At 37.3% G+C, this 55,904-nt stretch overlaps 1 protein-coding gene across 1 annotated transcript; it reads right to left on the bottom strand.

Annotated features, from left to right (window-relative positions):
• Positions 1-3,504: 3,504 nt before the first annotated feature.
• Positions 3,505-53,093, bottom strand: DDC (dopa decarboxylase). Its single transcript, XM_074146229.1, has 13 exons — positions 52,893-53,093; positions 46,803-46,916; positions 45,989-46,108; positions 40,522-40,656; positions 37,029-37,172; positions 28,838-28,904; positions 26,587-26,681; positions 24,704-24,771; positions 19,995-20,071; positions 16,290-16,309; positions 15,472-15,570; positions 7,967-8,068; positions 3,505-3,720 (listed from the first exon to the last, which is right to left on the bottom strand). Exons 1-13 carry the CDS (start codon positions 53,091-53,093, stop codon positions 3,505-3,507), a joined length of 1,458 nt encoding a protein of 485 aa, XP_074002330.1.
• Positions 53,094-55,904: the final 2,811 nt, after the last annotated feature.

The raw sequence follows: 55,904 nt of genomic DNA, 5'->3' as shown, positions 1-55,904 counted from the left end.
TCACAAATTATAACAAGAAAAAGCACTAAACATCTCATTATTTTTCCATTTCGATCACACAGACGCTACATATGCTATGTAGATATTATCTATCGATGGATATGTAATCTGTCTCCCCTCCCCGGGTCGTCAGCGTGCTCGGTTTTATTTCTCATTTTCTCCTGTCTTTGAGCAATTCAAGTCTACATGTCTCAAGGTTTAGACTGCTGTCGTAAGGCAACTGCAATGTGAGTCCTACCCATCAAGTATGGTATCCTTACAGGAAATTACAACAACAAAAAAACAACCATGAGCAGAATCTTACATGTAAAGGCAAGAGAAAACTAGAAAATTAATAATTATAATGCAGTTCAGATTATAATATATTAGCAATACTTTCATAAATACTTCTCTTTTCAATATTTCACCATCAGTAATAAAATATATTCATAATCTGTCATTATTATTAAGAAAGTAAGTATTGTACTAGCACTCTCCTGGTTTAAAAAAAAAAAGTATGGTTATTGAAAAGTTACCTTTTTCCCTCCTTCTCTAGTAGCTGCACTGTCTCCCGTGAGATGTGGTTACTCTACTGTACAATTCTGAGATTTTGTAATTATTTTTAACATCAAACAGTATTAACCAGCACAGACTGTATTAGCTTTTGCACACAAGGCACAATAAATCCAGGTTCACATATTAACTATTCATAAATACAGTACTTCTCACTTACAGATAGGTTGCAAAGCTACAGAACAGAAACGGCAGTCATGTTCTTCTTTCAAAACGTTCTTTTCGATGCTTTTGTTCTTGAGTTGCTTACATAGCCCAGTTTTCATGTTCAGATGACCTAACATTAACAGTCTACGAAGGAATTATCACGTGGGGAAAAGAGGGTATGAGAGACTGAATACTAAGAAGGCCTTCATATCATCCCAGAATTTCAGAAAAACTAGAACTGTGAACTTCAAATTTCTTTACTTTGACTGCATTTATACTTCAAATTAATCCTTATCCTAAATTTGTTGCCAAAAGGAGTTTTGTTATCTGGACAACAGTCTCTTCTAAAACTGATAACAATATACTGAAAAATGTTTACCTGAATGTCAGTTTTGGCAATATTTCCCCACAAATGTCTAGAGGGACCAATATCTAATTACAGGCTGTTGGGAACATTTCCCCTCTCCTGGGTTTGGATGTGCATCCTGCCTGCGTCCCTGTTCTACAGCAGTTTGAAGCTCACAGAGGCATCATCCACCTCTGCTCTGGTTTCCATGGAGAGGATTTCCACCAAAATCCTCTTCTGTTCAGTCTAGTGTTGCCTTACCTTATGCATTTCTTTTCCAATACTTATTAGTTAGATTTTAATTTCAATTACAGTCACATAAGCCCAAAGCAAGTCCATTTCATTTCAGTGGAATTACCCTGGATTTACTCTATGATAGCTTTGATCAGCATCTGATCTCTTTCTTTTTTTGCTGGACAGACCTGGTTATATATTTCACATACAAAACACTGGTCTGTCTCATAGAAAAGGTGTAATTCTTCTCTGGCTGCTAGATTCTAGTGTTTTCATAACGTAAAAGCTGTAAAATTGTGTCAGTGTGGACCATATGTGCTATGGATGAATACTGTTTCCCAAGCCATGAGAACTGAATAATGTTGTTTTAAAAAACAATAATAAGAGAGAAAGGAAACAACTGCCAGCATTTTCTGCTCTTTTCAGTCTACCAATCTATTGCATTGTGCTGCTGCAGAAAAGCTTAATTTCATATTGGTGCTGCTAAAGAGAATGATGCTGTCAAAATTTCTGGTGCTGTAGCTGAGAGTAGTGTTCTGTGGAATGGCTCGGTCACCTGCTCGAATATCATTTGGTTTTGCCAGATTAATTTGTCATCCCTTGCTTCATCTGTTACCTGTGAAATCAATTCCTTAAAGAAATAGTAACCAGCTTTTCCATCTGAGAGGATAACACAGCCTCTGGCTAGCCTCCCGGAAAGGTGGTTTGCCACCACCTGCTCTGGTCACCTAGCTTGGCCTGCTGGAAACACAGAGCTTGGTCAGTTTTTCCTAAGAGTCAGTGGGTGAAGTGAGGTGATTAGGAATCACCAGAAAAATCCACCTGGTCCATAGTCAGCTTCTTTAATCCCTTCTGGAAGGACAGAGGGTAGGAGCAGACTGTGTGCCAAATTAACTGACTCAGTGCATGTTTCATGGCCTACTCGCAACTTCCGAAGTGTAGGAACTGTGCTTGCAAGGGAGAGGGGAAGAAAACGGAATAATTGTGTGAGTTGTTCAAGGTGTTTTAGAAGTTGATACGAGCAGTAAAAGGAAAAGATTAAAACAAATGCAAATGTAGAAATGGATCCTACAGATATTTGTCTTGGAGTAGCTATTTATTTTATTCTTATTTACAAAGAAATAATTGTCCGGAATTTATGTTTTCAAAATGGCAGAAGTATTTATTAAAGTCAGAGATTGTTTCTGACTTTCATTTTACTTCTTTACTGTACCTGCCTTCGACAGGATGACATGTCAGTGGTTTGCGTCAAGTACACATTATCGGACTTTCTCTGAAGGTTAATTTTTTTTCCCAGTACTTTCATATTGCATGCATCACTGTTAATGGAAGAAAATCACTGATGGGGGCACCACAGCATATTTTGGGGGGTAGTTCTCTTAATTTCTATTTTTATTGTAATTTGTTATTTTGTTTGTTAGCTAATTTGAGAAACGAAGAGCAACATTTTTATCATCAGAGTTCTTAGCAGATTTTGTCAAAGATTTATTGCACAATGAAGCAAGCAGAATGGTAGCCATAAAAAGAAATCACAACTCTATTTCACAGAGCATAGTTTATAGATTATTTTCAAGTAATCACTGCTTATAATAACTTGGTTAAAAATATAGAATACCAGGAAGCACATGGCTTTCGACAAAACTCTTAAGAAGGAGCTTTTAGGAGGCCTCATTATGAATGATCAAAGTGAAAACCACTAGCCAGCATAACCTATTTGCTGAGATTTGGCAAAATAGCTATTTTAAAAGCAAACCCTTTAGGAGAAAGTAGAGAACCTGCCATAAGGAAAGTAATTTGGATTCTGTCTGAAATCATAGTAATGTTAAATCAATTGATTATAACACCTCACAGTTTCACCTGTGAAGAAAGGAGTGGGTATGCTAGAGGTTAATGGGGACAACGGAGGGAGCACAAACCCTTCCATTTCCATTGCCTGGTTAAATAAATGCTCTTGATTACAAACTGGTAAGAAATGGCAGCTGGAGCCCCCATGGCTATAAGCATCCTGGAAACAGGCAAGATGAAACTACAGTACAGATAAGGAATGACTAAGGTTACAACACAACTTGCTGGCAAGGACTTTGCTACTGCAGCTGGGCTATATAACAACAGGTTTTGTATTTTTTTCCTTCATAATTTGACTTTCCCACCTGCCCCTAAAATAAAACTTGGCAACACAGAGAAAGCCAGTTAATTACCTCCTCCCCACTGGTACTTCACTGCTGTTACTGCTGGTGGTGGTTTTGCTCCCATGTTTTCAGAAGATCAGTTGCCAGCTGTGAGATGTGCTGCCAGGCAAACTTGACGTGGGTGGATTCCACTGTGCGGGAACAAATAGCAAAACGTAGCACAAACTTCTCTCTCAGGTGGCAGGGGACCAGATGAATCTTCTTGGCCTCATCTATGCTTTTAAGAAGCGCCTTATTTAGTTCATTCGAGCCCTGAAATAATTGTAATGCAATGGATATGGTGATGAATTTCAGAGGCAAGTTTGGAATATGTAAATCCCACCAAGCAGCCAAGCCCAAACGTCACCAGGAACACGCAGCCACTTTCTCATCTCTCAGTGCTTTGCCATCAAAGGATTACAAAAAGATGATGGCGCAAGAGATAATTTTTCATCCACAAAGAGATTTATGGATTAACTGAGGTTTAGAAGCAGCATTCATACTGGGGCATTTGTGATAGCTGACTGCTTTTTTGTGACCTCAGGTCATGAGCTATGGAGCTTCGTGTAAAAGCATTCATTATTGCATCCATTTCATTACACTTTTCTTAGATCTAATCAAACAAATGTGGGAGAAAGTTCTGCAATGAACTATACTAACATTTGTAAAACAAACCTTCCAGTCTTCATCTAAACATGGTTGCTCTGAGAGAGTCTTTTGAAGATGAAGATGGAAATTTTACCCTTAATTAAGAAGTAGTTAAAGTAACGTATCTTTGGCATAAGTAAGTTTCATACTATCAGTAGAAACCCTAAAAAAGTATTTTCCTCAAGTTCTATGGGAAGTGTCTGCCACAGAATCCTACAAAGAAGGGTTTTGGGGGAGGATTTTAGAAATGTGGTAAACTGACCCTCCCACTGGAAGTAAACAGTCTTCTGCATTCCAGGAAACAAAGATATAAATGTTAAGTATCTTGCAGAAGGTCACAGGGACTCTACATGCATGCAGTATTGAATTTTATCTCCTTCTAGTGTACTTCATTCCCCTTGTGCTCAAATAGTGACTGTGAGGATTTCCCTTTGAGGAGCTGTACGCTCTTAATATCAAATCTCAAAAGAAATAGGACTGCACAGAGGCGTATGGGTTCTTTTGCAGGTTCAGCTAATGTTGAATCAATGGTTTTCCTAGTTCATCTCTGTCAGCATTTGAGAATAAAACAAAAAATGTCATTTTCAAAACCAGTAGTAAATAACTTTAAAATTAGAACAATGAGAGAAGGGATCCCAAAAATCTTGGGATTTTTGTCTGATTTAGCAACACAGGATGAAGTGCCAGCTGCATATCTTTGACAGTCTTTGTTAGCCAAATTAAAGGAACCCGTCTGTCTAACTTTTGTATCAGCAGACCAAGAGATGGCTTCAGCTGTGCTGGGCTGTTTGCCATAATAGCTTAGGATATTCCATGCTGATTTTGAGTGCTACAATTTTATTCTTTGGGGAGTATCTTGGCTATCGTACAGCCTTTACTCTTCCTGTTACACTGCTGGTAGCACAGAACTGCAAGAGGTGCCAGGAGCAGCTACGCTTTTATCACAATGTTCCCTTACTGAACTCTGACTGTGGTAAGAGAGTCACAAATGGACAAATCTGTGACTCTCCATTCAGCCGCGGTTTTCTGACTGTAGCAGCATAGGTCTTCTTGGAAACATCCATATCAGAAAACACGTTCTCTCAAATCCGCGCAGTTGTGACTTGCCTGCCTAGCCTTTTCCATATAAAAACAAAGCATGAGACAAAGTTTCCCATTGCTCGAAGGATAAATGTATTATTCTCATGGTTTTGGATCGTATTAGAGTTAGAACTGAACCCAAGTCAAAACCTTGTTCTGACTTAGCACAAGTTGTTAGGGAATTTGGATGAGAGCCTGAAATTCATGGCCTAGCCTTGGCCTTCTAGGATCTATTTACGCAACTTAAAATGCTCCTAACTAAGAAAAGGAGCAACTTTGGTGTTTTGCAAGTCCCCACACATCATGGGTCAGTCACTGGTGACAATGATATACTGCTTTTTTATCAAAGGTAATCCCTCATTAAAATGATGATCCTTGCCTTTAATGTGAAATGCACAGCACTAGCTTTTAGGCAGTACAAGCGGTTATATGATGTTAAGTTATTGCCCTTGGCAGGGGTGACAGAAGGGAGGAGAAAGATTTATATATCTTTCTTCTGTTCTACTCTCATAGCTGCACCTAGGGGCTGCTGTGACACTAGAGTGTCACATCAAATTGAAGTTAGTAGCGACTAATCCTCGCCCAGAGCTTTGAGAAGCCAGCAGCCAGCTCTGAGTGAGTCTGTCATCTTCAATAAGAGAGTTTTCTCACCCCCTTGGAGAAATTACTAGCTTGACTTGTATTCATCTGCAGACATGACAAGGAGGCCAAGAATTAACCCTTTGGCATGATACATTTGATGAAATAGTTATAATATGAAAGTCATAGATTATTAGTCCATCTGCTCAACAGTGTAAAAGGCAAAAAATTAAAAGTTATGGCTAAGCAAAAAAATAAAAAAGGATTTCTCAAGAACAGAGGAAGGAAAAATATTTCATACTTTTACAGCTGTGCAGCATTGCAATTGAAGTCCAATGTCCCTCAGTCCTGCTGTAACTACATAAAAGTTACAAGTAGTCTACTTCTAAGATGCATTTTTCTACAAATTAGAAGAATCACAGCAAGATTTTTGAAAGATTGATTTAAAAAGCAAATAAAGCTGCAAAAATAAGTATAAAACACTCTTCATTTGAAAGATTGTTAGTTTTGTTTTCCTTTTTTTGGACATGGAAGGCAAGTGATGAAAACACTGTGTTTCAACACTGGTTTTCAGCAGAATCATGCCTTTATTCTACAACTTGTCCAAAAGTTTCTTTGCTAGGTGTCCAATATTTACATCCTACTGTAAAATCGTCTTTCCGTGTAGATCTGATTTGTTCCTCTGGAGCACCAGGGACAGGAGACCAGCTGTAGATGAACCGCTGGTCTGATCAAAAGTGACAATTCCTGTGTTTCTCTGCTCTATTTCACCAAGACTGTTCCTTTAAAGTAAATGTAGAGCACTGACTAACAGCTGTCTCTGGATCTGCAAAACTAGTGTTTGCTTGTTCCAGAGAGAGTTTGCTTGTGAGAGAGCAGACTACAACCAACATTGTGTTATTGAGCAATAAAAGCCACAGAATCTATTCCTCAAATTCTTTAAAATGTTCTTGTTAGGACAGAAATTATATTCATGTTTCTACTTACTGGAAAAACTCCACATTCTGTAATCTATCCGATCCCCTAGCAACAGACCAGTTTTTTCTTTTATTTTTAAACAAAATAAATTAAAACCATTTTTCTATTCCAGAGGAATTCACCATTACTTTATTTTTAAAGATTCATTAGCTCCTTCAGCCAATTGCATCAAACTCAGGTAACTGGGGCAACTGAGTGACTGAGAAAAGAATTTATGAATAGTAGTGATACCACACTACCCAGAAGGAGACAAGGCTGTGCTTGTGAGCCTTCTGAAAAGCTAAAAGCTGATTTAGGTATCATGCGAGCTAGAAAGCACCAGTGCTGTTATTACTATTGCTTGGTGTTCAGATTCAGTGCCACAATCCAGCGCTTTACAGAGGCTTTAGTTGCAAGCTCCTCTATTAAACAAGTTCTTTACCGAAAACAAGAGATTGATCCCCCTGTAATATCTGAATGAGTCAAGTAAACCCTCCCAACTACTGCAGCTCTGATGCCCTGAGTGCAGAGCGAGTTTTCTAGTTTCTGTCAGGCAAGGTCTCTACATCAATGAACTTGGAACTTACAGAGATTTTGGGCCATGAAAGGCCAAGAGGGGCAAAAGGGTCATGTTCAGCAAAATAAAGGAGACCAGGGCCAAGAGCAGTTGGGAAGCTGGCCTCCTATGCAACCTGTTCTTACTCATATCTTGCTCCAATTTGCTCAGTCTGACTGAGCAATGAAAATTTATTCTTTAAAGAAAACAACAACAACAAAGTTTAATATTCTAATCTTTATCCATGATAGTAATTATATATATAAGTATATATAAGATTGTATTTTAAATATACACACATGTAATATTAAGTTGACAAGAAACATCTAATACACACACATATACACACACATCATATTGAAATGTCTATGAAAATCTATTGAAACAATCATCTTCATCAAAGCCCATCAAACTTAGAATGTAACAGCAATTGTGTGTGACCGGGTAGACTAAGACCATTTTTTTGCCCTGCCTATATATTTCCATACCCTAATATGCTTGACTTTCTCTTAAGCATTTGATTAAGTTTTAACAAAATTGTTTTAAGCTCCTTTCTTTAATCTGCTTTAATCTACGTGAACTCCCACTACTTTCCTTAAAAAATAATTATATTAACAAATTAAGAATATTACAAAGATTATATTATACTGGAGGTTATTATACTGCTATAAATCATGACAGAGGTCTTAGCTGCCTTACCTTCAGCCGAAAACAGACTAGTCCCAAGACAACCTCAGCACAGATCTCAAATCTTTCATCCTGAAGGACTAAATGTTCAAATTGATGCGACAGCCTGACGTGCTGAGAAGAGAAAGATAGTATCTATGTTGAATAAATTTGATTCATCGAGAAAAGATGTGCTAAATTGTTTCCATCCCTAATCTTTTTTCCTCAGTTCCCTTTTCTGATATGTGATAATATTCACATATCACCATCTGTTTATGTTAACTTAAATCCCATTTATGACTTTCAGAGACCATATTGAGCTGTTACTATATTAGTAGCTCAGTCTATCTTAGGCAGTACTAAGTCTGTTTCTTAATGAAAAGTTTCAGCACAGTTTTATAACTGTCATGATACCAGATTAATAGTAAATAATTGTAATGGTTCTTCTTTAGGTTTTCTGCCACTCTCAGTTTTGTTTGAGAATGAGAAGAGTCCAAAACTTATTGTGAGGAAAGGGGAGACGCACAGATACATAGAGGGAAAATGAACACAATTCCCATGCAAAATAAGCTGGAAAGATACACTTTTTAGAAAAGTTCACTTAATAGGAGAATAACTGTGAAGAAGGGCAGAACTTGCTCACTCTTCTGACCTGGGTGCTCAGGTTCAGTTGAAAAGAGAGGTGATGGCAGTATAATCAAGGAAACGGTTAGCAAATCTCAGCCAACCTGTTTAAAAGTCACTGGGGGGAAAAAAGTGACATTGGACACGAAGCCAGAGCAATTATTTTGAAGCATAGGAAACCAGTGTTCTTCCAAAATCAAATAAATAGGAAAAATGCCAACAACAGGCATATTAACAACCAGTTGGGAAGTCTTAACATCAGTCAGTGATGCTTGCATACTCATACCACATTTCACGTTATCCCAAACAGAAAATGAATTCAAAAACACTTGGAAAAAAAGAGGCCATATCCTCATCTGGTACCTGCAGTACCTTATCCAGTCCCCCTCTCACTGGCTATCAGCAGTTTACTGCTCACTACCCTAAAAACAAAAAAAAAGACACTAGCAACCAGTTATTAGAATTACAATTTGTTTTCATGCAATAGCCAGTCTGCACCCAGCACATATCAGCAACATCTAAAATGATGTTTAAAAGTTCTTTAACTTTCATGTTTTATGATTGCAAATTTATAAAAATAAACAACTAAGTTCATGTCTTTTCCTTCTTTTGCACTTTGCCTTTTTGCAAATTCAAGGACAGACATCAAACAAAAATGAAACATTTCACTTTGGGCCAGGGTTAGATGTGGAATGTTTCATCTCACAGGAACTGTTTCCAAAAGGGCAAGAACAAGGCAAAACAGAAATTACAGAAAAGAAAGAAAGAAGAAAAAAAACAAAACATATTTTGCAATCTTAATCATAGCTTTCTGATGTTTGTTTATTTCTTAAAATAGAAAAACATTGTTTATATTGAAGCAAAACATTGATTCAAAACCTTCCTATTGGGCACGCTGGTACCCTATGCACTCGGCCAATCTTACTGTTGTTACCACTTCCCCTCTGCTGTTTGTTACATCCATTTATCATCTCCCTCTAAAATTAGACCAAAAACTCTTTGAGTCAGGAATGAGACCAATAAAATTCCCAGTTCTTTCCAAGGCATTTGAACGTTCTGCTGATGTGAACACCATGAGTTTACAGCTATGAAAATTGACCAGAAGTATGTGTATACATACAGATACTTTTATGCATAAGTGCATAGAAAACATATGTGAAATATGCACAAATGTACTGTCTCCTCCTGTCCTCATATTCTATAGCCCTAACCAAGCTGCTGTCTTTTACACAACTCTGCAAAATTTCACACTGCATATAGTAGGCCTTGGAAACCAAAGCCATAAAAAAATCATGTTCAATGAGATGAAAATTTCACAACTGTTCAGCTGAATGTAATCATCCACTGAATTGAATCAAAATTTATCTTGGTAAGAACTGAATAAAACAAATATTTAAGATTTGGCTTACTGCGAGTCGTTTGTACAAGAAAATTCTGGACCCATGCTGTACATGGTATTCATGTCTCTTTATTTATTTATGTCTCACTCTTTGCACTAAAGGATTTTCAGGAATTTGAAAGAAATAAATGCAAGGAAAAATAGAGAATATTCAGTAAAACACAAATAAAAATTCTGAAAGTATTTTGTATTCATGTCTGGATGCACATACTTTTATCCAGTGTCTTAACAAGTAGCAATAATTTGTAAGGCCACTGGGGGGCACCAAGTGTTTTAGATTTTAAGCACTGGAAGGCGAGAGAGTGGAGATTTAACTTTCACCTGTACGGCTTTGCTTAACGCAATTACCCCAGGCTCTGCACCTTTGAACTATAAGCTATTATCCTGAATTGCTTTTACAAAGATTGTTGCAATCAGACATAATTAAACCCAATAAAATTAAACATTATTAAGTCTGGGAGTTCAAACTCTGTAAAACCAAAGGGCTTTTAGGTATCACACCTGCCTCTGTGAGTCCAAGAGCTGCACCCACACTCCAAGCATGGCAATAACTCACAGAAGGACACATGTGGCTTTAGTGCTTCAACTTTTCAAGGCAGGTAGGTAAACTGCGAAAATAAAGTCCTGTTTGGAGAACCACAGGCACTGAAACTAAGGATAGGAAAGGAGGAGAGGTAAAAACTGACAGGCTGTTCTCAGTTTTCTGCTGAATGTCTACAAACCAAGCTTGACCTATGGGTATTCTAATCCTCCAAATGCTTTTGATTTCAACATATGTGTCATGCTGCGTCCCTAGCACTAGCTGGTGTCCCTGCCCATGGCAGGGGGGTTGGAACTCTATGATCTTTAAGGTCCCTTCCAACCCAAACCATTCTATGATACTATGATTAACTTAAAGTTGACATTCAAATACTATTTAACCTTTTAAAATTATTTTATTTAACGCCATTATATAATTTAACAAAAAGGGGACGTACACAAACCAACTCCCATTCTCTTTCTAGCAATATCATTTGGACAATCCTTTTGTCATGTGGGTTCCCAAGGTGAAATTACATGGACTGTGTTAGTGGCCTGGTGCGTAGGAACAGAATACCAGTCCTTCTCTTCACAGCGAAATTTAGCAGATTGAAGAAAAGGAGCTTGTAAGGAATTTTTGTGCATCACTATCTCAGGTAAATAACCATTTCTCTTCTGTAGTGAGAAGGAAAAAAAGAAAGGGATCTAATTCATTTAGCTATTCAGGATTAAAGGAAATGTCTTACATAATCACTAATGGGAGCAGTAAACTTGTGAGGCATGAAGATTTATATTTAAAAAAATCTGTATTTGTGTATGTGTATGTGTGAATATAAGTATAAATAAAAAGTGTAAGTATAAATGCTCCTGCATTGAGGTCTTTAAACTGAATTTTGATTTTTGGGCAAAGCCTTCAAGAAGTAAAACAGGTTTTGATTGAAGGGAGCTTCTCTGAAGCATCAGAGTACATTAATGTGTATATGCAAATAACCATACCTGCCTAGCCCTGATCACTTCATGCTTTTCCTCCTATAGATTTCACCTCTCTGCCTGCCTTAGCTCACATCCCACTATGCTCTGAAGGAAAATGCTGTTAAAAGAGTCTTCTCAACAGCCACTGGAACTGTGCCACTCCTCAGCTGAAATGCGACTTCTGGCATTGCTGTTGTGTACAGTTCCAGTTTCTTGGTCTCTGCTGTTAATTTTTAATGGAATTCGTTATCCTGGGTGAAGAAAGAAGGATGCAGTACACTGATTTTTTCTGGTCCTGTGAAGGATTCCTCTGAGTCTGAATATTTGTGGGCATAACATACAAAAATATTAACTGCTAAATTTCTCAAAATTACTTCTGAGTTCTTTGATAGGACTTAAACCAACAAAGGAGTACTATATGGCCAAGCAGTTTGCAAACGGGCCATTTGCAAATGGACCATTTTACAAATGGGCCATTTGGGTTTCACATTTATACTGATTGAGTGTTTGGAATCAGTCCAGAAGACTATTACTGTTGTTGGTTTTGCCCTCTTTGTACATCTTCTCTGCGGCTTTGGGCCTTACCTCCAAAATTTATATTTTTCTCTCCCCACATCCTTCAAAGATGACTGTCCTCCCCTTTACCACTGCTTTAAAACCTATACTTTGCAATAGGTTAATATTACATGCTGTATGGGAAAGGAGTGCGTAACTGGAAGGTTTGGAAAACAAAAGAAGTTACTATATCTGAATCCAAGTCACACATTCTCATGTCATGGAGTATTTTAGTTCCTAAATGCCTTCCTCAGTACAAGCAAATGCCAATGCCAGGTTGCAGTGGTTATCTAGTCATTTTGATGCAGACCTTAAGGCTGCAAACATAACATCTTTTCTTAACAGACATCTTTTTCTTAAAACATACCAATAGAAAATAAAAAAGCAAAAGAAAAAAAAATGGAAAAAAAAAAGAAAGAGACAAATGGTTTTTCTGGCAATTTACACTCAGAAAAAAAAAAAAAGTTTGTGAAGAGATTGTTACAGATATGTTTGGTCTTCCATATAGAAGCTTGCTAATCACACAACAAATAGGGTGGCTTCTTAAGGATATGCAGTGTTTTTTCCCTCTATATTCTGTCAGAAGCTCATCACTGTTGAAAATTTCAAATCACTTTGTAAGTAACACCTGGCTATGCAAAAGAAACCTAACTAGAAGACTAAAAACGCTGGATAAATCTTCCTACAGTTTTCTACAACTTAGGAGCTGAAGTGTCCTTTTTTTTTTTTTCCTAGGTGATCACAGGATCTATATTGGGATTTGTATAAACTCAGAAAGGAATTGAAATCCTGGGTCCCAAGTCTCTCCATAAGGCCCAGCCCTGCAGCTAACAGGCATGCCTTAGCTGCTATTGTACAGCATGAACAGGAATGACATGCCCTACACACAGATACGTTGACGTATGAAAACCATGTGGTGTATGACTGCATGCAACATCCCAAACGTAGGCGTCCCCTTCCCCAGGTTCCAACCCAAGGAGCTGTTTCAAACCTCTGCTCTTTTGCCTGACCCTGTGTGCCCAGCCCTTTCTCTGGGGCATCTCCTTAATAACACAACAGAGAGAGAGCACTTCTCCCCGCTTCCCCACTTCCCCAGCTCCAGCTACTCTGCTCTCCACTTGAAGGCTGCAATTCCTCCTTCTGCAGGTCTCTTCTCATTCTACCTACATCCACTCTGTGACCCACTGTGATAAATGCAGTTTCAGAAATAATTCTGGCAACTACAGGGCTTCCCTTAAAACACAACTGTAAGACCAAGTGGACAAGACAGTACCAGCTATTCTCTTCAAGGACTGCCTTTGCCAGCAATGGGACGTGTAAAAGAAAGCCAAGCACTGGGACAAGCAATGTTAGTGAAGTTACCAAGTGAAGTTAAGTTCCAGATTACTTCTTGTTTGGAAACTTGTCTAGAGGTTTGAAATCACATACCAGTATCAGGCTGGTTTACATACTTCATTACTACACTACCAAAAGAAAAGTCATCACAATAAATCTAGAACCAAGGATAATTCCTGAGAAGAGAGGAAAATTGGGAAGATATGAAACACATTTAAAAATGTTATTTTGCAGCTATTGATATAACTTTACCAACGTGTTTGCAAGCTTGCAAGAGATATCTTAAATACTGCTAGAGGAAGGAGCAAATGAAATGCAGTTATTTCTTGAAATGTAAGTTTAACAGAGAACTGCTGGAGATAGAGCTTTCTTTTAAAGCTGCTTAGGAACCCACTGAATTTAATCATCACTTATCTGGGGCAAGGGGGTGGTGTGAGGAGAAACTAACTTAACAGTTCCAGTTTGACAGATGTATACAGCGACCCAAATTCTGCACTTAATTACCCCTCTTGCCCTTTCAAAGTTGCAAACATAAGGTCATAACTTATTTTTCTCTGTACACCAGGGAACACTTTAGTCCTTACTGAAATATTAAACATACACATTGAATTCAACAAGCGCTTGGAAATCTAACTGTCTGAATTACCTTTACAAATAACGGAGCATATTCGAGTTCTGCTTTGGAGTCAGTATCTTTAAGAAAAGATCGATTTGCTTAGCCCTCCTGAACTGTGTTATCACAGAAAGTTCTATAAATGGTCCTCAGCTATGATTATAGCAAGACAAGTGCTTTTTGGCTGGACACTCAGGGAAATGTTTGGGAGACAGGGAAAGAGGGAACTTGTGGAATGTAAATACTGACCTGTGGAAATCAGTCTGATAACAGGCCAAGTAATTAATATAGGGTTTCCAAACCTCTGTTTTCCCAGTGAGAGATTTAGCCCTACTTAAATACTTGGCATCATATTCATTGCAGTCTCCAGAAATCTAACCTGAGAGAGAAACCCACTGGAAACTCTATGGTAGTCTAGAAAAGCGATAACAAACCTTGTATCAATTTTTCATCAGAAGGGTATGTATCAGATTGCCACAAGGACGACAGAACATCAGGATTGGCACTGCTGTCAGAATTTAGTTCTGAAAGCTTCATTAAGGATAAAAATCCAATCCAGATATCTGTATACTCAGTTGAAAACTATAGTGTGATAAAAATGAGAAGCAAAGAAGATATCCTTCATCCCAGAACCTTTTCAAATCAGAAGAGACTTACTCACACAGCGATTTTACAACAGTGGAAAAAGCCTTTCTTAAGAATTAATCTGTTTAGTACCACAACAGAAAGGAATGTGTGTCTGCAGAGAGTTTGGTATACTAGACCAGACTCTTAGCTAATGGATATTTTTGTAAATATTTAGAGCCAAGGCATGGATCTCCCCTCACTAGAAGTTTCCCTAAACTTCATAAATATGAAAGATATGCTTGAATTTGACTTTACTGCTACAGTGGAAGTATATATATAATTTAGACTGGCGCCAGGTGTGGTTTTTAGTGATAAAAACCCCAGCCTTTTCACATCAAGAATAAACTTGGTACTTATTCATAAGAAAGTTAACAAACTGTAAATTGTACACAATTTTTTTTTTTTTTTTTAAAAAAGGTAGATTTTTACACAGGAAACAAAGAAACAGCAAAGGTAGACATGCCGTATAAGTTACTGTATCATAAATGCAGCCCAACGACCTGAATCTTAACCTAAACATGTTATCAATGCATGCACATTAATAAAACAAAGAAGTCATTAATAAACTTTTTTTTTTTTCTCCAGTAAAACTATTAAAGTGCTCTGGATTAATTTCAGAGGGAACTAGGGTCCCCCATTGTAGAAATTCCAAATTCCTGTACTGGTCTTCTCTATAGATTAACACAAAACAGGTGACAGTTTCGATCCTGCCATGATGTGAAATTGTGATACCACATGGGGCAAAGAAGCAGTACCCCTATTGAACTCAGCTGTCCAAAACCTGTTGCCTGTGCTTTCTGCTGCGTACAGAAGTCATGGAGAGTAGATAGGTGGCAAGCTCATTTTCCTCTGCTGTCCCACCACAGGTTATCCAAGAAAGCAAATTCCAGTCACCTTGCGGATGTGCTCCTGCAGTCCCGTGACCCCGTACATCCTCAGCACGAACCAGAGCTTCAGGGAGCGGAACCTCCTCCCCAGGGGGATTTGCCAGTGCTGCATGCAAGGGAGAAGGGAGGGCACCCGCGTTAGAAGTCACCGTTACAGTGATACTGCAGAAACTGTACATTCTGCAATGATTTTGAAGTATAATGCATTGCCACATCCCACAGGCAGTTGCTAGAAGTGGGTCAAATGATAATAGAAATGTCTATTTCCGGTTAATGCCCTGGTGTGACTGTCTAATACTGAAAATTTTCAAATTAAAATTGGAAAAGGAGATTAGTGTCGGAACGGAAGGGTCACAAGGCAAATCAAATTTTCTTTGTGCATCCTGAATTCTCCTTGAAGGCTTTGGAAAAATTAGTATCTTAGAAGCTCACATACACTGGCTTGCTTATAGTTGAGGGGCTAGCATCTACAATGACAGGCCCATTTTCCATTTCAAAACAACAGTGTTTCTATTGGTTAAAGGTTAAAAAACAAGTGCTTTTAAAAAAATGTATTATTCACTATGTTAAGGAAAAAAACCAATCTTTAGGACATTTCATTCTACTGCTTAAACCTTGATTAAGATAAATCTTTTCCAAAAAATTAGAGTTTATATTTTCAGATTGAGGAATGTTAAAAATCTAGCAAACTGCACCCTTCCTGGAAAGAAACATAAGGTTTTTACATTTATGATAGTAATGGAAAATAAAATAGAAAATGAAAGTCCTGGGAATATCAGTGTATACAAGTAATAGTATTAATTATTACATTGATGTTGTACTTACCCGATAATCTGTTACAAGTCCTGGAAGTTAAAGAAAAAATGTTCAAATCTTCATCACAACAGCCAAAACCTACAATCATTCTAGTGCTGTTGAAAAAGCTGTATCTTAGCTATCCTTTATTTTTGCTAAAAACTTCAGCATCATCAGTGTCAACGGGACCACTAAATACCTAGTAGGATACTTGGCAGTGTGCTGAATGAAGGTGCTTGTACCAAGCTTCATTCCTTAGCTAGTCAGAATATACCACTAACAAATTAAACAGTTTTCAGGAGAACAAACACAATTTTCCTTTCTGTTATACTTCAGATCCTGGGGAGATGAGGGACTAAATACTGTGTTTATTTTTCTCTTGTGAGGAAATGAAGTAGTAGATAAAATGGCAATTATTAATTTCATTTGAAACAGTTTGCAGAATCCCTCAACTCACTTCATCACTCATCCTCTGCTTCTAACTACTTTCATACTCACTCATATATTTGTTGCTAATTCTTCAGCATGTCTAATAAGTGACTTGAAAATTTGTTTCAGAATTGACCTCTTCCTGTTTGGAGAATAGTATTCTGCTTTTTTTTTAATGGCTTTTCATTTGATGTAGTGAAAGCCCCTTACAAACATAGATTGACCATGCCACAGAGCAGTCCAGGGAGGTAAGTAGAGGGTGTTATGAGTTATCTTTTATATGAGCACACAGAGTCGAGATGCATCTACCTTTTCTTTGAATCAGGCAAATACCCTGACTTCACAGTAAAGGAAACTGTAACATAAAGCTGGATTACTTGCAGCCAATGACAGAAATTAAACTGACCTAAAATCTAAAGCACTTCTTTATGAAAATGTGGAAGCATCTGGTTAGCTTGCTTATTCTGCTTTATTATTCTGCAGTGGAGCATAAACTTCATAGGAAAGTATGTACTTAAATTCCAAGGGAAAGTGCTAAGTGCTCCTGGAATTATGAACTGCAAGGTACTATATAGAACTGTAACTTCTGAATTCGAGCAGTTTACATCATTTATGTAGTTCTCAGCCTTTGTATTTTCTGGGGGTAAAAAGACTGTATTTCCTGTGTTACAAGCTCTCTCATCTATGCAGCCAAAACATGAGAAAAAAACATGGTCCTTCCTCCCTGCAACCATTTGGTTCTTTAACATGTTACTAGGTTATTTTCCAGATTAAAAAAAAGCCACCACACAACAACTAACAATCATTAACCTGTTCCTGGACTTCAGGAAATGAACAGGGTTATCTCAGCTCAGTAACGAGGTAATTTGATAATATTCATATTCTTCTGCATTGTAGCAGCCATTTTTGTTTGACAGCTGCAAGACTAGTAGCAAAGAAAGTAAAGCAACTGGTGACAGATAAATAATCCTACGCTCCTGTAAGGGGCTATGTCTAATGATCCACAACAACGCCTTTCACAAGCTGTGAAGCAGAATGCAATCAATGATCAGTCCTCGATTGCAAGCCTTAGTCTTACATCTGTATTTAACCAGGAGGAACTGCATTGTGGGAGCATATGTGGCTTTCACAATAGACTATAAAGCTGCATTCTTCTAACACTGCCATTAGGATTTGACCTATATCCTGGGTTGCCAGGCAAGCTAGTATAATCTTCCTGGTGTGATGATGCAAATCACATAAAATTATAATTAATGACAAAATAAAGAGTTTCCCCTTGGGGGCACACATAATTGCCATATGGTTATTAAGAGTAATTGCTCACAGATAGATATATTTTTCCGCTCATTTAAATTCTTGAGTGAGAGATGAGTGAATTCAAAAATGCTACTTCATTTGCCTTGTAAACCACGATGGGAATTCTCAGACCTGAGACATACTCAGAAAATAGGACCCTCCATTAGACAAGTCCTGTTTCCAGGAGTGCTGACATCCCATAAATCACACAGGGATCAACAGGGACTGTAACAGCCTAGAACCTTTGCAAATTTGACTATTTTTATTGAAGGCATAAGTGTGGATTGGATTTAACAGTTTAACTAGAGGCATTTGGATTTGAAAAGTATTGTCCAGCTCTTTGGAAAATTGGTATCAAATGAGAATACAGCATAGAAAAATTTAGCATCAATAGGCTGCTAGTAACCAGCTGATATATTTGAAATCATTATGTCCAGGTCATATAACATACTATCACAGCTTCTGAAGGCAAGATGAAGGCTGAACAACTTATTATCCAACTGGGGAAATAAAGTTTTCAGGTCAACTAGGTGGCTTCAGTGAAAGCAGCTAGTTTTAAGACAGGTTTTTTTCTTCCGATGTTATTATTTAACCTGGCAAAAACCTAAGGTTCTTGCATGAGCACTGTCAGTTGTCACAAGGACATATTTTCACTTCAGTTAAGGTTGTATTATTTCTCCTCAAGATAAGCATTTTACATATAATGTTAATGTTGTGGTTGAGTAAAAGCTAGTGGTTGGAACAAATTTGACATAACTTGTATTTTTCATTAACAAGGGCAAAAACACAGTGTCTATTTTTTTCTTAAAAATTCTAGCCTTTGGAGGGTGAGCCTCAGCTCCAGAGTTACTGCATTTTCCTGTTTATTGCACTGTCCTATATTTACATTGCTTGGAAATTTCTGCCAGTTCAGGATTAAGGCACAGGAATCCATTTCTCCTAGGGCTTTTTAGCAAATGGTGAAATTCTGGATGGTATTAATGTAAATGTCAATGAGTTCATAGCCATAACAGAGAGAAAAGTACTCAGGATACACTTCTGAAAACAGATCAGCACCAGCAATTCCAGGAAAAATATGAGAGCGAGGAAATAGTAAGAACACCCACATGTGATTCACCCTCTCGAGGAAGTTATGAGGGAACTTGCACCGCATGTTGACACTGCACTACTGTGACCTTCTTCTCAATTAATCACTTACTTTCTGAATGTGTAAAAACAGGCTCCAGGATGGCAAATGCCACTCTGCAATTGCTAGGTGTGCTCAAGGAGCAGCACTAATCCATTAAGGAGCTCTGTACAGGGCCTATGATATCTAAGTTCTTTTTGAGCATTTTATGAAGAGCTTTCCTGTGCATTTTGCAAAAGACAGGTGGATAGTAGCCTGCACTTACCGTCTTCTCTCCAATCAATGCAAGAACATGGGAGCAACAGGAGAGTGTCCCAGATAGCTATCGATCACAATAGAGCACAGATTTCAAACACAGCTCACCTTTTCTTTGTGATTTCAGGGAGTGTTTGTTGCTGACAGGAGTGTCAGCAAAATTTGAATCAGAGCTTGAAAATTTGAATCAGAGCTTGCATGCATAGCTAAGAAAAAAGGTCACAGACTTTAGAAACCCTAAAAAAACATCAGACCTTGAAACCGTTCTGGAGAAAGATACACAGTACCCAATATTTTTATCTGACTATCAAAAGATCATTAAGAACTTTCTCAACACTTCTACAAAGAGTCAGTGGTAAATCTGGAGCTGAGGAAATCCCAGTACAAAAGTATTAATATAATGGTTTATAAAATGGCTTTCCATCAATTGCTTTTTATATTAGCTAAAATCTCACTAGATATGTGCTTGCACTTTAATAAGCTTAACTCTTCGGGGCACTTTGAAAATGGAAATAGGATCCTAAACAACTTAGGTAGTTTTAAGAATTTCAGTTTTCATCTTAAAACCTTTTTTCCATTAAGTATCAGTGTGCAAACAAAATAATAATTTTGTTTAGTTATAAAATTACCAGACTCCTGATGATGATGCTGCAGGTAAAGAGGTTCTAATTTAAAGGCACCTGTTAAATCTGATCTTTTTTTCACCCTGTGTAAAAAAAGAAAAAAAAAAAAAGAAATAAAATCAAGAAACTTAAGAATTAAAATTTAAGGGATTATATTTCCACAAGAAGTGAAGGCAAATTGAATGTGTTTAAACTGGCGCATTTCCTGAGCACAGCCTGTGCCATTTTCAGTGCTTTTTCACAGCCATATCAGTACTGTACTTACAAGTAGTTAAGTGTAAGGCTCAGCAGGAACGGGCAGCATGACTGCACGGCTGCATATTTAAAAACAGACAAGAAACAGACACAGAGGATCTTTTTATGGTGATAGACACTCACACCAGAATGTGAGACTAGCTAAAGCAATGTTAATGTTTGCAGTCAACAGAAGTTGCCATGAAATTACTGCTGTACAAAGCTGTGTGGGAAGAGCTGTGGCTTCCTAGACGCCGTGCACAGCCGCGCTGAGGCTTTGTGGATGCTGCCCACTGTCTCTCCATGCTGCAGTTGTGGCAGCAGCAGCAGCCGCCACCGGTAGGGACGAGCCACCCGGTCCAGGCTCAGGCTTCCCTCTTGTACCCCCATGCCCTTAGCTGGATCCAATATACAATTACTGAGAGACAGACAACAGCACAATGTAAAACTGAGAAGCATACCTTACTATTGCCAGCTAGGGGGTGGTGTAACTGGACTGAGTTTCAAAAGCCAATGTGTCCCTTCTAGAGAGAATAAACTACATTTTGCCAGTGAGTAATAACAAGATTTTGCTGGTTCATGTTTCACTCTACGTGTAAGATTGACTCACCTCTACAAATGATGGGGTTTATAGAGGAAGAAAAAGAAGAAACCAGAAATCAAAAAGGGAGAGACGGCTACATAACTATATTAGGCCTATAAATATTTCACCAAGTACATAATAATTATGTCAATATGGGGATGCTCTAAATGACAAAAGTCTAAACCTTTTATGATTTTCTGTGCATCTCTTTGTTTTATGGTTTTTTATGTTTTAATTCAAAATTCTAAGTAAAAATCTAACTTCCAATACTTTAGTGTGTATATATAAATGCACAAGCCAGTACATACTCCCAGTCTCATTCCCATCTAGACTATGCTCATAAACCATCTAATTCAAATCAAAAAAAAGCCCTTCTCTCATTTTAATGGTCAGGAGACCACCAAAGTTAATAAAGTACTTGCCTTCAGGTGTGGAAAGAACATAGCTGAAGATAAGTAAGCTTATGCACATGAAAAATAGTAAAAGATAATCAGAATACTCTCAATGAAAACAATTAATAATCTATTTGTGTGTTGAAAATATCCCGTGGTCAAAAGAAAGAAACTATTATCTGAAAGCAGGTTTAATTAAGGTAGATTTTGTGACAACAAACCCTAAGTTGTTCTACTGTAGTTTATTTGATATATTTGATTACTTTGATATATTCATTTCAGTAGCTTGGTCCATACACAACTAACCCAAGTTACAAGTGAGAGCTTCATTCCTGGTCCTGTAATATGCTGTGCTAAACCATGGAGCACGTAACTATTCTGCAGGAACATCTGGTCACTTAGAAGCTTTAAAAATGCTGTCATCTTGAACTTCCTTAGTAACGTTACTGCTTTTTGAAAGATGGTGTCGGTTCCATCTGGGGACTTCACAGGTCTTAATCTGGCAACCATGAAAAACTATCTAAAAGGATTACCAAAATAAATCCAAAGCCTGGACATCAGTGTATATGAACCACTTGAATTGCACGTCTATACACCATGTCTAGATTTCACCCTATGTATTTATACTTTTCTGCAGAAAGTGCTTGTGTGGTCTGGAGAAGTGTTGTTCTTAACTTTCTTTGCAAATACCCCTGATAGACTGAAGAATCATGAATACATATTTCAAAAATCTCCTTGATAAAGTAGAATTTTTTTAAGGGTTGATGTTATGCTAATAGACCTACTAAGATCTAGCTTGAGTGGCACAGATTTGCATATTAAGTACTCATAACAAAATGGACAACAAACGTCCTGGTGAATAAAGTAGTGAAAATCTGTGGAAAGCGACTAACTTGGATTTCACATCTGCAGCTTTTAACAGCTTCACTATATTCTGTCCATTTTAAATGACAGATATAATAACCAATAAGGTGACTTCATACTATAAACTAACCGGAAAAATTCACTTCCATCTATAGATAAGCATTTCCTGTAAGCACCTTCCTTCCAAATACTAAAATAACCTTCTGAACCAAAAGTTAACACTTAAACCCTGAAGAGAGTAATAGAAAAGCAAATATACCAAGACTTTGCAAGATTATTATTTTCACTCTGACTGAAAAAAAGACACTTTTTTCTATTTTATAATATTCTAGAGTACCAATTAAATAAGTCAGGCAAAACTGACTGATAGTTTCAAGACAAACTCTCTAAAGGGCCCTAACATTTGAATATGGAAAATATATCCCTCTTGGAGTGGCTATATTAGATTCCTTTTTATAGGAAATTGACTGCTCTTTTCTGTACATCCGTATATCAAGAAGTCTGAGAATATTTTACAAAAGGTTTATAATGAAATTGCCTCCAAATCCCAAATGACATCAGTGCTACATATTGCACTGAGTAGTTAAATAATTACATTGCAGATCTAATGGCTAGATTATCTTAATCAACTTGCGGGGAAAAGAAATGGGAGTGTTTACTGGGGAAAGTGCTAGGGAGTCTGGGTGATTTAGAAGCCTGTCTGTCAATGGAACTCAGCTTAATTTGATTCTGAAATGGTGTTCACTGTTTATTGAACTCTTTCCATATTATTACAATATCATGGTTAATACTTTCCATGGATCCTAAGAGGACTGTGTATCCTTCACAGTTACTTTTTCTCACCAGATTCCTTCATCCTTTATTACAACATTACACCTTTTCAGGCACAGTTACAGCTGATAAGAGAGGTGAATTTTGGATGGGGGCCTTAGTAGTTGGACCATGGATTTGGCTTCAAGCCAAAGAGTTTAACTTTAGATGTATACTTCATTCTTTATTAAGTGAATAACACCTATACATAGATGCCTTGCTGAAATGAAGCCTGAGTGGTTCTGAATGAAGCCTGAATATAGTTGTGAAGCTTTCACTTTGAGTAAGGAGCAAGGTCTCTTGAGATTCTCTGTAATGGAATCTTCCTACCTATGAAAAAATGCATTTTATGCAATGGCTTACCTAAAAAAAAGCAAGAAACAAATGGAGAAAAATACTTTCCAGAGCCTAAAGTCTAAGCTTTGCTAGGAACAAGCTAAAATCGCCTGACATGGGAACATAAACTAACAGACAGTGTGATTGTATATGCCTTGTTTTCCTGAAAAGCCAAGTAAAATACTTATAACATAGTTCCACAGAGTTTTCAGGGAAAGTAGAATTATTGAAAAATTAAAACCGGTAGGGACTAGACTCTGGCCTCTAATTGTCCTACAAACATTAAAGAGAATGATGGGGTGTTTTCTCATTTCCAAGTGGCTACTTTGTTAACAATGCCTTTAAGTGATGAAGAAAAGATGAGAGAAATTAGCAAAGGAGTTCCATCCTCTTCCTACTTCCATGTACAAAGAGAGACAGCTAGTTATGAGGTACTTGTAAATTGGAGTGTTGAGTTAATCACTGCCACTACTGATGAATCAGGATCAAAATGTAAGCCATTTACTATAGTGAAAAGAAAAAAAAAACAACTTAATGGCTTAGAATATTTGAAGTGCCTACATCAGGAAAACTATTAGATGTAACATATTATCTGAATAATATGCATATTTGTAGAAAAGTCAACTTTGTAGAAAAGTCAACTCAAAACATATGGATGATGTTTTAGAGTTGTCTTTTTAACATTCAGTTTTTCCTTCTTTTTTCATTTTTGCAAATTTTGTTTTATTGTAATTGAAATTAATGTTTTTGTGTATTTTGATAAATATTCTGAATAGCTGTTTTGCTAATAAGTATCATTAGTCATGATGCTGGTAGACACTAGGTTCTGGAAATTCCACTTTGGGACACAATATATTAATCTATTATGGGATGTTATTATTACTGCGATTATTACTGCTATCATACTTTGTTTTGTTTGTCTACTGGTTTCTACCGGTATGTCTACTGGTTTGTACTTCAGTATCTTTTTTGGATCAAAATCTTGTCTCTGCTGTCATCTGGGGAAATTGTAAGTCAGTACAAAATTGCATAAATAGTCTTCTTTGAAAACAATTGCTTTTCATCAGCCGAATCCCAAGCATTTCGAGAAAGGCTTTTGAAAGAATCTAGGCTCAAACAAAAAGAAATTTTATGGAAAGAAAAAAAAAAGCTCTGTTTAACATGCTGTTCATTGCATTAACATTCTTAAATGAAGATTTTTCATTTATGTTTTAAACAGTCCCAAAATGGAGCAAGTATGAATCTGCAGACTTTTCAGGACTTCTCTCTATCTCTGGAACATAATGCAGAGCTCAGGCCTATTTCTAAATTTTACTTTTTGGAAACTTGGATTAAATGAAAGAGTGAATTCTGTAAATAATTTACAACAGTTAAAGCTATCCAGACCTCCTTATTTCAATAGAGAAATGTAAATAAATGTCTACTGCTAGAAAGGCAGACTAATTTAACGTGTGATTTTTGTCTCTTGTAATGTTTTCTGTTACTGTAATACTTACCACATAGCAGAGCAGTCAAAATTCACTAGGAGCCATTTGTGAGGATTAAAGTTAAATGAATCTGCAAACTGAGAATGGATAAATAAACAAAATTATGAAAGAGAAAAGGATCCATGTGCTAATGATACAACTTTGTCAACTTCTCTGAGTACATCTTAAGTACAAATGAATTCCTGAATCGGGGCTTTATAGGTAACGTTCATGCTGATGTCACCTTACTTAATAACTATTGTAGTTAAATCTTCGTTTATTTGGGGGCTGGAATTTAGGTTAGGTGTGCATTTAGGCTACTGATATTATCAATATTTTGAGCATTTGCTAACAATTATACTTTTTAGATACATATGGAAAACTATACATCTCAGTGTAAACTAAAAAACACCCACTGTGGTTCATATCCCAATTTCCAATAACGATTCACTAAATTTCCTATTTCTAAGAATATTAAACATATACCCACAAAATTCATACATAGAGAGAAATGATATATTTAGTTCAGAATCTGCATATCACATTCATTCACTAAATTGCGACTGACCAGGAAATTACTTTTTTTTTTTTACTGTCAGTGTATTTTCTTTTAGTAGAAGTCATTTTTTCGTCTAAGTCAAAAGAAAAACCAACAGAGAATAAGCATTCACAAAACACGTTTATATAAATCATAGGCCCGGTTTACTTGACATATGTTTAGGCGTGGCATCAGAGGAAACCCAAGTAGGTAAGAAGGACATTGCATGGGAAACACTTCATCCACATTTTGTGTGTTAGCAATGGCAGAAGCCATCAGCCTTAAAAAAGAGAAATGGGGGCCTGGCAGCACCAGGGTCTGACTACTCCATATAGCGCTTTTCTCATTTGCTTCTCATAACCTTCCCTGTCACTTGTAAGCAATTAACAGATGCTCTCATAAGAGGAGATTATCTGTCTGTCTGTCTATCTATACATCTATCTAGCTACCTCTCCTTGTATTATGAAAGGTAAGAAACCTATCCGTGGTTGTTAAATATTTACTCTTATGACAAATGCTGGCTCAGACAAGGTATGCTGTTTCATTTCCTTCAGGAACCAATAACAATAATTTAAAAAATATTCCCCCACAGGAAATTACAACAAGCTTCATTTGCTGATAAAAGAGAGACAGAAAGAAATGCTTTATTTGTTAGGGGGGTTTCCCTCCTCTTCTTCATTAGTCACTACCTATCAGTGCTGTGTTTAAACTTCTGGCTTTACCAAACAGTAATATTTTCTCCACTGACATGGAAGACAAGGACTTATCTGACTGTCTGAGGGGAGCAGCAGGAAATTGAAGTATTCTTATCTAAGCAACTGAATGCCAAGTAGCTCAGCAAGGGGGAAGGAAAGGAACAGGAGTACTGTTGGAGGAATATTTCATTTAGCTCTCTTGGTTATTAAACCCTGTCTGTTTGAGATGCAGCTACTGGTTGTATCCTGTGTGACTTTCAGGATGTAAGCAAAAAATGAGACATAATGAGCTCACTAATTTGTTGAACCTTTTTTTTTTCTTCTTCTTTTTTTTTTTTTTTTTGTGTGATGTAGAATCAGGGTGATATAAATGTGCCTTTTTGGATATTTGGGAAAAAGTTCCTCTTTTCTATTTTGTAAGATACTTTGTTGATTCACTACTACTTGCTATTCTGAATGACAAACTGCATACTTTGGTAACTTGCCTACTCCCAGAATAAACCAGTAAGAATTATATAAACATAAGTAACATAATAGAACATAAAGAGATTTGTAGTGCAAACTGAAGTGCAGCATACTCAGAGATTCTAGAAGAGCTATTTATGTTGGATACATAAGAAACAAATTCTATCGAAGAGCATGGTTTTAGCAGGTTGCTAGAAAAGAAACACTTCATTCACCTCCACTCCATTTAAGAGATGCCTGAATTCAGGGCAGATGAATGCACTCCCAGCATAGGCTGCATCAATATGCATCCAGATATTTTCCTTATTACCTTAAAAAAAAAAAAAAAAAGTAATTGAAGGGAAAATAAATTAAACAGCAAATTAAAAAGCCCTATTAACTTGCATGAAACCAAGTGCCTGAGAGATTTTTCTTTGATGTTATTATTTTCCCAATTTAAAATTAAATTAAGGGATTAAATGTTTCTACCATCTGGGTTTCCGTTAATACATAAAGATGTATACATAACATGTTCTTCTTCATCCCCACTTCTCCTTACATGTCTAGGTTTATCTTATTAATATTAAGCAACATTAAGCATTAAAGCATTAAATTATATTGATTTAAGAACCATTATAAAATACACTTTAAATTAATGTATCTAGAGATGTAGTTTCTATGGTAGTAAAACTATCTACTTTAATAAAAGGAGCTGGAGTTTTAGCTGTGGTCCCCACTTCTAACTCATGAATCACAAACAAGTTTTTAAACAGTGTTCTTTACATATTGATATGCGTGCATGTGCATGCGTTTGAACTACGTGCAGCAAACTATTTATTTCAAGGACCAAGACACTTAGGCAAGAGCAAGCATTGAAAGGTTAAGAAAGTGCTAGTTTTGATGAGTCACTGCATGGTTTCTGCAGCAATATTTTAGCATATGAACTTCTCATGTATTCTCTGTAATTTAGTGTTCACACTCTGCTATAGATCACCTGTATTAATGTACATGGTAACAATTCTGGTCTATGAGTTGATGACTGAAGCCCACATAACATCTTTACATTGGTCACCAAATAATTCTGAAGGGTATTTCCACAAACAGAGGTATATCCATAAAGATCTGCAATTTGGCACCAAATTCATGCTGGAATTTTCATTCTTATGAACTACATTGTCTTTTTGCATAAATGTCTGGCAAAAGCTAATAAAATATTATTCATAATATCCATGACGTTTATTTGAAAACATGTTCAAAGTTCAACTGATTATTTACTTTTAGATGTACTTGATTTGAGACACTGCCTTTATTTCATAGGACTACTGCTCATGTATATTAAGAAGAAAAATTCACCTGCACACAGAAAAGCTAGAATGAGACTTATGATTTGAGTAGTGCCTAATCCTTCTGGTGGTCTCTGCTGCACAAGCAGGAAATCATTGAGAGCAACCAGTGAAACACACATGACTAGTTGCTATACCAAAAAGTATTGCTGTCAATATTTTATTAGGTCAGGTCTATGGGAATACCCTGAATAGGAAAATAATCTCTAGCTGCTAAACAGACTATTAGAAACCTTTTTAGAAAGGAGGATTGGGAGAAGCGTGTCCCTAGGGCTTTTGCTGAAGGGCAGGAAACCTCACAGATCAAGTCACCATAATGAAAACCCCAAATGTTTTAGGCCCCACCTGAATAAATTAACAGAACATCAAATCTAGCCGTATTTCTATGAGGCTCCTTACAATTGCTTATAGCTATACATTTCTTGTTCTTAATCTACACCTGAATAGATATGGTGCACTTCAGTTGCATTTTCGTCAGCCAGCAAGTGTGAGCTGTTGCCCAAGCCTTGCTGCAGATCAAAGCGTGACACATAACACAGAACATACCACACATAACAGACCGTAACACAGAAATACTTATGAAAAGTATTTCTGTATATGAAAAGTAATACCATGACTCAGTCACGGTATTAAACACCCTGGTACTTGTCCTGTTTTCTTGCAAGAGGAAGGAATTCGGGGAAGGAAGAAGAATTAAGGAGAATACATGTCGATTTTTGGTGCATATTTCCCTGCTTTTTAAAGTCATTAGAACCGGACAGAAACAAAACACTTGGTGCAGAGGAGAATTAGAGTTCAGCTTTTCCCTGATCTTCACCACTGCTCTAGATGCAGTTGCAGGTAGAAGGGCTTGAAGAAAAATGTTACAAACTGAAGCACTAACAGTATTTTTTAACTGACAGTGTTCCAAAATATGCCCTTCCCCCAAAAAAAATCCTTGAGGCAATGGCCTTTGTACTCTTTAATGGTTTGAGAATGCAAGGTTGCTGCTTGGCCTAATATTAGAAAGAAAACTGTAACTGAAGGTCTCATCTATAAGTAGCCTTATTGAATTCGGACACTGACGCTGCATAAGGACCTGGAAATGACTCAGCGTGGCTTAAACTGGTATCTGTAATTTTAGAAAGTAGCAGCAAAGACTTACAAATAGGACCCAGTTCTAACAGTTTGTCAAAGGAGCAGCAAGGTGTGGTTCCAAGTGTTGCACAGAACTGCAAGAGCCAAAAAAACAAAGGCAAAAAAAATTAAGTGTTATAGCAAAGAAAATTATCAAATGAAAAAAACTGTCTGCAAAGGCAACAATAAACAGAGAGAATAGATGATATAGGGCAAAAAAAAATTATTTTAGCCGATACCTCTCCTTCAGTGGAACTTTTGAGAATCTAATTTTTTGTTTCAAAGCTCCCATAAGCATCCATTGAGACAGATGCATAAAATCAAATGTTAATATAAAATTGACTGATAAGTAATGTAATATAGTCACATTATTATATTAATGCTATATTTTATATATTTTCAATGTGTTCCACTTGCTTATCATGTGGCCCAATACTAACCTCACATACATAATTATCATCAAAATGATTTGCAGTTTGTGGTGTATAAGCAAGCTCTGAACTTCAGAAACTTAAAGGTGCTGGAATTCCTGTTGACAGAATGGATCGTAAAATATTACTGCCTGAATTAAAGAGCTACAGGTCTGTAACAGAGACTTGTAACTGGTTTGTGCTCAATGGATCTGCAGCCTGGGACCTGTTCACTAGTAGCATATGTTCACTATTAGATTTGTAAAGCTTTTTCCCAGAGAAATTTTTTCTTCCAAATTCGTCCTAAAATACTTGAACCATTCTTCCATCATTCTGTTGATGTCTCATTTAATGTATCCTGCTGCATGACCAGTGAGCCAAAAGCAGAGGCAACATAAATGCTGAAGTTTCACAGTAGAAAGGTGAAAATGAGCTATGGTAATTTGCTGGGAATATGCAGGTAGAATTATAACCCCCAAAAAATAACTAACAAGTGCATATAAACTGACATTATTTTATTTTTCATTGCTACACTTACGTTTTAAACACCCTGTCATTTTTATATGCACTAATAAAGGCTGGGTCTGGATTTTGCCTTGTACTGGATTTTTATATAATAAAAGACACTTTATGGTTTAACTAGGCAAATCAACTACGCGGTTTTTTAGTTAGAGTATTGAAGTACAAAGGAATTAGATCATTTATCCAAGGTCACACACAAACTATAGTACAGTGAAGAGATGACTATAAATATGTAAAATCCAGAATCTTGCGTTTTTATTTTTGTACTTTTGGTTACTTTTTCTGCCAAGTACACTGTCAATGCACTATCTTTTGCTTTGACTGTTTTTCCCTCCATATCTGCAACTAGCCACATTTTTCATGTGTGTGTGTGTACACAACCCTCAGTTACTTCATGACAAGACTGATAAGACAACAAAGGAACGCCTACATGATACTTGTCCATGCACTAGACCTTTCAAGAAACACACTATCATAGCAAAACATAGATTCAATTACACATTGAAACTCTATACAGTGCACTTTTGTCTCACAGCTCCATAATGAGTAGGTACGCAGGGCCTTTGGGTTCCCTCTCTCCCTCGCAGCAAGAGTGATACCACCAGGAAATGTTTCCAGTGGTTCCTTTCTCTTCATTAGACTTCTCTGGCTCATCCAACATGCCAAATAATACCTTCTATTTCCTTAATGTCTGCTTAGTTTGTCCAGTATAGTAGGTCTTCTGCTATACTATAGAATGTCCTCACTGAAGAGCAGCATGTGTTGTCATTGCTGCCTTAGTTGTGGAGCTGCTGCAGGATGGGGACATGTTGCTGGTGCCCAGCTGAGAGGTGAAGCTGGTGGCTTGAGTGTGTGGGACAGTGCAGATTTTTGGCCTGTTCTGTTACAGTCATCATGATGTGAGCAAGCACTTCTGTAGACAAGGATTTTGCTCATGTTTACGTTTTACCTGATGTGGCCATATCTGTTTTCAGCTTTTAGTCTCTCTCTCTCTAGCACAACAAGCTTTCTACTTCTGAGAAAAATAATTTCATGTTATTATGCTAGTAGCAAATTGTTTGCCAAAATCCTATAATCTGTTTCAACATAATATCACTTTTCATTTCTCAAGTGTATGCTCTTTTCTATTCTTCTAGCTTGGACATTCACACGCTGTCTCTTCTGCACTTCACTGATATCTTGTTAATTCATCAGAAGTTAAAAAATACCAGCTTTTTCAGGAGGGTCTTTTTTCTTCTTTTTTAAAAGTTGATACACATTTGCACTAAGTATTTCTGCTCTAATTAAACAGACTACTTGATAGCTACCAATATTTTTATTTGCTCTCTTGAACACTTGTCCCCATTCATAAGTTATTATCCACTTTCAAGCTAGAGATCCCCTTGATTTTTCACCTCTACCAGCTATTGGATATTGGAAACTGTTACAAATCATCTACAGTCACATCTTGAAGCAGGTCCTCTACACATCTCAGAACTAAGAGTTGGTTTTCCCTCTGGGGCTTTCCTAACTAGTCCTCCTAATAACTTCTCATGAAGTTTTAACGTGTCTTTTCACATTTCCTATGAAGCTTTTTTATTTTCTTCTTTTCATTCTACGAAATAAAGTGGCAACAGCACACTAGAAAGGCCTGACATCTTGGAAAAAATAATCAGATTATGAGGCAATGACTTGGATAAATGTGATGGGATTTTCATTTGCAAGTTCCAGGTTTTTAGGGAATTCATGCAAAGTGAGAGAGTAGACTTTTCAAAATTTCTAGGAAATCCCCCCCAGTAAAAAGGGCAGGTGGATAAGCATTCAAAAAGCCAGAAATTTAAAATTATACATCCCAAGAATATCGAACTAATTCAATAACCTATTGCTAGAGAGGTAAAACCTCTCTTTTAAGTACACTTTTGAATATTTCTGCATCTATATTATACCATACACATCAGAAATATTTTAAATTGTTGTAGGGAGCTAAATTTTTCCATTTAATGGTAAGTATTCTGATAGTACTCAATTCCTACAAATTTATGTACAATCTTAGAGGAAGTCATATCCTGCCTTTGTATAGGGCAGACCTGATTAAATGTAGTCATATAAAACCCTGAAAACATTATATCCCTGACAGCGCATGTTCCCCCAACTTCACAATTACAGCAATATTAATAACTATAATCATGTTTCATTGCAGCAATAAAAAATATTGGCTATGGGAAAAGTTGCTATTAAAATAAGAAAGGTACGGTTCATATTTTTGCCATATCAAGCTGCTAAGAACCTGAGTTTAAAACAAATACAGTTCTGAAAATTAGAAGCACATTGAATATATAGTTAATAAAATTTTGCTGCTAACACATTTTTCCCTCAAAATAATCTAATCTTTATCTATACTGGGCCTTCTCTTATTCCTGAGACACATGAGAAGAACAGCATAATTACAGTGCCTTGAGGTACGTCTATGACTTCTCTGGAAGTTTAATCATCCTTTGAGGGAGGTTGCTTTAAAAAGACTGCAAGATATTTTTTTAAAAGGAGTAAGTTTGCTCCCTATTTTTTTTACTAAAAGGGCATGCACATATGGAGTGAAAATATATTTATCACATTATTGTCTACCTAGGATGTTCCCACAATCAGGAGAAATCTGCATTTCATCTTTGGCTGAACTACAGATCTACAAATTGGGTCACAAGAAATGGAGGATACCATGATGAAAATTCTATTTTTTCTATATATATGAAGAACAGGGATTAACCCATTGGATTGGAAAATACCCAAATAAAGAATGTACTATAGACTTAGGTCTGCTTTTATACATATGTTTTATGATAATATAGTGTGGACTTTCTGACAAGATCAGAGTGAAATCATCTTGGCTAGTCCAGAAATTAAAATAACGATGGAAATTTCACAACAGAAAGTTACACATTAGTGTTATTAGTGTTGTACTGCAGTTAAAGTATTCTCCTCCTAATCAGGATAAGGAGTATGTTGCTTCAATGAGAGATTATATGAGTTCAAGCATATGCTTAGTTGTTTAAGTAATGGCTTATTCTGTAAAGTATATCTCAGTTTCTAAAATAATTTTGTTGTCCTCTTTGCATGTGTCTAAGCCTCAAAGCTACTTGTTTTAATTCTCAGAAACCACTTAAAGTGACAGCATCTGCTCTTGTCAGGACTCTCATTACCCCGCCTCAGTACTACACAATGAATCTAACTCAATTTGTAACCTGTATCACACGGGCAAAATCACATTTGTGCAAAGGGCAGGGGACGGGCTGCATCACAGAAATGGGACTGATGTCTCAGTAGAGCCTGCAGGCATTATCCTTTTCAGGTTGTGCATTTCAAATTTGACTCAGCCCTGGTTGCGAATACAAAGCAGTTAAAATGCTTGTCTCAGTCATCTCATGTATTACTTTACTGAAATCAAGAGCTGTATCAGGGAACATGCATGAATCCTTATGATGCCTGAGAGCAACGACTCTCAGACTTTTCAACTGGAAGAACCTCCTACAGCTTTTGAAAAAGGTGTGGATACATTTTGCAGTTTCACCACAAAGCTTTTCATTTGCAATTAACTAAAACAAAGCAGAACTTTCAATGTTCTCTTATTATTTTTATTTTCTCCTAATCAGTTGTTTGCCAGCTTGCACTCAGGAGAATGTCCGTGGCTTGAAGAAAACTGTGAGAGCTTACTAAACCACCATTCAGTATTTCACAAAATAGCAATCATTCACAAACTGTGAGTTAAGAAACATGTCTCAAGAATGCTTCTTCCAAATGGGAATCTATGGTCAGGACCTAAGTGTTAACTTCTGCTGAAAAGATGGCTCCTCTGTCTAATTCTGATTTGTTGTTTCCCGAGTACGTATACAACAGCCTGCCTCTTCATATCCTGCAGATCATCATTCAGAAGAGTCACTTCAGTTAGAATCAGAGAGATTTCATGCTGGGCCTTTGTTCAGCAGCAAGGTGATCGTGTTATAGCAGCTTTGTACTGGATAAGGTCGTTGAAGTATATTGTACTATATATATCCCAGCTGCAATATATATACTTATACACATTCAAGTGAACTAGGCTTGAATGCAGTGGACCAAACCTCTGAATTTAGCAGTGCTTAATTTAGTGGGCTCCATATTGGAGCATCCCAATGAACACTTGTCCAATGTAGAGGCCTATCTCAAGATGGGAGCGTAGGGCCGAACTGAGAAAGGCATTTACGCACGTGCTTAACCACCAGTTAGTGTTTATAATTAATGAAATGGACACGACTTCAGCAAATGCCTTAAAGCTCTCCCTTAACTGGTGGCCAGATGAAGGGCTGCATATCGGCCACACTTGGAAATTGCTTCTCAGTAAATCGTGGCACATTTAGTGCCTCAATACTTGACACAATTAAGAGCTTTGTTTGCACAGTCTGCTTGCTTTGCTATATGAGATGATCTCTGCTTCAATGTCTGCAAAAGTATTTTGAAAGAGACAAAACAACACAAGCCTGAACTTAGAAATTAAAAAAAGGAAACAAAAGTAGAGATCTGGGTACACTAATTGGCAATAGCCTTCACTGAACAAAATTATATACACATTACAAGTGCTAAAAGACATTGATGGTGGATAGGAATTCAAAGACTCATTTTAAAGGCAATGCTACTCCCCAAAAAAGGCTGGCTGCCAAATCCTATGTATGTGAAAAACAAACCTATAATTACCAGATTTCTGGAAATGAGAGAACCTGTTTCACATCAAGCAAACGTACTCCTGATTCTTCTCTTGCCTCTATAAGCAAAGAAATTCTATCAAGTCCAGTATAATGATTCCTCATTTATACATTAAATATAAGAGGAGGATCATGCCTATAAGACATTGTAACTTGCTTGTATTTTCTTTTTAATCCCCTACAAAACTTTTTTTTTTCTGATAAGGGAGACTGCATCAGCTTGGATGCAACCAAGATCTCTGCATTAGGAATGATATATGTCTGCTGTCTCTTCAGGCAGAATTTCTTCTGTTAAACTTTTTGCTTTGATGTTGAATCACTCCCCTTAGTGAAGGATCAGTGAATACAGGGAGACAAGGAATAAAGTGGCGTAAGGTGTTTCCTTGGCAATGTGCATATCTTTGTCACCAGAACAAAATAAAATAGCACCAAATTACTCAAGAACAAAAGAAATGGAAAGGCTTTTGAAATCTGCAAGCCAGAAAAGGGAGCACTAATACAGCGCATGGACTGCTGCTCAGCATGACAGAGAATTAACACACCTTTTGAGTTAAGAGGCCAACCATAAGGATAATGAGATCTAGTTTAATCTAAGCTGACATGTTTTATGTATACAAATAAATGGAAGACCCGGCACAGGCCGTATTAACTCAGACTGAGCCTTTACTATCTTTGAGAGCCTGTTTTGCACAGCTAAGCAAACAGAGGAAGAAAAACAACAGTTAAATCACCCTTTGTAAAGGTGTCACTGAATGCATGAAACAGACTTTTTTATTTCTTCTTGGTACACATAGAAAAATTAATAAGGGATTAATATTTATGAGAGGCAAGTTGCATTTTTTTTGTTAATGGACAAAATATAAGGAAAAAACACATTAAATTTGTAATTAGTGCACAGACGTGATATAGTGTTTTACTTGTAATTAAGATAAACAAGTAGACTCTTATACAAGATATTATGAGCTGGTACCATATAACAGACAAATAAAACATGCCTTATGGCACATCTCCACTTCAATACATGCAGCACACAGAAGAAACTTCATTTAGGCAGCCTTTTAGATGCTTTGTTTCTCAGTCATAGTCTTATTATATTGGAAAGCAATTGATGGGGTGTGCTTGGTTATCCCAAAGACTCGCTAGTTCTAGGCAGGCTAGAAATTAGCAGCATTCTGTACATATGAAAAACACTTTTCACCGTGATCATCCTTGTACTATATTAAAACAGACACTAAGGGTTAATACCAAGAAGAGTAAAAGCATTACATTTTCAAAAAAGCTTGGTGAAATTTAGGCTTCTTTTTCTTATTTGGCACTTATCCACAACTATAAGCAAGCCTAATCTGCTAATTCTTCTGAAAACCTTTAATAGAAATTTAAGTCACATTAGCCCTTTTCAAAATGTTACCACATGAAAGAAAAGAAAAAATCATTGTCAGGCACCACATTTCTGAAAAAATCATGACATATTCTTGACTCTCTTTAAAAAATCACATTTCTAAAGTTCTCAGTTTCTAAAATATTTTTTCCCCTCATTTTTTTGTTCAGTGGAGGCCAGTAAAAACATATTATTGGTAGCATGTTATACCTCTTTATAGATCTATGCAGATCATGGTCTATATCAAGCTTTGTAGACACATAATGCTTGGAAATGAGCAAAATATTTTGTTGATGATGTACAAAACCACAGCAGAGGCTATTTACTTCATGAAAAAACAAATGGTAAAATCTTGCTTTAACTTGAAATAATAAGATGGTGTTCTGAACTGTCAGGAAGAGTAGATCTAATGAATAAGCAAATATATTCTTTTTGATCAGGTACTTATCATAATAGAACCAAACTTTAGAATTGTATCCAATATAACACTGTTCTGTGTCAAAAATTGGGGGGTTATGAACTTCAGCTACTTAGATATAAACATTTACTTTTGCTGGACTGCTGTGAAAGCAGGAAAGTCTGGAAAGGACAGTGAACACATAACAGCAAATGATCATATCTTAAAACTTCCACAGCCAGTTTCCCTATAGCTCACCTGTTAGAGATGTCACATATTCACAAGTACCTGTCTGAAAATGTCTGATCTTGCTGATATTTGGAGTACATTATGGAGGTTTATTTTTTTTCTAAAGTAGTGAGGAGAAACTATTTTTTCTTGAAAATACTTAAGTTTGAGATACCATCATTTAATTTATTGCCTTTAAACTTGTTTTATGTGTAAGTAAGTTAGAACACAAAAAATAAAAGTATACCTTTGTAAAAGAGGCAGTTCAGAATTCAAGTGTTAGGAGACTATAACATTGCAGATTTACATGCAACTACAAAATTCACCTGCATTTATTCAACTGTCTAACAATTATAAGTCCTCTTTAGACATCCTTTTTGCTGAGAAGTGCAACCAACTGCTCAAATGAGTTGCTTATACTGCACAGAAATATGCGTGAAGAACACTCATGGAACCTGTCCTAGTATTCTAGCTAGGCTGCTTATCGATCTCTCTGTTAGGGATGAGATCATCTACTCACGTCAAAAATAGCTTATCAGAAGCAATAAAACCACTGATTAATTAAATCCAGTACTCACAAAGAATGGGATAAGACCAGAAGCTTTGTCTTCATCCAAAACTTTCTTTAGGGCTGAACCACAAATACTAAATGTATCATCTGAAGAAACAATTTTAATCTTCACACCACCAATTAATGCAGCCCTTTCCACTGATGAATGAGCCTGCAAAGAAATGGGCAGGTTTTAAGACAGATACCTTTTATTGGAATGTAAGTAGTTTATTTGAATTTGAAAATAAAAAATAATTTCTTCCAAGTAAAGCAATAGTTGAGATCCTGGGACTGCTGCTGGTACGTAACAGATACATACTTCTCCTTCTATGACACAGATAGACAGACAGATGGACATACATACATATACATACACACGCACGCGCACTTTAATAGAAACCCTGAAGTATTCTTGAAACCATTGCCATGGTGTAATTCAGACAAGAGTTCAATTAACCTTAGTGAGAGCTTTAATTAACATATTCACAATTAGAGAGGATTGATTAAGAGCTTCAGGATTTGGCTCCAAATCAACCGAAAGACATGTATATAATCAGCTTGCCTGATAATGATTCAGTTGCTCACTAGCATATTTTTACGGCATACAGCTTTGCTGAACCCTAAAAAAATATACATCATGGTATGGTATAGACTGGGATATTTTCTTACATTACCATTTTTTTTAGATTAGCTACTGAATAAATTGTGGTTCAATCATTCATTCATTTTGATAGGCAATTAAGGATCCTTTCCAATATGTTATTTTATTTATAACCCATTTTATTTGAATTGCCCTTAAATAATATTTTTTAGGACATAAAGTAAATCTCAGTAAATAAAAACAAAGATATCACAAAGAAATTCTTACAAAATTGTGAAGTACAATAGTATAATAACTGTTAATAAAAGGTATGTTTAGCCACAAAATACTCCCCTTTAAAGCCTGACTAAAACAAAAAAAACTATTTTACATTCCACTTTCTACAATTTCATTAATCATCATTAATTTAAAAGGAAAAATTCCTCACCTTTTCATATCGTGATTATTTTCTTTCATAATCTCCATCCAACCATCTTGGTTCTTACTAGTGCCTAGAAGAGCATTTACTAATTCTATTCTAATCTAGCATATAATCACAGAAAAGATTAACCCAAAACATAGGTTGAACAAGACCACATGAAGGTAAAGTTTCTGCCTTTCAACTTTACATATCCCTGGAATGATGTGTTTTGAAGGCAGCTTGACTATTAACTTGTATCTCAGCAGTGCCTCTTGTTAAAGTACTTTGGCAAACTAATTAGGCACCGGCTTGAGAAAATATAGAAGTCTAGATTTGAAATATAATTAACTGCTTTTGAAGTGAAAAACCAATTGTGTACCATAACAATACCATACTTCATTCAAGTGTACAATGGAAACAGGTATTTTATAACTGATTTATGCAAGAATTGTAAATAAGCAAACTATAATAATACACTGAGGTTGTTAGCCCTCAGAATTCCTTCCTCAAGCCTCCAAAATTGTAGTAAGGCTCCCTGATAACTACAGCCATTCACAATCTTAAGGTTAAAGCTGCCAAGATGCTTTTGCATTATAACAAATCTTTAGTGACTTGCTGCTCCATGTAATTCCTAGTCCTCAGCAAGGTACTTGGGAATATCACACCACCCTCGAGAGAGCAAGGAACCAAACAAATCAGCAAAACGAGGGGGCAGCTGCTTAAGCTAGCCAAATAAACATGGCAAAAAACAGCTAATGAAGGAAATGGCCTGAAAAAATGTGAGAATATCCAAAAAAGCACCCTGACTTCTGTCCTAGTCCCAAACAGTCAGATGTCTACTGTCAGGGGAAGCTGAATGCTCCTTTCAGCTCCAAGGTCTCACATTCAGTGTCCCTTGCAAGAGGAGCCTGCCAGGATAGTCCAGGCACAAAACAGACAGGGATCCTCCTTCTGCTGTCTCCAAACCCCCAAGTAGTTATTGGGGAAAGCTTTGTTGCCAGTCCTGCTCTGTACTCATTAATGTAAAGCAAAATTATTTCAGTGGGATAAGGATTTTCCCAAACTGCCAAGAAGCTAAAATGATCTCCCAAGATATATGAGATCTGAGTTCAGCTTTCTGCTCTGGGTCTCCTTACTGGCCAACTTTTACCTCCATTCTTGCAGTGTTGTGCTCTGTCAGTACCTAGTTTTCTCTCCCACAGAAAGGCTTAGGCTTACTTTCTTTTGTGGATTATTGCTTATGAGTCACACAGGTCTGTTCTTAATGCAGAAGGACCAGTGAGCTCGGCAACAATCTACTTTGAAAGGTCAGCAATATCTTAAGGCAAATCCTTCTATAAACATAAGATCCTCTGACCTTCAGTGGGCAGGAAAGCCTGTCAGTCCTCATTTCAGGTCAGCCACTTACATGGGACAAAAAATGAAAGCAAGTAAAAGGCTTTGTGCATCACTGGGTCAGAATTGGAGCTCTGGGACTGGTGGTCTATGCAGCACAGACCTTAGGGTCCCAGACAAAAAAAGGACACCTTTTGAAAACAGTTCTCTTTCCTCATGTTTTCTTGTCCTGACTGTTCTCACCCTACGAGTGCAGTCCCTCTTCCCACCAGCAAAGAGTAAGTGTACTTTTAACTTGTTCTCCAGTGCTTTGGAATGTACACTAAGTAGTAAATCACGGTAAAACTGAAATCTAGCCATTTTATTCAGCATAATCAGATATTACTTTAAACTAAATATCAAGTACTAAAGAAGTTTCTTCTGTCTCATCGACATTTAGAGAAGAAAATGTCACAGCTGTTGAGAGAAGCAACATTGCTTGGCCCTCCTACTGGATTACTGTCAGAAAGGTAAGAGCAGCAGAACTCAGAAGACTAAAATTTGCTTTCATTAACAGTAAAAGCCTCTTATGGTCCTGGCCTTCTGAGAATTTAGCCTAACTCAGTCTGCTAAATATCACTCACAGTCAGAAATCAAGGATTATGTTTTCTGTTTTCTTAGAAGATTTCTTAGCTGTATTGATACATGGAGATTTTAGGGTTGGCTTTGTTTTTTTTTTTTAAATAATCTATGACCAATCTGCTTTATATTCATGCACTGGGATTGTCTGTGTGCATGCACCTGCACCCATGCAGGCATAAAGGGACGGGATGTATGTATGTTTGTTTGCACATGTGTATGTAGGAGGAAAAGAACGTGTGCACACATGGACACACAAGACTAGACGTACCATAAGATGGTCTAGACTTACTCAATACAACTGAAATTGACACCTCACTCTAAGTATCTTTATTTACTTCACATAAGGTCTCTGGGTAAAGAAGCAATACTTATGTAACACTGACCTTCAGATACTTATTCTTTGTATTATGGTAGCACAGTTGAGATTCCAGCCCACTTACGATATACAATAAGATTTAAAGAAGCAAGACCAAATGGTCAGCAATCCAAAGTCACCTGCCTATTGAGATGGCTCAAATTGTTAAGTAGAAAGCCCATGTTTCCATGGTTTTGAGAGGTACTCACCTGATCAGAAGCATAGGCCACCAGCCTACCCATGATGTCCGCTTCTGTTAGCTCAGGCTTTTCTGACTGCACCCGTCTGATAGTTTTTGTTCTTGCAGCAAGCAGTGAAATCAAGGTGGCCTCGCTTGCACTTCCCTGTGGGACAAATTGAAGGAAGGTTCAAAAGGATGACATTCCAGAGGAAGAAAAGCAAGATCTTCTTCTGCATGAGTCTGCAAAGTTGTTAACAGAAACTGCATATGAGAAACTGTGCTATCTCATGCTTTTTAAGAATATGTCTGACAGTAAGGAAGGAATCTCTATTTGATCTTGGTTTCCTTCCTGATGCCTCTGTCTGCTCTCTTTAAGCTCTCTGCTTGTTCAGTTTAGACATCAGCCTTGCAATCAATGCTAGAAAACTGGATTCACAGACTTAAACGCATGTGAAAAGGGTCTTGAACCAGGCACCAATAACCAGTAACTAAATCAGAGTGACTGTTGATTTCTGTTACTCTGGATTTTTGCACATTTAACTTCCATCAGAATCTGACTGCCAAATCTCATTTCTGTCAAGCAACATGCCTAATTGTAACACTTATTTAATACTTAGAGTTACCCTGGGCGAGTCAATTATTGTGGCTAAAAGAGAAAAAACACTGAAAAAGCAAAAAAGCATGATTCAATTACATATGTAGCTAACTACATTTCAAAGTATTAGTTATATACATTTTACTCATCAAATACACACAGATGAAAGGAACAGTCACACACCATTTGTAAATTGACCTTTGACTCACAAAACATGAGTTTAAATTGTGTCTTGGATACTCTGTAACAACAAAGAGCAGAATTCTCTGTATCAATTGATCTGTAAATTTCACAAGAGAATATCAGTTCCCACAAATTCTTTTTATGGTTTTCCTCTAGAACAGGCAGACGAAACATACTCTAAACTACTCTTTTAAACTATAAGTAACAGTTTGTAAACACATGCTTATAAATTTCAATGGGTTTGGCTGTCCATGTGCAAGATAGAGATTTTACTTACTTTCAAAGTTAAACAATTGTCATGTGAAAGCACACAACGCTGCTATAAATACAGTTGTTTATATCAATAAGCATGTCTCAGAAATATCCCTACTGTCAACAAGCTCGTTTTGGAGTGATATTTCTTATCCTGTAGCAAAATTCTATCATCCCTCTGCTGAAGACCTGTATGTAGTTACTAATTACAACAAATGTAATTACTTTGGAAGTCTTATTTCTTCCCTGGAGGTGTGCATGATCCTACAGATTGCATACATGAGAATGATCCCAATGAACTTAGACTTTCTCCTAACACCAAAGTTAGTTGAGCTATTTACGTGAAACAAAGCTGCCTTCTACACACATCAACATCTTAACAGTAAGTGAACACAATCCAGCTGAAATTCAACAGCCTCATGAACGGAGTAAGCAGGAAAAAGAGCAGTCCCTAAACATACTAAATGTATTGCCGTGACAAATATATTTTATCTGCCTTTCTGGTGGTGTGGGATTTGAGGAATGTAGACATCAGGGTCTGCATCAGAGCACAAAGACAAGCTGGGGACAGTTTTGTGCGTTTCTTATACCTGCTGCTGCTGCATACAGCATCATGGCAACGGAGGGAAATATTATCGATACAGAATGGTATAGGAAAACAAATGTTGCTCTTGGGTCAAGTAAGGTAGAACTTCCATGTGGAGGCAAGGGGTGAAGGATATTCTATTAATTACAGAAAACATAACATGGCAATCTCCCCATTTAATGTTATGCTGCATACAGTCTGTAGCCAGATAATCAGAAAACTCATCAGAATATCTGAACACTGAGAAATCATGCCTGTCCATAGTTTTCAAAACTCATGATGCAAGAGTGTGTTCACACAATTATCTTCATCTGACACATAAAGAACTGTCAAGATCTGATTCATCTTACTTTATCTGTCTAAAAGTTAAATATCTGAAATAAAATAATGGTTTAGGGTTTATTTATATTTTATATTTATTCAGTTTTCCTGAAGAGAGGTAAGCAAATACAGAAAGTAGTAATTCCATCTATTTTAGGCAAATATTCTGGACTAAGATAAATGGTACCTCTAGAGGTACCTTCTTATATGTTCAACTTTATCTGACAAAATGTGAGAAGAATCTCACACAGTGTAAGTTTCCTGATGAGACACTTCTGTCACCATGTCTTTGTTAGCAAAACTGTTTCTGCCATGCTCGGCACAATATTATCTAAGTAACAGTGAAAAAAAATACACTTCCTGACAGTCTGTGAGCTACAATATGATGACTCGGATCCTGGGTGTCCAACAGACATGAGGCATGTTTTACAGTCAAGAACATCACCTATTTTCCGAAAAGCTGCAGATTTTTCCTATTTTTTTTTACAAGTAGTATATAGTCTTCTAAAGAACCCTGCATAATCAGAAGACCTGCATAATGGGCATATACTATCACAAAAAGTTACTTGAAATACCCTTTCCAGCAATTCAGCAGATGAGAATACTTTTCATTTGCACAAACCCTGGAACTTATTGTGATGTTCACAAAGTTTTTCGGGTAAGTTTTATGTCCTCATAATGAAGTTGGGCAACATAAAGCCTGTGTGAAAAACCTAATTCCATCTCGCGTTGGGCAAGACACTGAAAACAACCTTTCTAAACTTCGAATACAGTTGCCTCTAGCACCCTTGCGTTCAATATGTGGGAAATCACACTAATTATTTAAGGGGATACATGAAATTCTTTCAAATATATGTGGAGAAAATTACGCTTTTTTCTTTTTCTTTTTTTTTTTTTTTGTAATGATAAGGTCCTGTGAAACTGTTAGTGTCTTTACAGGACATGTAAGGAATATGCATGTTAAAGAAATGCACACAAATATATAAAAGAAAATGGCTGCAGGAAATTCCAAAGGTTAAGGCATTAATTTGAGATCTGGAAATTTAAGCCCCCACTATTCTGGACACTGCCTGGCTGGGCAGGCAAATGACTTGACTTAGGCTCAAGAATTGCCTCAGCCTTCTGAGAAGCACCACAGAATGTCCTGAAATCCTGGCTGTTCATCCAGGCTGGTGCATAGTCAGTGTACTCAACAGTTCTTCTCAGAATTTCCTTACCCAGAAACAAGGATGAACAGGAAAGAGCCTGCTGAATCTTGCCTCCTGATATAGAGCTGGTACATAGCCTAAAGGCACCTGAATCTAGCAATTTGGAAATGCTTTTTGATGTCTCATGATAGACATAGGCTTTTTCACCTTCCCTCAGTTTCCATAAGTCACCTTTTTTATAGTGAAGCTTACAGCGTTTACAGAATCTGTTTTGTAAGGCTCTTCTAGTCCCTTGGCATTAAAGTCTTGCACTACGTATTTTTGAGGAAAAAAAACCTTTGCAGAGCAAGAAAACTCTTTAAAATTCAAAATAGGTACACTTTTCAGCCGTTTATCTAGAATGAACAGCAGGATAAAAGCTTCAGGAAGAAAGTTGCTTTCTCACCTATTTTTAAAAGCTGGTTTTTTTTCTCCTCTTGAATTCTGTATTCTGCATTAAGTGAAGGATGATGATACCTTTTCTTTTACCGCAAGCAAACAAAGGTTGCCATGGCAAGCAGGCTCAAGAGGCGGAAGAAATATCAGCAAGAGCTGATGTTCATGTCCACCAGAGCTCTGAACTGAAATTTTCTTTCATCTTTTGCCATTTTCAAGTGTTATCCTGCACGCAACAACAAAGTGCTTCATATTGACAGAGACTTTCAAATGTAATTAAGAGCCAATTTTCACAGGCTCAGTTTTACCCAATACCACAATAATTAGTTGGTATTTACCAAGAGAATGACTGGCACTTTCACACGCTCATGTTGTCTTTGCCTCATGCTCTCTTATTTGTATCATTATTGTTTCAAGAGCAAGACAAGAAGATCTGCAGCACAAACGACTTCATCGTAAGCAGGAGCACAAAACACCACTTTCGATTCTTGAAACTCACTGGTTTCTGATGAAAATTACGGGCAATCCAGCATTGTCAGCCTGGAAGGGCAATATTTTCATCAGGCATAATTGCTTGCTTTCACTGGTACAAAATAAATACTGTTGAGACGCGTGTCAAAAGCTTGATTTGTTGAACATAACCCCCTCCCTAGTAATTGTAATAAAAAAGACCCTAACAGAGCAAGCAGATGAGTACAGGGTTATTTTGGAAATACAGTGGTGTAGGTGCAGCTCCAGCTTAGGAGAATCATAGCAGTTGGGTTAAATTCATACTCACCTAGGATTATATTGGGAAGAATTCATTGAAATATGCTGTAGGCATTTGCAGTTGAGATGAAAGAAAGAAGCCCACACTTCTAGCATGTAATTCAGATGTATTTTAGAAGCCTGTCTTAGGATGAAACGGATTGTGCCCTGGCCTCCAATGACCAGTCTCCAGAGATTATCAAAGGAGCCCAGAACAATTATTTAAAATTCAGTTTTTTCATCGTAGAGATCTATTTTAATTAGATTAAGAGCTATGACCAGAGTCTGCATTTGCAGAAAGGCCATGGCTGACAAACAATATAGCTTTATTAGGCATGCAAGTTTGTCCATTGATGATATATTCATTATTGGACAGATACTCTGTTCAGACACTGTAGGTTCTCATTAAGTAGTCAATGTCAAAGTTTTGGAGTTTTGTTCTATTTTGGATACTGCAGTGTAGTCTGAAAATTGTATTATCTACTGATAGAACTGTTTAGGTTCAAATTTTAAGCAGGTCTTCTTTTTATTTTAATATTCCACTATTTCATTTTATTATAGAAGGAAAACTTCTTAAAATAATTTCAACTTCTCTGACAAAAATTGACAGACTTTCTACTACATTCTCTTATTTCTACTTGTAGAAGATTCTCTCCTATATTCTTTTCCATTGCTTGATCTCTGAGAGTGTTTTCCTGAAAAAAAGGCAGGCTTTTTTGGAAACTGAAGTAAACAATTGAATACGTCTAAGGTGGACTTTGTGGAAGCCTTTGTAACCACTTTTCATGATGCTGTCCTCAAAATCCTCAGATATATTTCTATTTGAGAAGCTTTTTTCTGTTTTCAGCCACGAAACATTGCTGCATATTGTTGGTAAGTATGAGGTCACTTCACTTGATCAACAAATTAAAGTTTCCATCCTACACAATTTTTCAGCATTATTACTTGAATTTTAAGCCCCAATTGTGCTGTTAAATTGAACTACTAACAATTCTTCACAGAGAAGAGGGTTTCAGAACTCAGCTGCTCTAAAAACAAAACCATTACTTTCATCAACGATCCTGCCCACCTATGGGCATTCTCACAGAGCATCAATCTTTCTGAAAATCTGAAAGGAACCCATGTGGCAGAAAAAATATATCTTTCCTTTTATTAGTGTTTTGGTATGAAGGTTTTACAAAATCATGAAGTCCACAAACTTATCCCATATTCTTTTTTCCCCTCTTACCTGAATGACTCCTCCACCCTGGCCATCTTTCCCAGCTAAAAACTCTTCAGGCAAATTAATCATCTTCCCTAGCCAATCCAGCATGACAGTCTCCAGCTCTGTGCAAGCTGGACTTGCGGCCTGTGTTGAAAATAGAACAGAGGGAATAACCTCACTAGACAATGAAGAGAAACAGGATCCACCAGAGCAAGAATAAGTCTTTTTCCCTCTGTCTCTCTCTCTTTTGACTATAGAAGAAGAGACTAGCTGACTAATTTCATTAGCTAAACTAGGGACCTGAAGACTATTTTGTGCATGTTGCTTCTAATATTTACCAAAAACATGTTGAACTGGGTCTCACAGAGAAGCATGACTATCAAATGTCAGAGCTAGGATTTGCATCTTGCGTATTTTTTTTCAACAATAACTACTAACCTCTTTTAAGAAGAACCTATCTCATATGAATGTGGATTTTTTTAAACACAGTTTTCCATTCACCCAGATGATAAGAGAAGTAACAACACTGGTCCATGGGCAACAGTCATACTGCTTAATTTATTACCAGTAAGTTTGCACTACTACCACTAATTCTAAATGCTGGTGACTTTTCAAGGGCAAAATTTCTAAGAGGAAATAGCCTTTTAGTACTGGAGTCATTCAGGGTGTCTATGTGAAAACACTTTCACACAGTCAAGGAAATTTACCTATAAAAATAGTCCTGTGACTTCACTGCTATTAATCAATAATTTCATTGAAGAATGTTACTGAAATGCTTAAAATCTTGGCAAGATGAAACACCATTACCACATAGCAGTACATACCCCAGTAAACTCACCCAAGAGAAGCCCACACATCCTATTCCACCACACAGCATATCTGCAAGAAGAGCTGGGAAGGAAGAGGCTGCAGGGAAGTAGGCAAAAAAGTACGGACTGTGCCAGTGAGTCACCTGTATTAAGGGAAAAATAGTCATTTTTAACTAATGCAGGAAGCAGAAACAAATTGTCACAAAATCAGGAAAGATTAGAGGTTGGGCCCAGTCAACAGTTCTCTACTACCTGGCTGTAACACAAGATCCCATTTTTTACAAAACCATACCTTGTTTTTTCTCAATTTTTTATCTATCTTTTACTCAAATTAGATATAAATTAGTTCTTGCCCCCATCTCCCAACAGTTCCAAAATCAGAGTTCTCCATTTGTCTGCCTAGAAGACAGGAATTGCATGGGCAGTGGCAGCATGAGCTTCTCTGCAGGGCACTGTTCTTGAGCCTCTGCCTCCAGGGACTCCGGTATTTTGTTCTTCCATCTCTGTCATGCAACTGACTTAGCAAGAGTGTCTTTAATGCAGTAGAGGTCCGCAGAACTCTCTTGCCCACACATTGGAGTTATTTTCTAAAATTCAGGCACTGAGTCTGGCCAAAAAAGCTCCTCACCACAAAATGAAACAATACATTCCAGTATCTAACAACTTCTGTAGAAAATTAACCTATCATCTCCCTATAACAAGTTGTGATTTATGTACAATTCCACTTTATATGTACTAATATGAGAGAACAACGCAATAACTGCACAAATTGTAGTCAATTGTCTTGCAGCAGCAATATTTAGAATTATCTTATGCAACATCTAAGCAATTTTTAAGGATCTGTGAGATACTTGATAGTGCTCCACAACTCCAACCTAATAAAATTTGAAAACAGGAAAAGTACTGCCACACTGCAACATTCAATAGAAATATCGGGATATGATATGTTTGGCATATTTCCTCTTCTAACTTTCTTCATGTCAGGATCACTTTCTTTGCTGTAATAAAGTTTTAGAGCACTTGTGGCAAACACCTTCCTTCACAAATCAGAAAAAAATTGGATGGGACTTGGTTCTTCAGAGGAAAACGACGAACAGATTTAAAAATAGCCAATAAACAGCAGTCCCTGACAGGACCCACAAGCACAGACTTTCACTGACGTCCATAATGAGCCAGGGCTGCCACTGTTCATCTCCCCAGCTCTAATCCTCTGTGATCTGTAAGACTTGTGACATTCATCTTGGGTTAATCAAGTTAAACTGCCTACTTGCTGGGAGCCATTTGTTTGATGAAACACAGCAGATTCCAGTTGTACCACTCACACAAAGCAAAAAAGCCAAAAGCCCTAGGGCAAGTGCAGCTGTGGTTCTTCTTCCTGCCTCCCCTTCCCCCTTTGCCTGAATCAGCTGGAAAATTCATTTCTTTCGCCATGTTGGAACAGACACACTTAGTCAAATATTGCAAAGAGCGTGACATAATTGATGCTTGTTTTTTCAGCCCTCTGCTGATAAACAGTGATACAGATGTCTTGAGTTCAGTAATTACCACTCTAGTGCTTCTCAGAGACATTTTATTTCCCAGATTTCCTCTCAGGATGTCTGTCTTTCTTGTGGCTTGCTTAGTCTAAGCAAGAGTCTTCCTTTACCACACACTAAGGATAGGTACTTGAGCTGGAAAATTAGCATCTTCAGTACTGCTATTTGCAGTTACAACTAAACTTGATAATTTTGGGCTCTAAAAAAGGGGGAGATATATTTCAAGAGAACAAAGCAAGTCTGAGAGAGAAAGGTGACTCCCACTGTTATTTTTATATGCGGATCCCTTCCACCTTGGCTTTCTGCTGTGGAGATCAGAGTTCAGCAGTTGTTCCCTCAGTTCCTGTGTTAGTATTAGGAACTTAGTACCATTACAGTCATTATCGTTTCATGGACTGCCCTTTGCAGGTCTACATCCAATTTCACAAGAAATAAAAGGAGTTTTACCACTCATGCGTGCTTGTTCTCCTATAGCATAAAGACAGCAATGGATACCACATTATTGCTTTACACAATGAATTGATCCTTGCTCCTCTGAAGAAACACCATTTTCACATTTTCAATCATCCAATAAGTAGCAAATATCTGAACACAACTAACACAGTAAAGATGTCACCATGAAGGAAACAAGAATCACTTATGGGCCACTGATAGCTTATGGGAAAAACAAGGTTTTATGACCTCTGTCATATTACTTATGTACTTGTAAATGTTAGTCTTGTCAGGAAAAAGATGGGAAGAAGATTAAGGGAAAATATAATGGGGGTAGATTGTCCCTATAGCCAATTTCAGAAGACCCTAAAAAAAATTATAAATAATTTTAAAGGTCTCTGAAGCAAATGTGAATAAATCTTGCTATGCTAAGCTCTTTCTATACTCCCTGCCTCCATGTGCTTGCACAGCATCACCATTTTCACACTTCAGTTTCTGTGAGCACAGCTAACAGAGGCAGCCAACAGATGCAGCAGTTCCATGCACAGAAGAGGTCCAGAAGTGCTGCTAAGGTCAGTGTACCTGGGGTCTGCAGTGGGGGCGACGCTCCACAGGGCACAGTCCCCGGTAGCAACCGGAACAACTACCCCTGACACATCACAGGTCTCAACCCAAACTAAGCTCCCAAGGGAGTATGCAGCTCTGCAAGAGTGGCAGTTCATAGATGAACAGTTAGCTCCTGATAGTGCTCAAATGAAAAAACGAAGCATATAAGAAAAGCAAGGAGGGTCAGGTGACCCAGAAGAGGAGGGCTATAAAGACACTGTCTAAGTATGTAGGGACAGGGTTAGGAAAGCCAAAGCCATCTAGAGTTGAATCTGGTGAGGGTTATGAAGGGCAACAAGAAAGGCTTCTGCAGGTTCATCAGTATTAAAAGGAAAGTAGGGTAAATGTAGGCCTGCTGCCAAATGGGGTTGGGGACTTGGTAACAAAAGACAGGGAAAAGGCTGAGGCATTCGATGCCTTTTTCACCTCAGTCTTTACTGGTAAATTTGCCTTCAGGAATCCCAGGCTCCTGAGAAACATGGAAAAGCCTTTAGCAAGGAATATCTCACCTGGATGAAGACCAGGTTAGGAAACATTTAAATAAACTGGACAAATATGAGTCCATGGAACCTAATGGGTTCAAACTTCTACATGTATAAGTGCTGCAGGAGCTAGGCAATGTCATTGAAACTACTCTCAACTATCTTTGAAAGATTATGGCAACTAGGGAACGTTCTTGAAGGACTGGAAAAAAGCAAATGTCACTATCTTCAAGAAGTGCTAGGAGGATCTGGGAAACTACAGTCCTTGCCCCAATCCCAGGGAAGATGATAGAACCTTGAAGCTATTTCCAAAGATATTAAGGACAAAAAGGTGTTTGGGGCTATGCAGAAAAGATTTATGAAGGGGAAATCATGGCCAAGGAACTTGACAAACTTCTACAAGATGACTGGCTTGGTGGACAAGGGGAGAGCACAGGATATTAAGCTGAGTTAAGACTTTCGATACGGTCTCCCATAACGTCCTTACTGACACAGTGATGAAATATGGACTAGATAAGTGGACAGTGAAGTGGAATGAAAACTGGCTAAACTGCCAGAGTCAGAAGGTGTGATCAGTGACATGAAGTCCAGCTGGAGGCCAGCAGTGTACCGCAGGAATCAATACCGTGGCCAATACTGTTTAACATCTTCATTAATGACTTGGACGATGGGACAGAGTGCACCCTCAGCAGTTTTGTAGATGATGTAAAACTGGGAGGAAAGTTTGAAACACTGCATGGTCATGTTGCAATTCAAAGGGGCCTCAACAGGCTGCAGAAATGGGCCAACAGGAATCTCAAGAAGTTAACAGAGAGATGCAAAATCCTGTACCTGGGGAGGAATAACGCCCTGCACCAATACAGGCCAGGGATTGCAAGCAGCTCTGCAGAAAAGGACTTGGGGGTCCTGGTGGACAAGCTGAACATAAGCCAGCGATGCGCCCCTGCAGCAAACAAGGCCAAGGGCATCCTGGTCCATATTAGGAAGACTGTTGCCAGCAAGTCAAAAGAGGTGATCCTTCCCTTCTACTCAGCACTGGTGAGGCCACACCTGGAATGCTGTGTCCAGTTCTGGGTTCTCCAGTACAAGAAAGTCATGTACATACTGGAGTGATTCCTGTGAATGGCCATGGAGATGATTAATGCATTGGAGCACCTGTCGTATGACAAGAGGCTGAGGGAGCTGGGGTTGTTCAGCCTGCAGAAAGCTCAGGAGGCATCTTGTTAATATATGTAAACATCTCATGGGAGGGTGTAACAAAGATGAAGCCTGATTCTTCTCAGTGGTATCCAGTGACAAGATAAAAAGTGTGTACAAATTGAAATACAGAAAATTCCAGTTAAAACCAAGAAAAAGCTTTTTTACTGTGAGGGTGGTCAAACTTTGGAACAGGACAACAGAGAGATTGTGAAGACTTCATCCTTGAAAATATTCCACACCCAATTGGACATGGTCCCGAGCAACCTGCTCTAACTTACTCTGCTTTGAGCAGTGGAGGTGGACTAAATGATCTCCAGAGTTGCCATCCAACCTCTACTATACTATGACTTTGTGATTTTGTGCTTATGTGAGTGTTCAGTATTTAGCATAAACATGTGCAGAATCAGAGTTACTATAAGAACTGGGATTTATGTACTTGTGCTCTTTGTATCACAAACATTAACAGGAAAGTTTTGGATAGAACATTTCTTCAGAATGTATCACTTTGTAAAAGTAAATTTATTTACAGGGCATGTAAATATCAAGAAAAAAAATCAATTTAGCTAAGAGGGAACACGACGTTGATGACTTAATTGGAGTTGAATCTCTCACTTTCTATTTTCTATTCTCAAATGATTCATCTCTTATTTTTTAATTTGATATTATTTTATTGGATGTTCTCAAGAGTTCAAAGCAAAGTGTTTTCTATTCTATTTCACAATAAAAAAAACGGTGTTTTGCTCCAATGAAAAAGAAAAGGCAATCATATCTATAAGCAGCAATGAAAGTATTTGCATGTGCTGGACATAATTCTCTTATCTAATCTGCACTGATTTAATTCTGTTGGATTTAAGACTTCATCCACAAGTCTTTGAGAAGAGAGATTTCCATTGACTTCAGGGAAGGTTTTGCCTGTGAAAGGACAGCAGGGTTGTCTCCAAGGGAAACAAGATAAGGTCATATTGAAAATCAAATATTTACATTGTTCAATGAAAAAGAATTGGTATTATAGTACACTGACTAAACACATTTGCAGAGCAGTGGTTCCATATCCAGTCACATAGCAATCATATCACCTAGCTACATCCAGAGAAGTAACCAGAAGTGGTTATTGCAGAGATCCAAAGGAGAGATTCCTCATTTACATTTACTAATAATCCAGTCCTCTTTAAGCTACTTACAGTCCTTAGCAGACAAGCACATATTTTAAATAAAAAAGGTATACAGTGAGCGGAAAAACAAGAAAGATTCAGAACTGGACAAATGCCAGATGCATTCTTTTGCATTGTTTGTCCAACACTGATCTAGACAAGAGCTAATATTTAGGTAGTGGCAATATGCCTTAAAAAATACTAGAGGAACTTGACATTTAGGGGAGTAAGTCAACAGAACAAATATTGGGGAGAATTCTTTCTAGTCAATTCTGTAATAAAAAAAAGTTTCCTAAGAGAATTTTAACATTTAAAGATCAGCTTGAAGGAACACTTTAGGCATAGCAGACTAATAAAAATCCCATTTTATAAAATATTTACTGTGCTTTGCAAGTAGCAAAAATATCACATGAAATTGAAAGTTATGAGGCTTTGCCTTAACCAGTTCAAGGGAGGAAAGGGAATTATTTCCAAAAGCAAGCCTCGCATGAGGGAAAGGAATGATTTTATTATATCTAGCAAGAACAGAAAACATTAGTTGTATAAAGCGTTATATCATATTTAACTAAGGATGTAAAGCAGACTCCCGCCTTCTAAAAACTAATCAGTGTTCGTAAAGTCTAGCTGCACAGCCTTCATTCCACACTTTCCTTAAAATCTTTGGAAACCTAAATGCTGTATTGAATGTTACGCTACAAATCCATTTTTCTTACCCCTGGCATAATGATCTTCTCAATGTCTTTAAAGACATCCTCAAAGCTCTCAGGATCCTGGGGTGCACAGTCTGGAATGAGGGGCCTTAGATATCCTGGTTCCACATCTGGAAAGACCTGCCTTTTATCTATCTTCTCCAGGTAATCTGCAATATAGTCCACCATCTCCTTCCCTCTCTTGCGGAACTCTGCAGCATCCATGGGTATCAGAGTTTAGGACTAATTATCAGAGAAATCCTAAAAAAAAAGAAAAAAGTCATTTTTTTAAAGAAAATAATACTAGTTTTAAACCTGTTATTCAGATTATTTATAGGATGAAAAGACCATATGCTTTTTATTTCTGCATATTAGGCCAATGCCCATATAGTGTTGAATTCTGCTCCACTTCAGTGGACATTGTATAGAAGTAAATCACACTGTTAAATCTTTAATGCCTATGTCATGATGTAGATTAGATTAATAAACATAGGTTGTATCTTCTTTACCACAGAAGAGCAGTAGAGGCACATTGATGAAGATTGAGCAACCTGGTCTAGTGGAAGGTGTTCCCAGCCATGGCAGGGGGGTTGGAACTAGATGAAATTTAAGGTCCCTTCCAATTTTAACCATTCTATGATTCTATAATTCAGAAATCACAGATTTAATCCCTACTGCTGCTGGTTGACGCAAGGATATGGCACTGTTAATGTGGCACATAATCAACTCCCTCCTGCCTTATAAAGAAGAAGTCTAAGGAAATAGCATGCTGTGTGTCTCTATTATAATCTATAATAACAAGCTATAATAATCACAGTTACCACAGTGATCCACTGGGCTGCCCTGTCATTTTATCCACTTCTTGCCTCCTGTCTTGCTTCAAGATTTAACTTCTTTACTCTTTTACTGTAAATGCATATGCTGTGCCATGTACAAAACCTTATTTCTTACCAAGGTTTCAATTAGAATTGACTTAGAGTTGATCTGTACTGTATTTTGCAGGAGGTTGTGAGGAAGCGCTGTCTGGGGCTGTCCCTGTTTCGAAGATGTTGGGATGGAGCTCTAAGTGTGCTTTGAGCTAGGCAGAGACTGTGTGAGCACAACCAAGCTCAGCTGAGATGAGCTGGAGTTTGCCTGCAAAATGCTGTGCAAATCTAATTTCATGTTTCTAGGGTAGCTGCTCCTGCCATCCTGGCCCTCCCAACTTTTTTACTGTATGTGCTTTTGCATATCGAGTGCTCAGTGAATACAGGGTTGAGACCACAGTGCATACAAAAAGCGTGCAAGAGTCTTTATACACTCAGATCGCGACTGGTCCTTGGGATCTAGTAAAACAATTGGCAAGTGAAACAAGGATACTCACTGCTGGTGTAAAGAATTACTATACTAAATTCACATACCTTCAGATCTTCACTTTGTAAAGAAATAATTATATTAAGCACAATGTGAATATTCTGTAATTAAGAGACAATTTCTTAGGTATCACTTATTTATGCTAAGGATTTATAATAGAGGACATGATTTTGAGAAAAGAGAGACCCTTCTGGGCTTTATTATATTTGAATTAGTACATTACAAAAGAAAGACAGCATTGGTAAACACCATCCTAGAGACATCTCTGCTGCTACAAATAGAGGATCTGGGATTTGTGTGGAGCAGCTGCTGCTGCTATTTAAGAAAGCAGGGTGCTGCTATAGGTCATGAACCACTGGGGAAGGCAAGGACCTGCACAGTAGGGACTTCTAGGCCCCCAGAGAATAGCTGTTCTTGTTGCTGTTAAGAGTTTTATTACTCTCTTTAACCATCATTTATGTGTTTATTTGGCACTCTCTATGCCTTTATGAAAGGGGAATTAGGACCTTTCTCAGATCTTGCTACTAAGTTGCCGGAAACGCATTAACAGTAGTCATTACCATCCTCAGAGGATTCTGGTGGGCAGCTTTGTGTGTCATCTCCCCTCTGAAAGACTGTGTTTAAGCAAGCAATTTTGTTTCCACTCCTTTACAATCAGGATGATTCTATTTCTTTAATACCCCCCAAATCTTATGTGCACTTTCATTTAACACATCTTTGATCACAGTTCAAAATTTTAATAAACTTTCTAAATAAGTCAGCATGAACTGCAGCGATCAATATGCATCTCTGTGGCAGCAACCTAATTATATCCCAAGGCTTAGTTTTTTGGTTTAGATTTTTTTGCCAGAAGAAATCTAAATATTGTTCTGTTTCACTTTGTTTTCAAAGTATCTCTAACTTAACCCTTAACTTATGCTGTCATTATTTCTTTTATGCTACTTCATTCATCAGTTCATTGCTATAGCACGCTCTAAAGATCTTGCACGTGGTAACCTGCTATTTTTTTTCTCTGGTTTCAGAGATGAAAGCTGTGAAAATAAGAATTTAACCCATGACTGCCAAATTAGTATGAGTTGCCTGAGACCGAACTGACTCAGAACTTGAGGATTTGGTGTTTCTAGCACTACTGCTGCTCACCACTGACTTACAATTATTCCTACAGACTTTCATATGTGGATCAGTTCAGCTGAACATCTCATTCCATATTTCTGGGTCCAATGAACTGTGAGAACAATGTCAGAACAGGTAAGAGTACCACTATACTACTCTCTAGCTTTACTTCGTATCAATCAAATACAGGACATCATTCAACATAGAAGCTTCTATGGATTGCTTGGTCTTCTCCCAAAATATAAATCAAACAGCATAAATTAAATAGCATCATGTGCAAGCTCAAAACAGCTCACAAACACAAAGATAAAAATAAATTTACTTTATTATATTATCAAACATAGATACTATGTTATATAGATTGTGACCATTTTTCTACCACCTAGGTTTTTTCGAATCTGAAATTTCTTTCTATTCCAAATCATATTTGCATCATCTTGTTCCTATGTAGTATGCTGATATAATTTATTGCCTTTTTTATAATTAGCAGTTTGGACAAACTTCTTTTTGGATATCAGGATAAGCAAATAAAATTTTGATCTAAACATCAGATACACATTCTGTGGTTTC

The sequence above is a fragment of the Numenius arquata genome, chromosome 4 (genome assembly GCF_964106895.1).
Source record: "Numenius arquata chromosome 4, bNumArq3.hap1.1, whole genome shotgun sequence".
NCBI classification, from domain to species: Eukaryota; Metazoa; Chordata; class Aves; order Charadriiformes; family Scolopacidae; genus Numenius; species Numenius arquata.
The sequence above is the reverse complement of the archived record's forward strand: the minus strand, read 5'-3'. Positions and strand labels throughout refer to the sequence as shown.

What these genes read in the sequence shown, in the direction of transcription:
- DDC (XM_074146229.1), bottom strand. Translation starts at nt 53,093, where the DNA reads ATGGATGCTGCAGAGTTCCGCAAGAGAGGGAAGGAGATGGTGGACTAT. An exon ending in TGCAGGAGCACATCCGCAAG is followed by an intron (nt 8,069 to 15,471) that starts GTGACTGGAATT and finishes TTCTCTTCTCAG; the next exon opens with CACGTCAGGCTGTCGCATCA. An exon ending in TAGTCTGTTTTCGGCTGAAG is followed by an intron (nt 3,721 to 7,966) that starts GTAAGGCAGCTA and finishes CAATTATTTCAG; the next exon opens with GGCTCGAATGAACTAAATAA.